This window comes from Mizuhopecten yessoensis, unplaced genomic scaffold (genome assembly GCF_002113885.1).
Source record: "Mizuhopecten yessoensis strain PY_sf001 unplaced genomic scaffold, ASM211388v2 scaffold10911, whole genome shotgun sequence".
In the NCBI taxonomy this organism is placed as follows: Eukaryota; Metazoa; Mollusca; class Bivalvia; order Pectinida; family Pectinidae; genus Mizuhopecten; species Mizuhopecten yessoensis.
In genome coordinates this window covers 525746-591918 of record NW_018408783.1, presented here as the reverse complement: position 1 = coordinate 591918, position 66173 = coordinate 525746, and the positions used below count along the sequence as shown (strand labels likewise).

The 66173-nt window shown below is 36.9% G+C and overlaps 3 protein-coding genes and 1 long non-coding RNA gene across 4 annotated transcripts; 3 read left to right on the top strand and 1 right to left on the bottom strand.

Annotated features, from left to right (window-relative positions):
• Positions 1 to 829: 829 nt before the first annotated feature.
• On the top strand, positions 830 to 2413 carry LOC110463477 (protein yellow-like). The gene has a single exon (XM_021518096.1). It carries the CDS (start codon positions 900 to 902, stop codon positions 2136 to 2138), a length of 1239 nt encoding a protein of 412 aa, XP_021373771.1. The 5' UTR covers positions 830 to 899; the 3' UTR covers positions 2139 to 2413.
• Positions 2414 to 8301: 5888 nt separating this feature from the next.
• LOC110463468 lies at positions 8302 to 14162 on the top strand. Its single transcript, XR_002464399.1, has 3 exons — positions 8302 to 8477; positions 13615 to 13663; positions 14141 to 14162. It is a non-coding gene; the product is annotated as an uncharacterized LOC110463468 (long non-coding RNA).
• Positions 14163 to 18946: 4784 nt separating this feature from the next.
• Positions 18947 to 33494, bottom strand: LOC110463455 (60 kDa heat shock protein, mitochondrial-like). Its single transcript, XM_021518066.1, has 13 exons — positions 33390 to 33494; positions 31645 to 31821; positions 31150 to 31402; positions 30545 to 30627; positions 29130 to 29225; positions 28667 to 28760; positions 23999 to 24167; positions 23388 to 23487; positions 22547 to 22654; positions 22248 to 22385; positions 21643 to 21817; positions 21195 to 21373; positions 18947 to 20726 (listed from the first exon to the last, which is right to left on the bottom strand). Exons 2-13 carry the CDS (start codon positions 31810 to 31812, stop codon positions 20559 to 20561), a joined length of 1731 nt encoding a protein of 576 aa, XP_021373741.1. The 5' UTR covers positions 31813 to 31821; positions 33390 to 33494; the 3' UTR covers positions 18947 to 20558.
• Positions 33495 to 33710: 216 nt separating this feature from the next.
• LOC110463456 (10 kDa heat shock protein, mitochondrial-like) lies at positions 33711 to 36607 on the top strand. The gene is made up of 4 exons (XM_021518067.1): positions 33711 to 33818; positions 35267 to 35428; positions 35997 to 36086; positions 36555 to 36607. The coding sequence occupies exons 1-4, from the start codon at positions 33816 to 33818 to the stop codon at positions 36600 to 36602; spliced, it is 303 nt and encodes a 100-aa protein (XP_021373742.1). The 5' UTR covers positions 33711 to 33815; the 3' UTR covers positions 36603 to 36607.
• The last annotated feature ends 29566 nt before the right edge of the window (positions 36608 to 66173 follow it).

Genomic DNA, 66173 nt, shown 5'->3' with positions numbered 1-66173 from the left:
CTATTTACCATATGTTTAGCCAGATGACTCTATTTACCATATGTTTAGCCAGATTACTCTATTTACCATACGTTTAGCCAGATTACTCTTATTTACCATATGTTTAGCCAGATTACTCTATTTACCATATGTTTAGGCAGATTACTCTATTTACCATATGTTTAGCCAGATGACTCTATTTACTATATGTTTAGGCAGATTACACTATTTACCATATGTTTAGCCAGATGACTATTTACCATATGTTTAGCCAGATCACTATTTACCATATGTTTAGCCAGATGACTCTATTTACTATATGTTTAGCCAGATGACTCTATTTACCATATGTTTAGCCAGATTACTCTATTTACTATATGTTTAGCCAGATTACTCTATTTACCATATGTTTAGCCAGATCACTATTTACCATATGTTTAGCCAGATTACTCTATTTACCATATGTTTAGCCAGATTAGTTCAGTTCCTCTCTAGTGGCAACCTTGTTCAGTTTAATCAAGTAAGGTAGGAGGTGTAGTTATAACATGTTCGAATATGTTATAAATATCACAAATGTTAAATGAATTACCATATTCGAAAGGATAACCTCATCCTTTTAGAGCTTTTCAAATCAACGTCGCCTATTAGGATTCAAATAATGAAATGGCGACCCTTATATGTACAACATGCTGTGATCCTACTCGTGTGTGTTGACTCATTTTGTTCGTAATGTACATATTGATATGTAGAGGATAAGGTCTACACCGTTAAGGGGTGATAAAAATATTTCCTTCCTAATCTCGTTAAAACATCCATAGGTCATAGGTACGCACGTTACATTACGTCATCATTTAACCAATAAGAATGCTCCGTCTACCCAGTAGGAAGCTCTATAAAAACGAGACCCGAGCTCCAGATATATGTATGCTGTTGGGAATTCTGTCATGGCAGTTCTACTAGATAACGTGTCCCTGTTCCTACTGTGGACTGTGTACATGCACAGTGTATCCAACGGACAAGACATTGTCTACCATTGGAAATCCCTGGATTACTCTTGGCCAAACAGCACCGTTAAACAACAATATATCGCAGACAAGCAATTCATAGTGGAAAATAATGTCATTTCTGGGATCAAAGTCTTGGATGGAAACGTTTATGTGACGGTGCCAAGATGGAAGCCAGGCGTCCCATCAACGCTGAACAAGATCATTACAAATCCAACAAATATAGAAGAAAGCATTTTAGAACCATACCCTACTTGGAGAATGCAGACTTTGGGTGATTGTGGTGCGCTACAGTATGTTCAGAGCATGGAGGTTGATCCTAACACTGGCTATATGTGGATAATAGACGTAGGACGCATTAACATCCAAACGGACCAGCCGCAAAATATTTGTCCTGCTAAACTGATCATCTATGACGTCCGAAATGATCGTCTCGTTCACGTGCACGAGTTCCCCGATGCTGTTGTGTCTAGAACGTCAAATTTCATGAACGACATTGTTTTGGATTACGTCAATGGTGTCGCCACATTTGCATATATAACAGACTCTGCAGACGCAAAGCTGATTGTGTATGACCATAATCGGGATACGTCGTATTATTTCAAACATGCATCAATGGAAATAGAACCCGGCACAGAGACAATTGTAGTCGGCGACAATAATGTGACAACACGAGTTACTATTGATGGAATAGCCATGAGCTCGGACTTCCATTTCGTCTACTACTGCGCGTTGAATGCTTACTGGCTGTACAGAGTACCGACAAATGTACTCAGGAATACATCAGCCATCTTTTATGTGGAAACAGTTGGCCGAAAAATTGACCTCACGGGCGGAATGGTGTTCACTGATACAGCTTTGTATTACGGCGGTTTGACCACGAATGCTGTTTATAAGTGGTCATTTGGTCAAGTGAATAACCAAGAGATGATCCTCTCCAACAATACTAGTCTTCGCTGGGTGGACTCGTTGGCCATGGATGACCAACAGAATCTATGGCTAGTTGCGAACGGTTTGGACTTGTTTGTGGCTGGAAGAATGGATTTTGCGAAAACACATATGTACATTTGGAAAATACCAATGGGAGAAAATGGATACCTGTCTTCTGCAATAACGCGCACAAAAGACGAAACTTCTTCTGTGATAATCGGTTAAAAACTACAGATTTATTTTTGTGGACAAAATCATATGTCTCGCTTTACTAGTCAGTATGCAATTACACAATGTTTTTCACTTATTTGTCCTTTGACTTTGAGTACACTATAATTTCATGTTTTAAAATTACAAAGTTTTGCATTTCTTTGACCTTTGACCTAGAGGTGAAGATTTTAATGTTCGTGGTCTGCGAGTGGGATAAAACTGGAGTCATTCTATCATTCAGTTCCCATACAATCAAGAGAATACACGATGAATTTCCATTGATAAATCATTTACACTCATTGTCATTTTTTGTCATTATTATAACTAATAATTACTAATATTTCTAATTTCAACAGTTCAATTTTACCTATTGAACTTATTTTTCAACATTATGATCAGATCTAACCTCCTCAATCCAACTGGTATCACGGACGTGTGAAACCTGGCTGTTCTGGCTATTTTCTATCACGAGGTACACATTTTCGCGAATTTTGATGCAATCGCGAATTTAGTAAAAATAAAACCATCATGATATTATCAACATTACAGTACAGAGATTGTCTTCTGTAAATACTATGTTTCAAACGTGTGATCTCATCAATGATTCAAAACGAAAAGTTGTAAACTTAAAACGAAACATATTTTCAGAGGTTTCACGGTACATTTGCAGGACACTTAGCGTGCATGTTTATGACACGCAATCCGGAAAGGTAAACATCGTTTGTTGCTTGTTAGTCAACAAGGCAAGTTGATGGGCACAATCAAGTACATCGACTTTCATATCGCACAAGGAAAGAGAATATTTCCCATGATGATGGTGATCATAAAACTTGCCTACTTTGAAAAAGTTATAACTGTAAAAAGTAATAACTGTAAAAAGAAAAGTGATAACTGTAAAAAGTAATAACTGTAAAAAGTGATAACTGTAAAAAGTAATAACTGTAAAAAGTGATAACTGTAAAAAGTAATAGCTGTAAAAAGTGATAACTGTCTGTAAAAAGTGATAATTGTAAAAAGTGATAACTGTAAAACAGTTGTTCTGTAAAAAGTAATAACTGTCTGTAAAAAGTAATAACTGTAAAAAGTGATAACTGTAAAAAGTAATAACTGTAAAAAGTGATTGATAACTGTAAAAAGTGATAACTGTAAAAGGTTTTGTTCAGCGTCGTTGCGACTCCTGGCTTCCATATGGGTACAGTTGTATAAACATGTCAATCTGACATTTAACTCTACCAGTGGTGTTATTTCCCAATATGAATCGCGTGTTCGAGAATACATTCGATTTACTACCGACGAAGTGCAAGGACATCCTATTGTATACTCAACATGTACGTAATCGACAATAAGAACAGGAAAATAGTGCTACTTAGAATCTTCATGACAAAATCCTGAATAAAGTTAACATAACTGATTTAGTTCTCTTGGTCAGAACCGGGGTATGCTGATATAATGCAAGTGGAAATGATTACCTGTTGTTGATTCATCAGTCGTAAGCAGAAACGATATAGCTCACGGCCTTATATCTATACACCTATTGCCGTTTTATTTTTTAAAAGAAAAATATTACAATTCATTGCAATATTTTGTGGTTCTTACAAAATATCAGCAAAAGATAAATGGCAATAAAAACGCTATAAAAAGTATATGATTAACAATCGGGGAGGAAAAGGGGGCACCAAAGGGCCAGACCAGACCAATGAGCTAACCCTGGTAGTATTGTAGTGTCCATCTCGTCTCTTCGTGCCAAGCAAGCATATATATGGTCATAAGGCGGTGATCTCAACTGTTTCGAAGGACGAAGTAGCAACGCACATTCCTTGTCAGAGTATTCGTCACTTCTTGCCCAGTAATTGTATCCTCGTGGTATTGGTTCCGATGCATTTGAGAAACAGCAAAGAAATATGTGGTTAGCATGTGTACACTCTGTAAATGAAAACGAAAAAGTAGCATCGACAAACCTTTCCATGACGCCATTATGGTTAAAGAATAGGATCAAAACCGTTTCCATTTTATGGCTCAGGGACTAAGGCCTATAGTGTGGACTTAACTCAACGACCAATTTCATATGCCGTGAAGGATGGAGATTTCAACCTATTTAGTGAGATCCGGTAGCTTCGTCATAAAGGGCGGGACACCCCCCGAGGTAAACCCTGCTAAAATATTATACTCATCCCTTCATTCCTAGTAATTGCATATGTATCAACCATTTCCTAATTATAACCTCGTTGTGACGTTAAAGGGGCCCTTTTGGGTCAGCCCCTCTGTATGTACATTTTGATCAATCGCTTGAGGATGCTTACGAGCAGCAATCTCGATTTATATTAATCACAGATGAAAATAAAAAATATCTTTAAGAAATAAGACATTATTTTATGATCTGTTAAAGTATTTATTGATGTTATGTGTCAAGTATTTATTGAGGTCTTGTTAAAATATCTATTGATGTCCTGTGATAGGGTATTTATTGAGGTCTTGTTAAAATGTTCATTGTTTTGTGTACAGTATTTATTGAAGTCTTGTTTAAATATTTATTGATGTCATGTGTGAGAGTATATGTTATACATTGAGATGATGTGAGAATGACTGAAAGTAATTAAATGAGATCTTGTGAGAATATTTATTGAGGTCTTATGATAGAGTATTTATAATATTGTTATATTTGGTGTTAAGAGTGTGTATTTGTGAACATGTTTGAGAATACATGAATGAATGTTGGTGTGTGGGTGTTAGTGGGTGTGTGTGAGTGAAAGAAGGATGTGTACATTTTCTTCATTTTAGAATTCATCCTTGATTTATTAAAACATTCTGAATGTCAATTACTAGTTTGGTTTTTCTTTGATGATTCCATGAACAATTGATGTGAAGCCACTAAGAACTTGAAGCATATACTAAAGCTATACAAAGTCTTAAGATAAGCATTAATTACTTACATAAAAAAGGTCATTTTTATTACTGTAGCATCTTTGTATAAACTTCCAGAATGCTTCAAGTAATTTGGGTACTGTCAATTTTGATGCAAAATTCATATAAAACAGACAAATTTAATAAGATGTGAAGGCAGATTTTCAGTGGCCAGAATGCACCATTTCACACTTAGGAATAAAAAAAAATCCGGGGGGCATGCCCCCGGACCCCCCCAGCAGACTCCCTCGCTTCGCTCGGTCGGTTGCCTCGGTTCGCTCGGCAAATGTCTCGCCCCAAAACGTTTGGAAACCCCCCCAGCTTTGCCTCTGGATCCGCCACTGATTTACGTTTGGTGCCCATCCTTCAGGCCCCATGTGGTCCAACCTTCGATTTGTACAATTTGTAATAGCTGCCATATGAGAACTAATCAAATATGGTCGATATTCATCGTATTGTTCCAGCGGGACACAGATCTTAATAAAGAAATCTTGGACACCTGTCTGTCTGGAGAGCATAAAGGAATCATTCAAAGTTCTTGGTTAAACAATTAGAGAGGCGAACGAAAGACATGAACCATTGCTTACACGTGGAACAATCAGCCAATTGCTAACGACACAATACAAACTATATAGAAAAGAAGCAATATCCTTTAAAAGATTAAAGGAAACAAATAAAAGAAGTGTAAAACCAAAAATACAATTGAATATATCCATCAAAAAATCTGAAACGTACCTTAAGTCTGGAAGTGTGCCACCAACTCTGAATCAAAACCAAAGTTTGGAATCCCTGAGTTACACTTCGAGGAAGGGCACTAAGTACACAGCCAATCACGACAGTGAAAAGACAGGAATTATCTGGAAGACGTTTCCAGTAGTGTCGATCTTCACAAACGAGCCCCGGGGAAACTACAAAGAAGAAATACTGTAAACATAGTAACGAAGACAATGCAGGAAATCTGAATATTTAACCAAGATAAGTCGTAGTGACCTGATAACACGAGAACATCAACTCCACTGTCATGTCATCTCTTGGAGCTCTCAAAAAGGAATGCTTACGTCCATCAGTTATTGATGCCCGACTCCTATGTAATACCTTTTTCAGATACCATGGTGATAGAAAACTTAGTACAGCACTATGCCAATTAAGAAATTCTGCCAGTAACATGAATTCAGATTTATTCATGATAGCCCTACGTGTAACTGTTGTTCCCCTGTTGAGGACTGTGCTGGTTTTCCTCCATTGTCCTCTTTATACTAACCAAAGACAGCTTAAATACTCAAACGTCCTCTATGGTTTCCAAACACGAGACGATAATATGAATATAAATATTGTGGAATTGATTCAGATGTACATTGGTTATTAGATAAGCTGATTCTCAACTGTATGTTTAACTGTTACATGAGTTGGTCTGTTGGTCAACGGTCTTGAATGATCCCAACACAGACTCGAACTCGAACAATCGGTCTCCTCTGTCCTCCAGTCCGTGTAAGACGATCAGAATGATGCTATAGCATTCCTCTATTAAAGATAGCAGTTATTTATAGATACATTTTCCCCAACTACATCATACAATATTACTGTTAAATGTTCAAAAGCAAAATGTTGTTATATATGTACTATAAACAGATATGTATGTACTGTTTAATATTGTAAGGAGAGGGCTGTTATAGACTAGGCCTGTTGCCCGATTGTACTTTAGATCTGAACAATAAAATATTCTGAAATGAAAAAAAATAAAATCCATAATCTAATGAGAACTGAGGATTTGATAACAAAATCACTTAAAACTATCGTTAGTCAGTTATTATCTAGGATTAAAACGTCTAATTTTCCAAAAAGGATGAATCACGACAATATTTATCATGGAGACAAACATGCACTAGGAAATTGCGCACCAATTAACTGAACAAGTGTTGATATCGAAGTTATACAAGGTACTGAAAATAAATAAGACAGTAGATCATAGGTGACCTGTTGTCAAAAACACAACTGTAGTGGAGCCAATGACTTTCCTGATTGTGGATGACGTCAAATTTTACAATGATAAGACAGTGAATGTAAATCTTCAAAAATATCATAACGACATCAATCAGGAAAGGTCAGATAACGGTCAAAATGGCGCACGCGTAGACATCATCAGTATAAAGATAATTGGTGATCGAGATACCACTAAAAGATAAAGGAAGTCTAGAGAAAGACTTGAGTATAGCTTCGGTGTTAGGTACGCTTCTAAAGCGTATAAACATTTACAAGGCCAATAGAATGTATGGTGCAACTTGAAAATTGTTTTAAAGAAGTTGAAGTGATATAGATCTACATTTTTTTTTGAATAAATACAGACAATGTTTTTTATGATCAATTTACAATGTATACAGTACAAGAAGCGAAACTTTAGCAAGATAAATAAATTGCTAGTTTTTTCACACTTCATTCAATACTTTTTTAAGAGGAATCTATATCAAAAAATCAAAAATGTATTTTTCATGATTTTTGGCCCTAACCCTGCATCAGCATAACATGACCACTTTATGTTGATAGGTGGTCACTTTATGTTGAAAGGTGGTCACTTTATGTTGATAGGTGGTCATTAAGTGAAAAACAAAATAAGCCATTCGTGGATGACTTTCTGATGTGTTACCTATATCGTGTGGTTTAGGAGGCTCTTATATTTTTACATTTTATCAGTTCAGTTCCTTCAGTTTTGAGTTTTCCCTACTACATCATTCAATATTACTGTTAATTATTTAACCCCCACCCCACCCACGTACCACAACACCATTTTTGTCTAATAATAGGTGTATATATATATTATTACGAGAAATTATACCATCTTATATTCATATTATAAGGTCAAATCCTTAGGACCTTTTGTTATCTAAGTAATTAAGATCTATACTAGAGGACCCCAATGGAAATAAGCTGCCACCCAGCTTTCATGGGATATCCTAGGTTAAAGCTTAGTCAAACAGATACATTGTAATTATAGTGCTCCAAAATTTGTGATATTAACTTTGATGTGATAATCTAAATACTGTGATAAATCTGTGATTATTATGAAATTGCAATCTGTGATCATATGTGATATTTGTACCTGTATCTTGCTTTTACCGAATAAATATTATTATTATATACTCTAGTGTTTAACGTTAACATAGCAATATGTTTACTTTTTCTTTTAGATATCTAATTTCATTAGTTCCGAGATCACGCCAAGCGAAGAGAAGGGACAACCAAGCAATCCGGAATATTGGTACAGAAGTACGGATTCTTGTTTATATTTCTGCGTTAACTTCCTTTCTCCTGTCCGCTATCTAGTTGCACATGTCTACAGATTTACACAGATTTACGAATTCAAGATGAGTCCTGAGATGAAAAAGAGGGTATCTACAGTTTTAGATCTTGCAAGGGTGACGTTTCAGTATGGCTTCCTCCCAACTGTGATTTACTTAGGTATGTATTATCTGTTGTTATATTTGTAATCCTAAATCGTCGTATGCAACGACCGAGTAGCCTAGCCTACCGTCTAACGAAACGTCTTGATGAATCCGCCATCCCAACTCTGCATAACTCTGCTTAATATTTTCTAGCTCATTCTCTGCTTGTTATAAACAAAAGTGTCGTTGCAAATGCCTGTAGTTTTTGTCTCTGAAGAGGTTTTTTTTGCATTTTGTCAATTTCGTCAGAGGTCAAGGTTCCCGGTCTCACTTAAAAGCGTCTTCAACCGACAACAAGCGTCTTCAAGTGACAACAAGCGTCGCCAGACAAAATCTTTAAAAATACTGAATAAAGTAAGCGACATCAGAAGATATGTTGTTAATATGACTATAATACACCTCTGTACCAAATTTCAATTTGATATTTGATAAAATGCCCGAGTTATGATGAATTGAATTTTTACGATCGCGGCGTGGCACATGTGTGTATTAGCATGTAAAGTGAAGAAAGCGTCGCCAGATAATATCGTTACAATTACCCGCTAAAGTAGGCGACATCAGAAGATATGTTATTCATATAACTATGATACACCTTCATACCAAACTTCAGGTAGAAATTTTAATAAATGACTGATTCATGATGTTTTTGATTATTACGATCGACGGCTTGGCACACGTGTGTGAATAGAACTCGACAGATTGTGAAGCGTCTTCAAACTGTATCTCTTTAAATAATTGATAAAGTAAGCGACATCATGAGATATGTTATTCATATGACTATGATACAACTATATACCAAATTTTAATTTGATTTGTTGAAAAATGATTGAGTTATCGTGAATTTAATTCATACGATGTACAGATATTAAGCTATACGCCGTGCCACATATGTGTACGTAGGGTATAGGGCTTCGCATAGGCAGAGACGTTGTGTATGTGTTATACGTCTCTGGCATAGGTGAACACAGTTAGAATATATTGCTCTATAAACATTGATACAACGTTAATCAGCTGTGTCAAGAATAACATTATTGCATTTATTGAACAATTTAGATTTTAACTGTAACCGATTAAGAATACATTTAACAATGTGTTTAATTATATTTTTATTATAACTAATCAGGGACAGTATATACGTCCCTGAAATAATATAGTGGGAGGGGGATGGGAATGCGTAATTTTCAAGTTTCTCAGGACTTTTTGAGAAAGATGGTGGCCCTGAAAAGGGCCGTTTAAGCAGGCGACTAGCACAGTCTTTGACAGAACAACGCTAGTCGAACCTGTCTGGAGAACCGCCAAGAACAAAGTCTGACCTTTTGAGGCGCCTCGGCCCCCGCAAGGACCAGAAGTGGACTTTGGGGTGCTGCCTGTATTGCAGTGATGTCATTTCCTGCAACCTGCAGGAAAACTCGGTAGACATCGGTGGTCATAAACTTCTTGAATACATCACTATGTAGAGTGAGATATGTTTTGTAAGATGGTGAAACAAAAAACCGTACCACTTAACCCACAGCCACAATTGGACGAGATTTTTGTACTGAAACGGTATTACTCGACCCTTGAACGCGACGCGTCCTATAAAAAACATATAAGTTGGTTCGACAGAATGCCAGGGTTTGACGCGATGAACATTGCTATTGCAGAGTATTTAGGAATATTTCCTTCACAACCCTCTATCCACGGCCGTTCTAAACATACAAAACAAGAGTATCAGCGCGCAACTCTCGCTACAAAGGAGTCGATACACGATAGGTTAATTAACAAACAGGCTCCAAAAGTCATTCTAGACGACATTAAGTCACTGGACGATTCTATGAATGAACCCAGAGACCTTAGGCAAATTCACAATGCCAAGTATCTTTTGCAGAAAAAAAACCGTGACGACAAACAACCAAACAGTTATAGTCAAAATACGGCGGACGGACTTTTAAATGTTATCAATGAAATCCATGACAGCAATTTCATTCGAGAAGTAATTGTGACAAAAGGGAAACCCCCTTCAGTTATCCTTTATACCGACAACCAGCTGACGGATATGAAAACCGCTTGTACCAAAAACGGCGCAATTTTAGGAATTGATAGGACATTTAACCTTGGACCATGCTTCGTTACTGCCTTGGTTTTTAATAACCCCAACTTGGTTAGGAAATGTAAGGAAAATTCTCCTATTATGCTTGGTCCTGTTCCAGAGAAACAGTTATTCTTACGTATACAAACAAAATGTATTTGATTATATGAAATACCGATATTTACACATGTGTGTCAGTTATTTCAAAAGAAGTTTAAAACGATTGTATTTTTCAGCTGTACCTTTACAACAATAACCATTAAATGTTAGTGTAGTCTTCATTTAAACTTATAGGTATTTAGGGATTTTTTTTAAACACTAACATTAAATCGATCAGTCACACGAACATATAACGGACCCCGAGTAGAACCACGTCCACGTCCGTAGGGTCTGGTAACATGCTCGTTTCAAGAGTGTGGCTGAGAGTTCTACAATATAATCCGGTCTAACTGTGTTCACCTATGCGAAGCCCTACCCTACGTACACATATGTGACACGGCGTATAGCTTCGTAAAATTAAATTCACGATAGCTCAATCATTTTTTAACAAATCTACCTGAAGTTTGGTATAAAGGTGTAGCATAGTTATATGAATAACATTTCTTCTGATGTCGCTTACTTAATCGATTAATTTTAGAGATATAGTTTGAAGACGCTTCACAATCTGTCGAGTTCTATTCACACACGTGTGCCAAGCCGTCGATCGTAGTAATCAAAAACATCCTTACTCAGTCATTTATTCAAATTTCTACCTGAAGTTTAGTATAAAGGTGTATCATAGTTATATGAATATCATATCTTCTGATGTCGCTTACATTATAGGTTAATATTCGAAATATTGTCTGAAGGCGATTTACGATCTGTAGTGTTCTATTTACACATGTATACCACGCCGCCGATCGTAATAATAAATTAATCATAACTCGATCATTTCTTCAAATATCGAGCCGAAATTTGGAATATATATCAATAAAAGCCTAACTAATAACATATCTTCTGATGTCGCTTACTTTAGCGGGTAATTGTAACGATGTTATCTGGCGACGCTTTCTACACTTTTCAAGCTAATACACACATGTGCCACGCCGCGATCGTAAAAATTCAATTCATCATAACTCGGTCAATTTTTCAAATATCAAATTGAAATTTGGTACAGAGGTGTATTATTGTCATATTAACAACATATCTTCTGATGTCGCTTACTTTATTCAGTATTTTTGAAGATTTTGTCTGGCGACGCTTGTTGTCACTTGAAGACGCTTGTTGTCGGTTGAAGGCGCTTTTAAGTGAGACCCAAGGTCCCTGCTTAAAATGTATACTGGACCTCAATTTTTTTTCTTTCCAAGCATGGCAGCAGGAGAGCCCCATTTGATGTGGGGATCTCCTGTTGGGACATAATTACAACATTTTACAAACCTTTCTCGGTTTGGCTGTCATACTGCAGAAATAGTACCTTTACACACTATTGTCACTAACCTTCATATCATTGACAACTGTACAAGTTTAAAGTCATGTTATTGTGGCAGATTTTAATTGTACATAGGATTAGCTCTAGGTAGAGTGTCTGGCTAGGAACCATTTAACTAGTGCTCACAGATTTGATCCCCGATGGAAGCACACTACTCTCTTTCTGTTACGTTAATGATGGAGATGTAGGCCTTTAATGCCATCCAGCGGCCTCTTATCAAAATATGTTACAGGAATAGCATTTAGGTGTGAAAACTCCATAGCATGCATTGCAGATGTATTTCAATGATCAAGCCTGTGTGAAGCAATTGAATCAAGGCTCCCTGGTGTTTATGTAGTGGTATTGGACAGTGTTACATAGTGGAATGTTGTGTAGTGGAATTATGCTGTATTGCATTGGGTCAATCACTGGCGACCAGGTAGCTCAATTGGTAAGAGTGTTCGTCTAAACACCTTTGAGGTCATGTGTTCAAATCCTGGTCTGACCATATATTCTTCTTCTCCTGTTGCAGTATTAGATTAGTGGCGCTGTTGACCCTCTTCCTTCAAAGTAGTGGAGAACCATAGAAAACGGATCCGGGTTGTTTCGCCCTAAATCCTGTTCACACCACAGGTTATTTCGCCCAAAATCCTGCATCCTGCTCGTACCACAGGTTGTTTCACCCTAAATCCAGTTCGCCCAAGGTTGTTTTACACTAATATAATTGTAGATTTTAAAGTTAAGAATGTTAGTAGAAATGTTTTTAATTGTGAAACAGCTTACTGTTATCATGTTCCACCATGGAATTAGATCGAAGTCCATGGTTTTCAGAAGCAAATGTCTTGTCGAAAGAATTCCATGCTACATTGTATGTGCAGATATAGTTGACCACGTATACAAATCTAACGAGTCTTATAACAAAATAAAGGGAGACGTAGAAAAACTTCAAATTAGCCATACACTACTAAACAGGACTTAAAAATCACCCAATAAATATTTTAGAGTGAAACAACCCGAGGAAAATGGGATTTATGGCAAAACGACCTGATACCGTAGAAAACGTGGTGGTTGTCAAGGACAAAGACTCCAAAGCACTGATGAGTTTTATTATATGATTGATGGTAATGTAAAAACAAAAATAAAAACTGTGTACAGCATGAAATCTAGCTTGTAAAAAAACCTTGACGTAAACATGTAGTTAATAACCCTGTCTGTACTGATCTAAAAAAGTATTCTCACTTTATTTGGGTATTCAGTTCCCTAAAATTATAAATGATCATCAGTGGGTTCCAATTACAAACCGTTGTTTGATTATCACATATGATTTTAAACTGATTGCCCATACTATGAAGTGCTGGAAGTCGCTATCAAAACTATAAAAAAAATCTGAATGAATATTTTATTCTCGTATAATCGTATTGCTGATGCATTTCAGTGTTATTAAATGACAGTTACAAATGTTTTATACGATGCAGCCAATCTGTTCATAAATAGAATTTCCAAAAAATAATAAAGAAAATGGATTTACTGTATGAAGAATTACTCTCTAAATGCTTCATACTTTTCCGATACTGATGCAATATTTATCATAAGTTATGCCATAGTATGCCACTAAATCGTAGTTTTGCTTTTTTGCAGGTTTCAAAAAGGGTGCCGATGAAGGCATGCCAGAACTGTCCTGGCAGAAGTATGTATAATTTAAGTTCTGCTTCAAGAAATATTTTAACCCCTTGTTATGAAAAATGGCCAATATGATTTTCAATTCATGGAGACTAAATATCCTATTCAGTGTTCTTTGAGGTTCAGGTCATTCGATGTATGTTCAGTTAAAATAAAAATAACCTAGCTTCTCAAAATGCCAAAGATTTTAGCCAATCAGAATACTGAGATTCATTGCTACCCTGCACATGATGTAGTGATTTTGGTAGGAATGTTTAAACAAGTCCTGACCATCATTTTCAAAATGTTGAGTCCTATAACTAAGATATAGTGGGTTCTCCAAATATGGACGAGCTCCACAGGAAAAGCGTGACCAGGATTCGGATATGAGTGGAAAGATTAAATGGCTTGGTTGAAAAATGGCACACCCTAGAATATTTAATGAATCGTCTGCTAACTTTTGATGTATTCCTAACGAATGTATACAATTTCTTTTTTTTTTTAGTCTTTTATGGATGTGATGAAGTCAAAAAAGAGGAATGGGAAATCTATACATCATCATAATGTCATCAGGATTGCCATGGGTTGTCAAATCAATGATGGAGGATAAGAAGGCATTAGAAGTGTTAGCGCCGGCCATATACACAGCCACAACTTACTAGCAGATGTCACGTTGATTTAGATGTACACAGACTCTGTTGCTGGACATGTATTTAACAAATCTAGAAAAACCTTGGTAGCCCATGTGATGAATGTAACCATTTATTAAGTAAGCATCACAAATTATCATGTTTTTTTTTATGTGCGATATTAAACTTTAACCGACTGTTTTTGCCGTCTTTTTTTCTGTTTGTTCACGACTTGTGCCTGGCAAAAGATCATTTCTATGATTCTGCTTCTGAAGATAAGTTAAAGTAATACAGAATATAATATACTAATTATGAGACCCACATGGCCTGTATTGCTCACCTGGTTATTTAAGCAATCTTCGGAAAATTTTCTCAATAAAAGTAATTTTGGAAATATTTCCACATTTTGAGTGTTCTAGACTACATGATAGAGATCACTTAATTCTTACTGAAGGAATTTTGACGATTTTTCTCTGGTTACCTCTATTGCCCCCCATCCTGCTGTACATTGAGAAGCCAGACCCTTCATTTATATAAGGTTGAGTACTCTGGGTCAGTTTGATCTTTTCTCGTATCTGTTTGATCGAGTCATGTTTAACAGTAAATGCACCTTGAGGTAACTTCTGATCTAATCATAATACTGATGTGTATAAAAGACAACCTTCAAAGTGAGTTTGTCATTTTACATATTTACTTGTACAGTACTTAATGTGAAAGAAATAGAACCGATCATTGCAATATGAAAAAAAGATCTGAAAAATTCTTCCTTCGTCATTTTGTTTATATGATCAGTCTCAAAATAAAACATGCACAACTACAGACCAAGGGGAACCTTCATATGAAATTTGAGAAAGATCCCTCCTGTACTTTCTGAGAAATAGTGATAACAAGAATTGTTTATTTGAATAGCACACCATCAGATGATGGTGGACTAAAAATGTATTGGTAGTGTTTCATAAATAATCCAGCAAGCCTAGTAAAAGTATCAGTAATTATCATAAAATACATTGTATCTGCATTTGTCGTAATACAGGTAACCGGTGTTGATCAGCAGTGTGTGCGTGACATGCATTACCAGGTTAGTTGCCTTGTGCATGGCATGAAGCACATATAATTTTCCTTTTAGATGTCAACCAACAATGTTAAACAATAGAACCTCAGTTGTCAAAATAATATCAAGCGAGACACTCATTCGGTCTCTTTAGTGGATGTTGAAGTTAGTGGGGTCATAAATTATGACTTGCCAGGTGTCCCCCTCGTCCCTGTTCATCAATTCACTTCCCCTCCAAATCAAGGCTCTTTGGACAAATGTATTGATATTATTCTGACAGCTGACTTGGTACATTGTGACTTAATGAGTTGTTTAAATTTGAGACTCGGGTTATTTACACTCTTTGCTTGACAAAGGAAACATGTACTTTTAAAAGCTAGCAAAATATTTTTCCATAACTGTTGTGTTTAAAACGTCCATTTGTACAAGTTAGTATTCCCACCACCTAGGGATACTTCCAGTCAAATTTACATCAATTGTTGAAAAAAAGAGTCATTTTGAAGAAGAGGCACATGGGCCTTAACGCTCACCCGAGTCCTACAGTATTTATTTTTGTTGTTGAAATATGTACCAATTTGAATAAAAAATAGTAAAGTATAACGTTAACTTAAGTTTGTGAGGACCATGAGTCTATCATTCCTAGACAGAGTTTCAGTTAAATCGGCCTATTAGAACTTGTTTGTAAGTTTGAAATAGTTATTTTCAAAATAGCAGCCGTGGCAGCCAAATTGGATTTCTGACGACCCGAAAAATAACAAGAGGCCCAATGGGCCTGCATCGCTCACCTGGTATTAATCTCACAATTGTAACCTTAAAAGAGGACTAAAATAAAGCTACAGGCAAAATATCAGCGTCTTGACTTACTAAATAGTAAAGTTTAAAGTAATTCAGAAAAAATTGGCAAAGGTCATTCATTTGAACAAACTTGGTAGCCCTTCATCCCAGCATGTTACTGGCCAAATATCATCACCCTAGGCCTCTCGGTTATTCAGAAGAAGTCGTTTAAAGGTTTTAAACATATTTGACCCCAGTGACCTTGAATATAAATCAAGGTCATTTATTTGAACAAACTTGGTAGCCCTTCATCTCAGCATGTTACTGGCCAAATATCATCACCCTAGGCCTCTTGGTTATTCAGAAGAAGTCGTTTAAAGGTTTTAAAGATATTTGACTCCAGTGACCTTGAATATAAATCAAGGTCATTTATTTGAACAAACTTGGTAGCCCTTCATCCAAGCATGTTACTGGCCAAATACCATCACACTAGGCCTCTCAGTTATTTTGAAGTTGTTTAAAGGTTTTAAACATATTTGACCCCTGTGACCTTGAATATGAGTCAAGGTCATTTATTAGAACAATCTTGGTAGGCCTTAAAAGAGGACTAAAATAAAGCTACAGGCAAAATATCAGCGTCTTGACTTACTAAATAGTAAAGTTTAAAGTAATTCAGAAAAAATTGGCAAAGGTCATTCACTTGAACAAACTTGGTAGCCCTTCATCCCAGCATGTTACTGGTCAAAGACCATCACCCTAGCCCTTTTGGTTACTGAGAAGAAGTTGTTTAAAGTAAAAAGTTGACGCCGGACGATGGACGCCGCACCATGCCATAAGCTCACTTGGCCCATCGGGCCAGGTGAGCTAACAACACTTTGTCAGGACCATGAGTCAATCATTCCTACCAAGTTTCAGTTCAATCGGCCCAGCAGAACTTGACTTTAAGTTTGAAATAGTTTTTCAAAATGGTGGCCAAATTGGATTTCTGATTGACCCGAAAAATAACAACACTTTGTCAGGACCATGAGTCGACCATTCCTACCAAGTTTCAGTTCAATCGGCCCAGCAGAACTTGACTTTAAGTTTGAAATTGTTTTTCAAAATGGCGGCCGTGGCGGCCATATTGGATTTCTTGTCGACACGAAAAATAACAACACTTTGTCAGGGAGATGTCAGTAACCTTCCCATGAAATATTAATGAAATACGGACGACGGACGGAGACGGATAGCAATATATACGCTCAAAGGTGAGCTAAACAAGAGGCCCAGAGGACCTGTATCGCTCACCTGGACATCTAAGCAATCATGGCAAAATATTCTCCAAATGAGATCCAAGAGAATTTGCCAGACCCCAAGGCCAATCCTTGTAGCATATCTGTATCAGATTTGTCATGCCCATCAATTTTATGTATGGTTATGGGGTGGGGATCTCAACTGTTTCCAACCTCTGACTCAGAAACTAGGTCCCTAGGGTTGTGGCCAGACCGCAGGGTCTATTCTAATATCATGACTGCATTTGTCTCTTTTTGCCCAGCATTTGTAGACACAGTTTCGGGGTGGGGATCTTAACCGTTTTAAAGTTATGGCCCAGGGGTTAAGTCTCCAAGGGTGGGTCAGTCTTCAAGGCCCTCCTGGAAGCATATGTGCATTCATTTCTTTATACTCAGCAATTGTATATATGGTTATAGGGTGGGGATCTCAACTGTTTCGAAGCTGTGACTAAGAAACTAGGTCCCTAGGGGTTCGGTCAGACCCCAGGGTCTATTCTAATATCATGACTGCATTCGTCTCTTTATGCCCAGCATTTGTATATATAGTTTTGGGGTGGGGATCTCAACCGTTTTAAAATTATGGCCCAGGGACTATGTCTCCAAGGGTGGGGCCAGACCCTAGAGCCATCCTGGAAGCAAATGTGCATTCTTCTCTTTATACTCAACAATTGTATATATGGTTATATGGTGGGGATCTCAACCATTTCCAAGTAATAAACTTTTTTGGCCCCACCCCTTAGCCATGGGAGTCAGCCCCACCATTTGTACAATTTTGAATCCCTGCCTCCCATGAATGCTTCCGACCAAATATGATCTATATCCATGGCATAGGTTTACAGAAGTCGTTTATAGCAATATAGCCAAATAACCTTTTTTGGCCCTGCCCCTCAGCCCCACCTTTTGTACAATTTTGAAATCCTGCCTCCCTTGAATGCTTCTGACCAAATATGATCGATATCCATGGCATGGTTCTACAGAAGTCGTTTATAGCAATATAGCCAATTTGCCCCGCCCCTCAGCGGTCAGACCAACCATTTGTACAATTTTGAATCTGTTCTACCTAGGAATGCTTCCAGTCAAATATGGTTGATATCAGTCTCTTAGTTCCAAAGTTGCTTAAATCAATATAGCCAAATTGCCTCCTTTTGGCTCAGCCGCACCATTTGTACAATTTTGAATCCCTGCCTCCCATGAATGCTTCCGACCAACTATGATCTTTATCCTTGCATAGTTCTAAAGAAAAAGTTGTTGATAGCAATATAGCCAAACTGCCCCTTTTGACCACGCCCTCAGCCCCACCATTTGTACAATTTTGAATCCCCACCACCTAGGGATGCTTCCAGTCAAATATGGCTGATATCAATCAATTGGCCCCGCCCCTCAGCCCCCTGGGGGGTCAGCTCTACCATTTGTACAATTTTGAATCCCCACAACCTAGGGATGCTTCCAGTCAAATTTAGTTAAATTCCAATCAGTGGTTAAGAAGAAGTCGCTTAAAGAAATTGTTGACGTACAGACAACACAGTATGGCATAAGCTCACCTTGGTCCTTCGGACCAGGTGAGCTAAAAAGGAAGGAAGAAAGAGTTGAGTTTTTCCATTTTTATTACTTTCTTATAAAATCACACCAGACTTTCACACGTAGGACACCTACAGTATCTCCTACATTTAATCTACTAACACATAATATACCAAGTACACATCATTCTGTAATTCTCCACATAATGAAAGTAATTCTTACGTCTTTGGATGTGTAATCAAGCTCCTAATAACTAATTAATATATCGAATCAAAACCTGGTTACAAATAAATCACAATGCCTCTCAGTTCGCTGGCCACATGGTATCCATATATAAGTGTCATCGCCTCTGAAGTCTCTGGCCCATGCCTTTGATGCCCATATGCAAATTACAATTTCTCTCATGTTGCTGACTGAGGCATAAGGTGTCTGTATGAGTAACAAACAATACCCTTCCATTATTTTATCTTAATATGATATGGTTGTTCAGTTTTCATCACTAACAGTTCTTTTAATCACAAAACACACTCTTTGTGAATAAGCTTAACATTTCTGTCAAATTGGTTGTCAATCAAATGGGCATACCTGATCTGTCTTACTGAATGCAAAACTACATATTTATCAATCCACTTCAGTCAGCCAGTTCTTGATATGATGAATCGCCATACCAGCAATTCCCACTGACAAAATAAAACCCTCCCAACTCAGTAGGCCAGAGACTATTGTAGGCATCACATACCGGTACTCTTGTTGTACCGCATCCGTACGTAATAAATGCTTCAATTCTTTTACAATTTGTTCACAAACCGACTACTATTCATAAAACTAAACGTTAAGCAGGTGAATTTCAGCCCGTATAATTCCTCATTTTGTTCCAAATTCATATGACCTAGTGTACATACTGCAATACACTTGCAGTCAGAAATGATATGAAACATGAAAAATCTTGTAAAAATGAACATGCATATTTCCTAAACATCATTATGATTTAATCAATGTTAACATGATAACATGTAGTTTGTAAGTTCTGTAATGGTCAAACCTTTGTACCCTTATACAAGGTACTGAAGGACAAATTTAAATTAACTTTATTTATACATGGTTTGTAAGAAAGATGGGGTCCCATGATTTTTGAATGAAGGACTGCCTTGGATCCATTCAACCCTAGTGGACAGTACAAATGATTGGAATCATGAACAGTGCATGATCGCTATTGTGGATAATGAAAAGATGGATTTACTTCGGAGGATAAAAATAGTTCTTCAAATATATTGAAATTAATTCATGAAGCAGATTTCATTATTTATCATTCCTGAAGTTTTGTTCACTAAGGATGAAGATTGGCAAGTTGAATCTTGGAAATGCGTTTCAATGTAAGGAAACTGGAAAACCACTGACCAAAATTCCTGAAATAGTACAAGAATTGAAAGTTGTCTTCAGACAAAATGATGTGAACGATTTCTTGTTTAGTTTAACGAGTCCAATTAAAGTAAAACCATCAGTGGCGTCCACTGATCAATATGTCTTTCACATTGGCCAGATATGACAAAGTCCAGAGCCATTTAGCTCCCAAAGGAATCACATTTGGTTCCCACCTCGACAGTCTGGTAGTCACAACTACCACAGCCTGTCTGGCAGTAAGAAGTCCCATGTACACAAGTGTTTTGGTGGCTGGTACACCTAGAATCCCATGCCTCCCATACCACCCATGCCTCCCATGCCGCCCATACCACCACCACCGCCCATTGGTGCTGGGGGATCAGGTTTTGGAATCTCCGTTACCACACACTCTGCCGTACTGAGAAGAGAGGCAACTCCTGCAGCATCCACTAAAGCAGTCCGCACAACCTGGAAAACAAAGTAATCTTGTTGTAAAGTGTCCGTCACACAAAAACAAAATCTAAAGCACTCATTTGTTGTTAAAAGGGGATGTTATAACCAACCAATATTGGACCATCACATATCACATGAGTATGCAAAATGTGCACTTTGAAAAATTGAAGATATACTGAAGATTGTGTAATAACCACATATTCAGAATACTTAAGGAACTGCATATAATGTATACACCCAGTCAAATTTTCACCCTTCACTGGAAGAATTAATTTTATCCTTCACAAATTTTTACCATGTATAGAGTGTGGTGCACACATTTTCACTGGCAAAGATAAATTCACCCTTATTACGGAGGGCAAAAATGGCGAAAGTTTAACATGCGAAAATTTCCCAGTATACATTAAACGTAGGATCGACGAGGACAGTATCAATATACATTTAACGTAGGATTGACGAGGACAGTATCAATACTTCACAAACCTTTGTTGGATCAATGATTCCTTTCTCTATCAGGTTAACAAATGCTCCTTTCAAGGCGTCGTATCCAAAGTCACCCTCTCCATTAGCGATTTTCTCTACGATACCATAGGGATCTACCCCGGTGTTCTTTACAATTGTTATAGCTGGCAATCTCAATGCTTTCTTAACTATCTCAATACCTGAAAATCAACAAGGAAACAATAAGCTGTTAGAGATTGTGAAGAAAATTTGTCATATACTGCATTGTGTATCATTTTAAACAAAACCCTAAAATACTTTTTTTTTGGGTCCGATTCTTTAACTCAGATGGATAAATAAAACTTTGACAGATTTTTATCTGTGATGAATTGATTTTAACAAACTTCTGATTGAAAAAGAAATCTTGTTTAAAAGAGGAAACCTACACCCAACTATATCACCTGAATAAAATGCTGCGTGATTGACATACCTGCGTTCTGGTCGTCATTTTCACCTTTGACATTATCAAGAGCGACCAGAGCACGGATGAGGGCAGTGCCACCTCCAGGCACGATGCCTTCCTCAACAGCGGCTTTAGTAGCATTCAGAGCGTCATTCACACGATCCTTCTTCTCGTTAACCTCCACTTCACTGGTGCCTCCAATCTAAAACAGAAGAACGATATTAACAATTTATCAATCACAAAGACTATGACCTTCAGACTGTGCGCTGTGATGCAAGAATTGTATAAAATTGAATAATGCGTTAATGCCCTCTCCTTGAATTTATGATGGGATCAATTCTTTCATCAACACCATATTGATAAAACACAGAATAAGATATGGTTGTCCATGACATCAGTTTCCTCCTTTCACCAACACCATATTGATATCACACAGAATAAGATATGGTAGTCCATGACATAATAATGCCTCGGTATTAACTAACATGGCAGTTCAAAATTGCATATAAAACCCACTAGTCTTTCTACACTTAATACCATGACTTGATACATTTCAGTAATTAATGTCACCAATCAAAGCCACTTATCAGTGATTTAAGCATTTTCATTCTTGGTCTGTATTTAAAACTTACTTTGAGTACAGCCACTCCATTCGACAATTTAGCCACTCGTTCACAAAGTTTTTCTTTTTCATATTCTGAAGTGCTGAGGTCAATTTCCTCTCTGATCTGCTCTGTTCGTTTCTCCACGTCTTCTTTGGAACCCTTACCCTGGATAACAAAAGAGCACAAGCTTAGCACAACTCAAACATAAAATCCTTAAGTGGGGTTCATCTTCAAAATATGGCTTTTAACATTCGACCAATACCCTTAAAATTGATTTGTCTTGAACAATTAACACAGGATTCGGTCGAGGCATGTACTGAACTTACCCTTATCATAAGGGTGTCGTCCTTGGTAATGGTCACCTCACCAATTTGACCAAAGTCCTGCATCTGGATATCCTCAAGTTTGAACATATCTCCATCATCACCAAATATCTGAGGAAGAAAAAAATACATCACTTATCTATTTCTGTAATATTGTCTCCACAAGGAAATGCCACTTGTAACGAGTATGAACTGTAAAGGACTAGAATCATTTGATTGCTCAGACAGCCAAGGAAAGTGTAATCATTAACTTTCAGAATATAAAACGAAACCATGTCCTTCAGTCATCATAGCAATCAATTTGAACTGATCCTTTGCAATAACCCTGTCCCCAGAAAACTGCCGCCAAATCCTATTCCACTTTACTGTCGGGTTAAGAAGTCTTAACCAAGGAACAAATGAGGTTATAAAACTTAGCAGGGAGATTAAGGGGTCATTTACAATGTATTTGAAATTGAAATTAATACCACCTTATCTACTTGTTTATAGAGGAGTATAATATGGCCTGGGGGTCAGTATTTCTTAATGCTGTAGTAGTTATGTGCTACAGAACTATGAAGATATTATTGAAACTACAGACCCATAACGAGCAGAACAGAACACACTTCCAACCTCCAGAACACACCACGAGACATTCCAGTGATTCTAAATGAGATGGTGCGATAAGATGAGCCTGCTGCGTAAGATTGTTCCTACACTCACCTGTTTTTTGTTTTATATATCTGTCATCCCTTGAATGTGAAGCTCCTTACGAGCAATTAACAGATTAGATATGGCGCTATTTTAATGTTGCAAGTAAATAAACATCGACTATTAAAGGAATCATATCAGGTTATCTGCTTACGGCTCCTCCAGTTAAGATGGCCATGTCCTTCAGTGTGTTCTTCCTGTTGTCACCAAACCCGGGAGCTTTGACGGCACACACTTGTAGACCAACCTTAAGCCTGGAACACAAACAGTATTCTAAAGATAACTTACCCATGTAGAAAAATCAACTTGGATATTTCCACCAAGCCCTATATCTGTTTGAAGGATTGAAGAGCTATACCCGACATGAATAGAGAGAGGGTACTTTTAATATCTTAAATTAATGTTTTGAACTATCCATGAAGAATGTATGTCTACAAATACCTGAGGCTTGAAAAGTGCAAGTCCAGATGATCATGTTGACATTTACTTTGTGCACCAGTTAATCCCAAGATGTCATGGGAAGGCAAAATGGGGAATGAGTAAGGTGCAAAACTAGCTTTCCTACGATCTGACAGCTTTAATAGTGGGCAAACAATGTACAATACAGCATATTTATTAGCAAAGAAGTTCCGACATAGTATGGACTGATTTTTGACCAAATATCTGGTGGGAGAAATCAAAAGTTAATATGTCAGCTTACATACATCTATGTACATCAAATACATATATTTATTTCAGGAACAGGTGCCCTGAAGTTTATCCTACCTGTTAAGAACGAGGGTGCTGAGGGCCTCCCCGTCAATGTCTTCAGCAATGATAAGCAGGGGTTTTCGGGCCTGGTTGGCCAGTTCTAGGGCTGGGATGATGCCTTGGATGGATGAGATTTTCTTCTCGCTGAACAACACCATACAGTCTTGGTACTCACATTTGGCACCTGTAATACCAGAGCAAAGAGTCTTTGTACTTCTAATGTGTATTTCAGTCTACTTTTTCATTGTCCAAGTTAAACAAACACTAAAATCTAATAGACACCAACTTTAATAGGCATAAATTGATGTTGAAATTTCAGACCTGGCGCATTTACATTACCGTCAATTGTGTCAATTTCACTTTTTGAAAAGAAAGATTGAAGAATGGTGCTTTAATTATTAGACAATGTCAATTATAGTCTGTGTTCATGTGACCAGAAACAAAGGATTAATATAATTTATGGTGACAAAACATACTGTGAAGACAGAACAACCCGTCAATATGTCTAATAGAGTCCAACAAGTCAAGTGAAAACATAATAATGTCCTTAAAATAGAGAAATCTATTCGACATATAATTTACCAAAAAAAAAATAATGTTTATTTCCGGTTACCCGACCAACCCTACTTTTACCCCGCGACCCCATGATTTTACGGCAAATATTCCAGAATTTTCTGGATTTTTTTTACAGTTTTCCATTTTACATTTTAGACGCTTGTAACAATCAGGATCATTTAGGCGATACAGCAGATCAGTGTATTCAAGACCTCTTTTGACACGAACCATGTTTTAAGATGGCTTCCCTACACACAGCAGTGCTTGCATCAAAGTTTAATTAATGTGATCACGACGACGAGAAACGTTTGATGGCGGCGGTACCTGCTACTAATTTAATGGCAGATGTTTTTGAAACATACCACTCGCACGAATCAAACACAAAAGCAAATTGCTTCACTATTCTAGAGAGTACAGAGCCTGTATCTGAACAAACTTTTGAAGGGAGCGGCCTTTCAGTGGCAGACGTTATTCAATGACTTAATAGTAGCATTTCCATTTCCATTTTTTTGGTTAAAATATCTGCCGAAGCATTGGATTGGTTTGTGTTTGTTATTCATCATTTCAAGAGAACTGTTTTGTTCTGTTGTAATAAATAATTACTGTTAATAATATTTTATTGTTCTGTATTCAAGAAGTATCACTGGCAAATCTGTCTTTGGCACCTAGTTTTAATATCTTCTACAATGTGGTTTCATGGGTGATGTCTGCATGATCTTTTTGATTTGGTGTTCAATTTCATGGATAATCAAAGTATAAAAAATTGTAAAAAAAAGTAAAACCCTACCCTAATTTTTCCCCAGCATGTAACGGGAAACAATCATATATTTTTGTTAGGTCTTGGATGTCTACTTAGTACCACATGATAAGTCAAGTCTCTTACATGTACCACCAAACCAAATTGTTATCCGTTCAACAATACAATATGGAGTACCAAAGTATTGTGTGGACGTTTATCAGTGTAACATGTTTTAATGTCCAGGGTGACACCAGTAGTTCACCCCAGAAAAGTGAACATGTATTTCTATAGCATCAGTGTACAACCAAGAGTGTCAGATACAACATTCCTGGGTAGATATGATGCACCTGTTTTCCTTTCAAGCATGGTATCTTTTCAATTAAAGTAGAAAACATCTGTAAAACATGAATGACCTCTTGGCCCTGTAGTTGACCTATAACAGCAACCTTCGCATTGACCTCGAGACCCTGAAATACAAACTTATTGAGGCCTTCTCATACTTGACCTTTGTATAATAAATTAATGAGGAAATCTGTTATGAAATGATATCAGTAGTCACGAAAACTAATCGCAATATAACTGGCCAGGACAGGATGGGAACAAGTAATAATATTTCACCAAACTGAACAAGAGGCCCAATTCTGATCCACAAAATACAACACGACATACAGTCTGTTAATGTACCACCAAATCAGACTGTTTTCGGTTCAACAATATAGAGTACCAAAGTATTGTGTGGATGTTTATCAGTGTTACATGTTTTAATGCCCAGGGTGACACTAGTAGTTCACTCTAGGAAAGTGAACATGTATTTCTATAGCATCAGTATACAACCAAGAGTGTCAGATACAACATTCCAGGGTAGACCTGTTGCATTTACGTCAGCAAAATACGAATGTCCTCTTGGCCCTGTGGTTTACCTATAACAACAGCGACCTTCACATTGCCCTTTAGACCCTAAACAAACTCGTTTGAGGCCTTCTCATACTTGATGTTTTTATAATAAATTCATGAGGAAATCTGTCATGAAATGAAATCAACTTAGTCACGAAAATTAATTGCAATGTAACAGTCCAGGACGGGATGGGATGGACATAAGTAACAACACATGCCCCCCAAACCCCCCAGTATAACCAGACAAGGGTATACATAGAAATAAATACAATATTTCACTAAACAGAACAAAAAGCTGACAGGCCCTTTATTGCTCACCCAGATATTCAAGCAATGACGTCAAAACATTCTTATTAAAAATTTCAAATATAATCCCAGTGATAGGGGCCAGTCCCTGGTGCTATCCAGGTAGCATATATGCATATTTCTCTCTTTATTCCTGCAATTGTTTTCTTTAAAACTCTGTTATCACCAATGCTGACCGCATTTTGTTCAACATAGTACAGAGAACCAGAAGATTTGTTAGGATATTTATCAGTGTTACATGTTTTAATGCCCAGGGTGACACCAGTAGTTCACCCCGGGAAAGTGAACATGTATTTCTATAGCATCAGTATACAACCAAGAGTGTCAGATACAACATTCCTGGGTAGACCTGTTGCATTTACTTTTTCAATAAAACTGGAGAATGTCAGTTAAACAGGAATGTCCCCCTTGGCCCTGTGAGTCGACTTGTAATAGCAAAAAGCAACCTTGGCAGACCCTCATGTACTTGACCTTTGCATAATCTTTGATGATGAAGCATGTTAAGAATGAAGTCAGTAGAACCACGACAACCGCAATGTGACAGGACAGGGGTAACAAAATATGTCCCCCCCCCCCCCCAGTATACTTGTGACAAGGTAGGACCATAGAAATAAATGCAATATTTCACAAAACAAAACAAGAGGCCTACATTATGGATATTGTTTACCCAGATAGTTTAGAAATTATGACATCGAAACATTCTAATTAAAAGCAGTATTTGAAATAAAATCCCAGTGATAGAGGCCAGTCCCATGACTATCCGTGTAGTATATGCATATTTCTCTCTAAATTCTCAGCAATTGTTGTTTTCATTCAAACTCCTGTTATTATCAATGCTGACAGTATTTTGTTCAACATAATACAGAGCACCCGAAATTCTGTGAGGATGTTTATCAGTGTTACATGCTTTAATGTCCAGGGTGACACAAGTAGTTCACCCCAGAAAAGTGAACATGTATTTATTTCTATAGCATCAGTGTACAACCAAGAGTGTCAGATACAACATTCCTGGGTAGATATGATGCACGACCATATTCAAAATTAGCATGTACAATTACTTACCACAGACAGATTTTGAAAAAATTCCATTAGCCATACCTGTATCTTTATAGTCAACATTGACCGATTGAGAATGTTCACTTTAAATTTACTTGACTTGGTGTCAGCTATTGGAATACAGTCGAATCTGCTCAAGCGACCATCTGTATTAAACGACCATCTGTTTTATGCGACCACTTTTCATTTCCCCCAACTGCTTTTTCTATGTAATTTAACTGTATTAGTGACCATCTGTCTAATGAGACCAGCGACCACCAAATACTGACTCCAAAATGAATTTGATACATTTTAGCGACCATGTTCGACGAAAATATACCAAACGGTCGTTGAACTAGTTGTGTAAGTCCAAATTTGCGACCCGTCACCACATTTGACGAAGGCTACTTCACGATATTTTCACAAAGTTAACCGAACAAATTGGACAAAACAAATTTCCAAACTTATAATAATTGAAATATTGATGTGCAGAAACAAATAAAAAGTTTTCTAACTGCCAAAATTGTTGATTTAGCAGTGAAAATACAGACCGATACGTATCACAGTTGAGTAAAACCATTTTGATTGCGCGAGTGTCCTGCTAGGCAATGTAACCTTTAACCCTACGATTTCCTCTATGTCATTGGATAAAGTACACTGGCAGGTTTTCATCCTTGAAATCGGGTCTGTTGAGAGATGTTTACAACAGCACTCTCGCGCGGAATTAACACTAAATATCAGTGCAACTGCACACTAAACATGTTTATGTTAGCACACATACCGTTTCTAATTCCTCATCATTAATAAAAGCCTTTAATAACATCCCTGAACTTCTCAACGCCAAAGTACTAACAACAACAATATCGGTCCATTTTCCGACAACATGTGTCGGCTTTAAGTTTTTTAACTGCATTATCCTTCCAGTTTCAATCGTAAAATAAAGGAATAATACACGTGAACCCATCTGTTGGACCAACATGGGAACTGTGTATAACGAGTCCTTTGGTTATATTCGGTTGTGCACAAAATATGGTCAAACTTTATTAAACGACCATTTTTTTTAATTTCCCTTGGGTGGTCGCTTAACAAAGATTCCACTGTAGTACAGACATATCTTAGAGAAATTATGAAACCTGTATTCCATAAATCCTCACCTTTGCTGGAGTTGATGAAGTAAGGTGAAATGTATCCTCTGTCAAATTTCATTCCTTCAATGACTTCTAGCTCATCATTCATAGTTTTCCCATCCTGAAATATAAACCGATCAGATCTGACATAAAGTGTCCAGGGCTTGAAAAGTGAAAAGAATTTGGACACAAGTACTTCAACTTTCCATTTGACTATCGTTAAATGTACACTAATGTCAAATTATAATATACAGCAGTTTCAAAAAGGTATATTTAACATCAAGAGTCTTGGTACCCTGTGTCTATGATGGTTGTGATAACTCGAGGTCTGAGGCTCCAACCAAGATCATTTTCCCTGGTGACATTTTACTCCGATATTTTTATCCCCCCCCCCCCGTTAAAATGTGTTTGAAATAGAATCACTCAGCAATTTGACACAAAATGATCTATTCAGCTTGGGAAAATAAAAAACAGTTTGAGCTTCTCTTACCTTCACTGTGATGACGCCATCTCTGCCCACTTTCTTCATGGCCGTTGATATGAGGTTGCCAATAGTGCTGTCGCCATTTGCAGAAATTGTGGCTACCTGTCACGTAAACATTCAAATTTTATCATGTTTTTTTAAACAATTTCAAATCCTATTCCAATAGCGAATTGAAATTGCATATTTCTAATGAATACTTTCAAAATAACACTAGAGGACATAATGTAGGTAAATCTATTCATTCTTAAAATCACTTTTTTTTTATCGAATCTTGAATTGGTTGTCAGCTAATATGTCATGGTTTAAAAGATGTAGAAGACAACAAAACAGGGAACAGAAGTCAGATGTCCTTTTTGTTTGGCCTGATGTGGAGGTCTTGGTATATAATGATACGATGTGATTTGCAACTTGTAATATAAATGAAGCAAATAAACCAAGAGCACTGGTGATGAAAATCGCTAAGCCACATGGGCTGCAAAAATACACTTAAGTTCTCTAATGTAAACAAGCAAGGTCGTTTTCGTTTAAACGGTCAAACCACTGTTGTACATTTATTTAACAAGGTCGGACCTAGTGATCTAATGCTGCTTTCAGGCGAGCCTTGACAAAGCCTTGCAAGGCCTGCATAAACATTTTCATGTCCGCCAGGATTTATACCAAAAATTGTTACATTTATAAACGGTCAAACTGGTTGTTCCGCATAAACGAACAGGCCCAAGTATCATGTTTTTTACAGTAAAAGAATTTATCATGTTTTAGCTTACATGTCAGTCAATAAGTTCAGCACAGCGTACTGTCTTTTATTTCATATTTCTAAACAGCTACACACTGCTAATACAAATCTTCGAGATATCTCCGAGCCTTACTGGCATGTCTGGCACCTCCATTTGGATTTCTTGGAAGTCAATAAATATACAGACAATATTAATTGGACAAAAATGTTGCATTTGTACTACAGGTGTTACGCTCACTCTTTTTCTCTACATCCCTGTTATATGTCATAGCAAATTCAAAGGCTCAGTCTACGCCACCTTGTGGATGAGACAGGAAGACCAGTGTGATTCATTGCTGTACATTATAAGAATATTACAACTGGCTAACGGTAAACTTGACCGGCGGCATTGATGTCCGGTGTCTCTCCTCTGTTATCTACAAAGGACAGATATTGGCCTGATAATTGGTCATTTATTAACCAGAGATCAATCAAATAGCTAGCCGTGTGCATTCAACTTTGCTATGACATATTCCAGGGGTGCAGTAAGGGATACTGAGCGTAACCCCTGGAGTATCGAGGATGAAGAGGGGTATGAAACAAAGGGTATTGAACTGACAGCCAATACTTTGACCTACAGTTGTGTCACATCATTGCATATTTGTAAATGTGGAAAGGAGTTGATGAAAGTCATGTAAATACTGTTTACCTGAGCAATCTCCTCTGGAGTAGTGACAGGTTTAGACATGGACTTCAGCTGATTGACAATAGCTTCAACAGCAGCCATGACACCTAAAGAAATAATACAGAAACGTTCAATCATCAGTGTAGATAATATATACATGTAAAACTATATAGCAGTGACAGAAATAGTGCATCAACTAATATATATCCTCCTAAACTGATTACTTGTCAAATTCTTATTGGGGTATTACAAAAGAGTGCCTTCCCGCCCACTCTTCTTTTGTTTCTTTTTCAGTAAAAAAATATCATTTCATTAAATACTAGGCAGAACAAATTCATCAAAAGGAACCTTTTACCATAACTGTGATTTGCTTATCCAAAAAAGCCAACCAAAAATACTTTTTGTTTATTCATAACTTTTATCTTTTTATTTTGACATCTGAATTGCAATTATATAAAATTAAATCAACTTTCATTAATTAGGAAATCTTAATCTTTTAGATGACACTCATATTGAGGTAAAAAATAACACTTTTGACTCAGTTTTCATAATTCCAAAGTCAAAGGCCCATTTCCAAAATAGAGAAAAATGCCATTGACTGCAAAACTGAAAAATCACAGGATAATAACCTCTTCTAATTTCTACAGGGTTAGCTCCCTTGCTGATTTTGTCGAAGCCCTCCTTAGCGATGGCCCTGGCAAGTACGGAAGCAGTCGTTGTGCCATCACCAGCCTCCTCGTTGGTGTTGTTGGCGACATCCTGCACCAGTTTGGCACCAATATTCTGATACTTGTCACCCAAGTCGATTGCTTTGGCAACTGTTACACCATCCTTTGTTATCTTAGGGCTTCCCCAACTTTGTTCAATTATGACATTTCTTCCCTTTAAAAAAAAATTAAGAAATCAATTTAAAAGAAAATGTATGTGTATAGATATATTAATCAACTCAATTTGTGATAAATCTGTTGTTTTTCAGGAAACGATAAACCAACCTGCCTGCTAATTTCTGTTCAAAAGCGGAGCTGAATTTCAAATGAATATTAGTTTGCGCACATTAGATATAGATTCTTCAAAGGTTTCATTACAAAGTGTGCTTACCATTTGTATTTTCTAAAGACAAGTACCTTTGGTCCCATAGTAACAGCAACAGCATCGACGAGTGTGTCCACACCTTGCAACATGAGAGCTCGGGCATCAGCTCCGAATTTGAGATCTTTGGCATACGACCTTGTCAGGGAAGGAATCACCTGACGGGCCAAAACAGGTCGTAGAATTCTTGGTAGACGGTACATGGCTGGAATCTAAAGTAGAAAAGACAAGGTTACTACCAATAAATGTGTAAAACATCAACAGCAAGTTCAGGGTCTGAACTAGGTAGGTACATGTGCATCCAAACTCTCGATGGAAAATGACAACTTTGTCAACCTAGGCTGCATTTTTGATGTACCATTAATCTGGGCACTGGTGTTAGTCATTCCAAATCTGTTTCACAGAAACACTATGTATTCCACCCTTCTCCTGACCAGACCTTACAAAAAAAACGTTGGTAGCCCTTCATTCCAGCAGGCAACTGGCCAAATAACCTAACCCTGGGCCTTTTGGTTATTCAAAAGAAGTTGTTTGAATAGTTTTTTTTTAAACATTTGACCTGTGACTTTGAAAGTGGGTCAAGGTCTTTCATTTTAACAAGCTTGACAGCCTTCATCCGAGCATACTACTAGTAAGATATCATCACCCAGTGCCTTTTAGTTATTCAGAAGAAGTTGACTGCAGATTTATAAACATTTAAACCCAGTGACCTTGAAACATGTTTGACCCCAATGACCTTAAGGATGGGTCAAACTCATTCATTTAAATAAATAAGGTAACCCTTCACCCCAGCATCCTATTGGTCACATTTCATCACCCTAATTTTTCCACATAGTTTTTTAGAGTCTGTTACTAATGCTTTACCGTAAACCAAAAACATGAATTATTTCCATGGCAACTAAGTGGTCAATCTGGGCTTGCATTTTTTATCAAGAAGTGTAAAGAACATAACCTAATCGTAACATTTTTGAGCCACTTTTTAAATCATGATTTTCATTATCCTGAGATAGTCTTTCTTCTTGCAGTATAAAGGTATCTCTAATTATCTGAATTATATACCAAAACAGTTGTGCGATAAATTAAAGAAATAATAAGTCAAAACTAAAAGTAGGACCCAAGTGTTGGGGAGGAATTTTATCGGATATGGTGGACAGCTGAATTTCGTTTTGGGATTTAATATTATCTATGGTTTGAACTTTGTACCCAGCTAAAGTAGATTATACTGTAAATTGATCATCTGAATAAAATTTACATAATATTTTACATAAGTATTGTCCAAAAATTGCTATTCAAGGTCAAACATATTTCGGACAAGTGAAATTTCTATTTGAGCAACTGCCTATATTTATGTAACTATTTAGCAAAATGATGAAATTTGCACAATTCGTTTCATCACCAGCTGATTACTGGAGTAATGAATTCTCCCCCATGACATTGAAGGTTATATAAACCACGAGAGTCTAGTTAATGCATCATATAAAATTACAACACAACATTTCCGCCGTTGATTTGCACCAATGTTTCCTTCTGCATTGTTATGCAATAAAGAAGAGCGACACATACGCAAAAGCAATCAGTAAAATGACATGGTATCGCACATGTGGGCATGAACCACGTGGTGTCCGACCGGTTATATATGCGGTCTCCGTTTTGCTATTTTACTGAATTTACGTTATTTTGCATGCACAATAAATGCTAGGACGTAAGTTGAATAAGTGCCGAAGTTGCTCGCCATTCGATAAAAAGGAATACGACGTACATTCTAACAGAAACCCCTTACCAGTTAGTTGGGTACCGGCGTGTCTTTCCTTACAGTTCCGAGTTCGTGTTGGAGATCTAATTTCCGCTCGGAGTTCTCGAAAGGACTTTCGGAATAAGAAACGAAACAGGCCCCAAAACTGTGCATGTGATTATTATTATCAATAAATTAAAAATGTTGCTAATTTATAGAGAATTATATGGTAATTATCTAAAAGATACCTTATTGGACGTAAATGACAACATATATTTTGGGCGAGTGAATAGCCTGTATAAAATATTTAGATAATTGTTCAATGAAGATGCCCAGCAGGGCCATATTCATTTCCTGCTAGAAATTTCGTTGTGCGCATGCGCCCTCATCTGTTTATGCCATGTGCTTCATTTCCAGAGGTTTCTACGCAGTGTCCAGTTAACGTTGTCCTTAAGAGTAAAGATCGCAATTAAAATGGTAAGAATTACTTTACAGAAGAACGCCAGGTAGTATAACTATATGCAAATAATTCCCGTGTTATATGCTAGAGTAGCATGTTCGTTTGCATTGATCTTGCCACTGTCCCTACCGGCTCAATGTCATACACGTGGAAGGGGACGGGGGAGCAATCATTTTCTCTTTTTCGTTTTATGTTGAAATGTTAATAATAATATTTATTCAGGTAAAAGGCAAATAATAAACGTATATCACATTTTGCAGATTGGACATAAATATATACATTATCACAGAATGAGATGTTATTTATAAGTTATTTATGCCTTAAAACTAGTAATCAGTCGGGTGTTAAAACTGGATTGGATTAGATAATAGATTAATTTAGGCCTTTATAATTACCTGGGATGACCCATAAAGCCACATTGTGGCTTAATTCCAATTGGGTCCCTTTATGTTATTATTTACGCAGTGTCATATAATTTTAATGTTTGTCAAATAGGTAATGTCTTTAACATTGTCACAATTGAGTTTAAAAAGTCGATAAATGGTTCTATGTAGTTAATTTTGATAAAATCTAGCCCCAAAAATCTTCTTCTTTAGAACTGATAATATGAGGTCTTGGATTATCCAGCTGATATGTTCTGCCTATGTATTCTGTTAAGACATGCGTTCATGTATGACTGTCATATTATCAGGTTGAAGAGAAGCTATCAGGAACTGAAAACTCACAGTTACAATAAATAAAGGGGTCTTTCTGGAAACAATACAAAATACATTACAAAATTGAATTCAATATCTTAATCAATTCCTCCAACAAGAATGGAACACTTTTGACAGGAGCCTTGTTACCTCAGACATAATTCAGATGATCAGTTATTTGTTCATAGCTAAAGCTAAGACAATGGGTTAAGTTGGTCAATATAATAGACAAGTTCATATATTTCCCATATTTTGTACTGCATCAACCAAGGCAGTCATTTTGTAAAGTATGGTTAGCGAGTACAGTATATGTATATAGAACGTGCTTGGTTTATATTTTACAGTTGTTTTTTCAATTTTTTCCCCTGTAGATAATCCATTTATAGATTTTGAGTTTGATTTAGGTTTGTTGACACTTTTGTATCATATTCACTTTTCAACACCATAGTATATTCCAAAAATCGGCCAATCAATGGGCCTTTTATGTTATAGGAGTACCTAACTCTAAAGCATGTTTTCAATCCAGATTGTCTCTTTAATTGAGGAAAATATGGGTATATTCCCTTTTAATTGAAACAATCTCGAATCCCTCAAATTTTTGCTTAAGATTTATATTGTTTTGTTTTGGAAACGTCAAGTTATAGAAAAATAATTCGGTCCTATTTTGACCCAATAATATGTAAAGGACTTGGCAATCTATTGAATAACATCTTCTGACACAATGTAATCGAAAAATTTCCATCAGGCCTACACACATTTTATATTAACAGGCAGCAGCATTCAAGAAGTTTTTGCCCATGTTTGATCGGGTCCTGGTTGAGAGATTTGCTGCAGAGTTGAAAACAAAAGGTGGAATCATGATCCCCGACAAATCAGCAGGGAAGGTGTTGGAGGCCACCGTGGTGGCTGTGGGGCCTGGCAACAGAGACAAGGTAAACAATGCTTTGGGAGGCCACCGTGGTGGCAGTAGGGCCTGGCAACAGAGACAAGGTATTGGGTAAACAATGCTTTGGGAGGCCACCCCAGTAGCAGTAGGGCCTGGCAACAGAGACAAGCTTAAGGTAAACAATGCTTTGGGAGGCCTCCGTTGTGGCAATAGGGCCTGGCAACAGGGACCAGGTAAACAATGCTTTGGGAGGCCACCATGGTGGCAGTAGGGCCTGACAACAGAGACCAGGTAAACAATGATTTGGGAGGCCACCGTGGTGGCAGTAGGGCCTGACAACAGAGACAAGGTAAACAATACTTTGGGAGGCCACCGTAGTGGCAGTAGGGCCTGGCAACAGAGACAAGGTAAACAATGCTTTGGGAGGCCATATTGGTGGCAATGGAAACAAGGTAACGGACATCAGGAGTTTTGAGAAAGGCATAATTCATTTAGATCTTTATATAATATTATATAATTGAAATATTCTTGTAAAACAAAAATTTGTAACATTTAAAACTAAAGATAAATCACTTCATGAAAGTCATTATTTCAAATTTGCATTTATTTTACAGTCTGGAAATGTGGTACCAACCAGTGTGAAGAGTGGAGACCGAGTTCTGCTGCCCGAGTATGGTGGCACCAAGGTTGTGTTAGAGGACAAGGTAACTCAACCAACAACCCCTATACACAAATCAAATCTCTATACACAAATCAAATGGCAATAGTTTAAGCTATAATCCAACAGCCTGGGGCTATAATCCAACAGCCTGGACCTATAATCCAACAGCCTGGGGCTATAATCCAACAGCCTGGGGCTATAATCCCACAGCCTGGGGCTATAATTCAACAGCCTGGGCCGATACATTTTCCGCTAATATCACAGACTAATTAATCTACCAAGAAACACAAAAAACTTGAATGCTGACAATTTACCTTTGCTTTAACCCATTTTGTCAGCATTCAATTTTCTTTGAAACAAGAATTACATTAAACAATTCTTGAACATAAGCTGTAATATTTAATTATAGGAAGATTCAAGATGTCTAACTATCCTCTCCTGAAGAATATTTGATACCTTTGACTGTGGAATTCAATGGCTGTTTACAAATTCTTGGTAATTGTTGTTTCAGGATTACTTTTTATTCAGAGACAGTGATATATTGGGAAAGTTTGAGTGACGCGGAAACACCTGAATGGAAATTCGGACATTCATGATGAACAATTTGACCAGGCATTTATGTGATGAAGATACATGTGTCAATCCAGTGGAAGACGTCACAGCAGGAAGAACAATGGAAATACAGGACAGTAAATAGGGTCTGACCTGCTGTAAACTTTGTGTTTCTCGTTTCCTTATAGACCCAGGTTACTTCTATTTGTACAGCTAGTGATGTGTTTTGTGATGCAGAGCATGAACTTAACACAAAGACACTAGTTAAACATTGTGTTTTTGTAAGTGGTGTGAATGTGTGTGTAGATTATAATAGATTATTCAAGAGTGAAATTATATCATCATAACATGTGACATTCAGATTATCGGGCTACATTTCTGTTGTGATTTTATTAAATAGGGGTATTTGTTTGGCTTTATACTTAAATAGTTACTTTACTATTAATATCTGAGGATTTCTAAAATACATCTAGAAAAAAATTATGTGAACTTTACATCTTAGAAATGTTGAAAAATATTTTTCTTGAGTTAAAATTAGAAGATTGTAAATCTTGTCAGAAGTTATTTTGTTTTGTAATTTTTTCTGATTTAATGGAATGATGGAAATATAAATGTAGGAATGTAATACTATAGGTAATTAGATAGACTTTCATATTTAATCATATGATCTCCAGTCATTTTTATTGATTAAGAATAAAAAATTAAAATATGAGGTTTTGGTTGTTTGTGTTACTTCACTTTAATGTCATATCATATTCGATGTAAATATTGCCCCTCACCTCCAAGACTTGACCATGCCTGATCAGTGTCTTGTAAACTGGCAGTTTAAGGCAGATTTTTGTCCAGTGATCATGACTGGACTTCTGTGACGTGGATGAAACACTATATTTCCTATCCTCCAGCCACACTGAATTATTAGTCCCCCACCAGTACCCTAGCGGCGACTATATGTTTGCACTCCATCTTTCCGTATGTCTAAATTCTGTCCATTCCAAAGGTATGTCCGGGGCATATCTTCTACACCATTTCACCTGGAGTAACCTGATTTGGTATGCAGGTACAACTTTGGTTGGCAGAGTGTCAAGTACAAAAAGTAGGTCACTGTGACTTAAGATTTGACCTTATCCTTTGAAGAAAATTGTCCAGGGCAAATTTTCTACACTTCATCTGGTGTATCTAAATTTTGAATGCTAGTACATCTTGAGTTTTAAGTGCAAAAAGTAGGTCACTGTGACCAATGGTTTAATCTTTGCAAAACAATGTTTATTTCATCTTGACATAGCTGTCAACCCTCCTTCATAAGGAGGGAAACTCCCTCATTTTGACCAAAATTTACCAATCTTCCTCATTCAAGTCGGAAAATAACTCAAAATCTACATTCTGTGGTCAAATGATCTAGTTACTGCATGGTGTGTTTAATGATCATAACAGGTGTATCTGAATCAAATGAATGCTTTTTCAGAGTTAAGTCTCGATGTAACAAATATAACATTAAAATATAGCTCAACATAAAATATATTTGGACCAGAACAATTACATTCGTTATTATGTACATACATCAGTTAGGCAGTTTATGCACTCTGAACTTAGTTTTACATGTTTTTTAGCATCAAAATGCTGAAATTATTCAATTTTCACAAGCATGTCTCCAATCTCTCCCAGGGATCCTTGCACTATGTCTTCATTCAAATAGATGGAACATGGATTTTTGAGGACCTTGGTTTGGCAATAATCAGGGGTAGATTTGGCTGTATATAACACTCAAGCCATCAATATCTCAATTTCATTTGTAGCATGAAAGAATTTTCGGAGAAGGTATTCTCTCCTACCTAACCAGCACTGGTTCCAGTAGGCAGAGTATAAAATCTTATTGGATGTTCTTGTGTCAGCAGTAACATTCAAGTGAGATGTCGCAATGAAAAAGTTGCTCCTGGAAGCTCAGTCCCACCAAAAATAACGCCCATACTCTTGCATGCACACACAGAGGTGTTAACAAGGTGGCATATAAACCACTAGTAAGTGCCTGACAAAGCAGCTACTGCAAAAACCTCACTGGATTAATTATGAGAAGTTCTTTTTACACAACCAATAACATTTTCTATGTGACGTTTCGATGACTAGTACGATATGTACACTGTCACCTTCATCAGACCAGTGAAGCGTATGCACACAAAAAATGTGTATGAGTTGTCCATAAAATCGATGTTTATTTCGGCTACACTGGAAACGTATGTACAATAGTTGTAATATACATTGTATGTACCGAAATGACTTAATTCAGCTACGCTTTGTTAACACTTGGTCATAGATGTGCGAGAGTCCCACTGAGGCCTATTGTGGACTATACTGGATCCATTGGTTACAATGTTTCCAGATCATTAGCAGAGATTCTTGGACCGCTAGTGGGTAAATCGGAATACCATGTAAAGAATTCAAATCACCTTTGTTTGCATACGCTTCATTGGTCATTTGTCTGATGAAGTTGACAGTGTAAATATCTTACTATTCATCGAAACGTCACAGAGAACATTTAATTGGTTGAGTAAAAAAACCTTCATATAATCCATACTTACCAACCCGAAGAAAATTTTTTAGAAATACTCACTAGCTTATTGGTGCCTTATATCAAATATTGTATGTGAAAAAGGGGGCCGGGGTGGCCAAGCGCTTAAGGCTTCTGACATTCTAGTACCACTAGCTCCCCACCACTGGACCGCGGGTTCGAGGCCTTCGTGGGGCAGTCGCCAGGTACTGGCCGTAGGTCCGTGGTTTTTCTCCGGGAACTCTGGGTTTCCTCCACCACCAAAACGTGGAACGTCCTTAAAGATGACCATAGCTGTTAATAGGACGTAAAACACAAACAAACCAAATGTATGTGGCTTATATGGATAAATCTGCACCCAATATATATCTATTCCTAAACAAACAGTGTTTTGTACTTTAATCAAGGTCAAAAAGATGCTAGTTGACCGCATGAACCTAATTTCATGACACGTACAATGTACCACGTGACCATGCTGAACTACCTTGAGGTAAAGTCATATGTCCGTACTTAAATGGTGTCCAAAATATCCTCCATAAACCTACCCGGTACTCGTTTTAATTTTTTAAGTTGTAATGAACCGATTTGATGTATACTTGACTTTAAGTACCGACACATCAAGTGTGATGTCCATGAATGAAACGGTAGCCAAGAATAACACAATAGCAGAGCCAAACCGTGGTTTATACAGAGACGTATATAACACAGTGGTATATACGTCTCTGGTTTATATGATGACTAGTTGGACTAATATGTGGATCGAAGTCAGGCGAATGTACTTTGGACTTCTCTTGATCTGATGTCCATTGCACCCCAATATCTATCTACTTAAGAGGTATGTGAATTTCTCAACCTAGTAATCGTAACTACACTAATCTGTCTGAAATGTTTGCAGAGAGGGCAGCAAGTGAAGTAGGTCAAAGGATGACCGTTGTTTATACTACTATACGGTCTTCCTTGCCTACCAGTCTGTCAAGGGTTAAGATAACATACCCCTGAAGCAACAACTTGAAACACTTCTGAGTGAACTGTTTATCATGGCTATAATTGTGACATGGGTTTTATGCGAATGTATATTAGACGTTACGCGCGATGTTGGTGACGATCTAGAGTGATAACATCATGGTTTACTCATCTAGAGTGATAACATAACGGTTTACTCATCTAGAGTGATAACATTGTGGTTTACTCATTTAGAGTGATAACATTACGGTTTACTCATCTAGAGTGATAACATTACGGTTTACTCATCTAGATTGATAACATAACGGTTTACTCATCTAGGGTGATAACAGTATGGTTTACTCATCTAGAGTGATAACATTACGGTTTACTCATCTAGAGTGATAACATTACGGTTTACGCATCTAGATTGATAATATAACGGTTTACTCATCTAGAGTGATAACATAACGGTTTACTCATCCAGGGTGATAACATTACGGTTTACTCATCAAGATTGATAATATAACGGTTTACTCATCTAGAGTGATAACATAACGGTTTACTCATCTGGAGTGATAACATTACGGTTTACTCATCTAGAGTGATAACATAACGGTTAAATTATCTAGAGTGATAACATTATGGTTAAATCATCTAGGGTGATAACATTATGGTTTACTCATCTAGAGTGAATACATAATGGTTAAATCATCTAGAGTGTTAACATTACGGTTTACTCATCTAGGGTGATAACATTACGGTTTACTCATCTAGATTGATAATATAACGGTTTACTCATCTAGAGTGATAACATAACGGTTTACTCATCTAGAGTGATAAAATTACGGTTTACTCATCTAGAGTGATAACATTATGGTTTTTCTCATCGAGGTCGATAACATCATGGTTTACTCATCTAGAGTGATAACATTATGGTTTACTCATCTAGGGTGATAACATCATGGTTTACTCATTTAGAGTGATAACATTATGGTTTACTCATCTATAGTGATAACATCATGGTTTACTCATCTAGAGTGATAACATTACGGTTTACTCATCTAGAGTTATAACATTACGGTTTACTCATCTAGGGTGATAACATTACGGTTTACTCATCTAGAGTGATAACATTATGGTTTACTCATCTAGAGTGATAACATAACGGTTTACTCATCTAGGGTGATAACATTACGGTTTTTCTCATCTAGGGTGATAACATTACGGTTTACTCATCTAGAGTGATAACATTACGGTTTAATCATCTAGAGTGATAGCATTACGGTTTACTCATCTATAGTGATAACATTACGGTTTAATCATCTAGAGTGATAACATCATGGTTTACTCATCTAGAGTGATAACCTCATGGTTAACTCATCTATAGTGATAACATTACGGTTTACTCATCTAGAGTGAATACATTATGGTTTACTCATCTAGAGTGATAACAGTATGGTTAAATCATCTAGGGTGATAACAGTATGGTTAAATCATCTAGAGTGATAACATTACGGTTTACTCATCTAGAGTGATAACATTACGGTTTACTAATTTAGGGTGATAACATTATGGTTTACTCATCTAGAGTTATAACATTACGGTTTACTCATCTAGAGTGATAACATTACGGTTTACTCATCTAGAGTTATAACATTACGGTTTACTCATCTAGGGTGATAACATTACGGTTTACTCATCTAGAGTGATAACATTATGGTTTACTCATCTAGAGTGATAACATAACGGTTTACTCATCTAGGGTGATAACATTACGGTTTTTCTCATCTAGGGTGATAACATTACGGTTTACTCATCTAGAGTGATAACATTACGGTTTAATCATCTAGAGTGATAGCATTACGGTTTACTCATCTATAGTGATAACATTACGGTTTAATCATCTAGAGTGATAACATCATGGTTTACTCATCTAGAGTGATAACCTCATGGTTAACTCATCTATAGTGATAACATTACGGTTTACTCATCTAGAGTGAATACATTATGGTTTACTCATCTAGAGTGATAACAGTATGGTTAAATCATCTAGGGTGATAACAGTATGGTTAAATCATCTAGAGTGATAACATTACGGTTTACTCATCTAGAGTGATAACATAACGGTTTACTCATCTAGGGTGATAACATTATGGTTTACTCATCTATAGTTATAACATTATGGTTTACTCATCTAGGGTGATAACATAACGGTTTACTCATCTAGTGTGATAACATAACGGTTTACTCATCTAGAGTGATACCATTACGGTTTACTCATCTAGAGTGATAACAGTATGGATTACTCATCTAGAGTGATAACAGTATGGTTTACTCATCTAGAGTGATACCATTACGGTTTACTCATCAAGAGTTCTAACATAACGGTTTACTCATCAAGAGTTATAACATTATGGTTTGCTCATCAAGAGTTATAACATTATGGTTTACTCATTTAGAGTGATAACATTATGTAACATTACAAATTTCTCATCTATTAATGGTCCCCATTACAGTTAGTACTTGTTATAGTTGGTATTGTCACTTCCAAATGCTACAAATGTCCCCAATTAAACACCAGCGTATCACATACTGAAACTTCAGACACAGCATTTTAAAGTTGCTCATATACTTAACCGCTGTCCTTCCCTTTTATGCCTTACCTGGCACATTGGTTACTGCAAATAGATTTAGGTTTATAGTGCGTTTGCATTAAAAGGCCTCTGACCACCTGTCTATTTACCGGATACCATTCTTTCCTTTTTGTTTGAGTACGTGGAAAAGAAATTTCTGATGAACTTCGTATAGGATGACGATTTCATCACTGGTTATCTGGCATCAACTGCCAGCTAGTCTAGCGGCAGTCGTGTATACCAAAACCATCAAGGTAGCACTACTCTTCATCTTCCAGTTTGATCGTAGCTTAGGTGGATCCTTCAACGACCAAAACCATCAAGGTAGCACTACTCTTCATCTTCTAGTTTGATTGTAGCTTAGGTGGATCCTTCAACGACCAAAACCATCAAGGTAGCACTACTCTTCATCTTCTAGTTTGATTGTAGCTTAGGTGGATCCTTCAACGACCAAAACCATCAAGGTAGCACTACTCTTCATCTTCTAGTTTGATTGTAGCTTAGGTGGATCCTTCAACGACCAAAACCATCAAGGTAGCACTACTCTTCATCTTCTAGTTTGATTGTAGCTTAGGTGGATCCTTCAACGACCAAAACCATCAAGGTAGCACTACTCTTCATCTTCTAGTTTGATTGTAGCTTAGGTGGATCCTTCAACGACCAAAACCATCAAGGTAGCACTACTCTTCATCTTCTAGTTTGATCGTAGCTTAGGTGGATCCTTCAACGACCAAAACCATCAAGGTAGCACTACTCTTCATCTTCTAGTTTGATCGTAGCTTAGGTGGATCCTTCAACGACCAAAACCATCAAGGTAGCACTACTCTTCATCTTCTAGTTTGATCGTAGCTTAGGTGGATCCTTCAACGACCAAAACCATCAAGGTAGCACTGCTCTTCATCTTCTAGTTTGATCGTAGCTTAGGTGGATCCTTCAACGACCAAAACCATCAAGGTAGCACTGCTCTTCATCTTCTAGTTTGATCGTAGCTTAGGTGGATCCTTCAACGACCAAAACCATCAAGGTAGCACTGCTCTTCATCTTCTAGTTTGATCGTAGCTTAGGTGGATCCTTCAACGACCAAAACCATCAAGGTAGCACTGCTCTTCATCTTCTAGTTTGATCGTAGCTTAGGTGGATCCTTCAACGACCAAAACCATCAAGGTAGCACTGCTCTTCATCTTCTAGTTTGATCGTAGCTTAGGTGGATCCTTCAACGACCAAAACCATCAAGGTAGCACTGCTCTTCATCTTCTAGTTTGATCGTAGCTTAGGTGGATCCTTCAACGACCAAAACCATCAAGGTAGCACTGCTCTTCATCTTCTAGTTTGATCGTAGCTTAGGTGGATCCTTCAACGACCAAAACCATCAAGGTAGCACTGCTCTTCATCTTCTAGTTTGATCGTAGCTTAGGTGGATCCTTCAACGACCAAAACCATCAAGGTAGCACTGCTCTTCATCTTCTAGTTTGATCGTAGCTTAGGTGGATCCTTCAACGACCAAAACCATCAAGGTAGCACTGCTCTTCATCTTCTAGTTTGATCGTAGCTTAGGTGGATCCTTCAACGACCAAAACCATCAAGGTAGCACTGCTCTTCATCTTCTAGTTTGATCGTAGCTTAGGTGGATCCTTCAACGACCAAAACCATCAAGGTAGCACTGCTCTTCATCTTCTAGTTTGATCGTAGCTTAGGTGGATCCTTCAACGACCAAAACCATCAAGGTAGCACTGCTCTTCATCTTCTAGTTTGATCGTAGCTTAGGTGGATCCTTCAACGACCAAAACCATCAAGGTAGCACTGCTCTTCATCTTCTAGTTTGATCGTAGCTTAGGTGGATCCTTCAACGACCAAAACCATCAAGGTAGCACTGCTCTTCATCTTCTAGTTTGATCGTAGCTTAGGTGGATCCTTCAACGACCAAAACCATCAAGGTAGCACTGCTCTTCATCTTCTAGTTTGATCGTAGCTTAGGTGGATCCTTCAACGACCAAAACCATCAAGGTAGCACTGCTCTTCATCTTCTAGTTTGATCGTAGCTTAGGTGGATCCTTCAACGACCAAAACCATCAAGGTAGCACTGCTCTTCATCTTCTAGTTTGATCGTAGCTTAGGTGGATCCTTCAACGACCAAAACCATCAAGGTAGCACTGCTCTTCATCTTCTAGTTTGATCGTAGCTTAGGTGGATCCTTCAACGACCAAAACCATCAAGGTAGCACTGCTCTTCATCTTCTAGTTTGATCGTAGCTTAGGTGGATCCTTCAACGACCAAAACCATCAAGGTAGCACTGCTCTTCATCTTCTAGTTTGATCGTAGCTTAGGTGGATCCTTCAACGACCAAAACCATCAAGGTAGCACTGCTCTTCATCTTCTAGTTTGATCGTAGCTTAGGTGGATCCTTCAACGACCAAAACCATCAAGGTAGCACTGCTCTTCATCTTCTAGTTTGATCGTAGCTTAGGTGGATCCTTCAACGACCAAAACCATCAAGGTAGCACTGCTCTTCATCTTCTAGTTTGATCGTAGCTTAGGTGGATCCTTCAACGACCAAAACCATCAAGGTAGCACTGCTCTTCATCTTCTAGTTTGATCGTAGCTTAGGTGGATCCTTCAACGACCAAAACCATCAAGGTAGCACTGCTCTTCATCTTCTAGTTTGATCGTAGCTTAGGTGGATCCTTCAACGACCAAAACCATCAAGGTAGCACTGCTCTTCATCTTCTAGTTTGATCGTAGCTTAGGTGGATCCTTCAACGACCAAAACCATCAAGGTAGCACTGCTCTTCATCTTCTAGTTTGATCGTAGCTTAGGTGGATCCTTCAACGACCAAAACCATCAAGGTAGCACTGCTCTTCATCTTCTAGTTTGATCGTAGCTTAGGTGGATCCTTCAACGACCAAAACCATCAAGGTAGCACTGCTCTTCATCTTCTAGTTTGATCGTAGCTTAGGTGGATCCTTCAACGACCAAAACCATCAAGGTAGCACTGCTCTTCATCTTCTAGTTTGATCGTAGCTTAGGTGGATCCTTCAACGACCAAAACCATCAAGGTAGCACTGCTCTTCATCTTCTAGTTTGATCGTAGCTTAGGTGGATCCTTCAACGACCAAAACCATCAAGGTAGCACTGCTCTTCATCTTCTAGTTTGATCGTAGCTTAGGTGGATCCTTCAACGACCAAAACCATCAAGGTAGCACTGCTCTTCATCTTCTAGTTTGATCGTAGCTTAGGTGGATCCTTCAACGACCAAAACCATCAAGGTAGCACTGCTCTTCATCTTCTAGTTTGATCGTAGCTTAGGTGGATCCTTCAACGACCAAAACCATCAAGGTAGCACTGCTCTTCATCTTCTAGTTTGATCGTAGCTTAGGTGGATCCTTCAACGACCAAAACCATCAAGGTAGCACTGCTCTTCATCTTCTAGTTTGATCGTAGCTTAGGTGGATCCTTCAACGACCAAAACCATCAAGGTAGCACTGCTCTTCATCTTCTAGTTTGATCGTAGCTTAGGTGGATCCTTCAACGACCAAAACCATCAAGGTAGCACTGCTCTTCATCTTCTAGTTTGATCGTAGCTTAGGTGGATCCTTCAACGACCAAAACCATCAAGGTAGCACTGCTCTTCAACTTCCAGTTTGATCGTAGCTTAGGTGGATCCTTCAACGACCAAAACCATCAAGGTAGCACTGCTCTTCATCTTCCAGTTTGATCGTAGCTTAGGTGGATCCTTAAACGACCAAAACCATCAAGGTAGCACTGCTCTTCATCTTCCAGTTTGATCGTAGCTTAGGTGGATTCTTAAACGAAGAAGTGGGATTGCAGTAGACGGTTGGTATAATGCATTTGAGGATCGTTAGACGATTAATTGATTTTTAGGGTTCCTAAACAAATATTGTTTTACATGATGGAGGTGTTTGCGTCACGCTTTACCACTAAGTTAGCAAACCGCAAACTACCGATTACTTAAAAGCACATTCTGTAAGCGTTCTTATATTAGCGCATTCAAATTACAACGGAACACATGGGTAAGAACTTTAAGCGAACTGTTGAATTAACAGAAGTATTGTACTTAAATCCTTACCCTAACCCTTAATGAGTGCAAAATGTCCTGATGTGAAATACTGTGTTGAAATGAAGAGAAAAAAAAGGTAATGTTTGGGACATATTTCTTCAAAATATTTTGTTATGAGCAATTTAAAACAGACATACTGACACAGAGGAACAATATGTTTTCCCTATTTGGTTTTCGCGCAACAATCTGAGGGTATAAACGGATTGTCTTATCCAAACTGCTTTAGAATCCCTGTCCCAATCAAGGAGACACTCTTGTGAATTCAATTGTAGTTTTGATATACATACTAGATATTCCTCTTACTTTTTAGATATAAGTTAGTAAAGGGAAGGGACCATAGAACCGATGCTGGTCCTGAGGCTGAGTTGGTAAGAGGAATAGGAGGTCAAGGGTCCAAATTCTTGTACGTTTCCGTTGCATTTCTTTTTTTGTCAAAATATAATTGTTGATTTTTTGAATTTCATTTTTATTACTTCTTTTCATAAATAATTCGAGGTTCTTATATACCGCTTTATCACAACCTAGTTTGTAGGTCGTCTCAATGCGGTTCACAAATTACTATTCGTGGTTATAGGGCCTTTGCAACCAGCCAATATCCTTCTCAACTCCCTGGGGAGCATACAGTTGGAGCTGCCATTTCGGTGCTAACAGCTAGCATTCAACAATTCTAGCACTGCCCAACCACGTTCTTATTTACAGCTGAGTAGACTGGAACAAGCGGAGTAAAGAATCTTGCTCAAAGATACAACACAGTGCCGTGCCGTGCCGTGACTCGACCCCGCAACCCTTCGGTCACGAGCCCGGCGTCCTACCACTGGACTACCATGCCCGTACAGAGTACAGAGAGCTTGAGCATTTGAGGTAGTCCTGTGTAATTCCATAAAAGCATGTATGGGAAATAACTTTTTTTACATGGGTTTAGTACAAATCCTATAAAAATATATGAGCTTCGGCTACTGTTTGAGTATACACGTGACAGCCAGCACATCTGTTCAGTAGTATTTGTTGACACAAGCGTATGGACACCTGGCCAAAAACATGGTGCACGAGTACTTGATTTTGTAACATAGGTTTTTATATTCAATATCTTTAATAAAAATATTGATTTTGTTTTTCCTTGAAAAGTTGTATGGCTGTCTTTAGCACATATTTTATCAGTCGATCAATTGATATAATATTGATTTTGGTTACAATCTTGTATTATTTCTGGACGTTATAGTAAGAAAAATTGAAATTTCGCATAATCAATTGTCTTTATTATACAATATATAGTAGAATATACATTGATGTGATAATTACCTGTAGTTGTCGATTATTTTGTTTTAACTGTCTATCGTTGTGTTTGATAATGGAAAGCTAATGGCTTAATAACAGACAGTTACTGGTAACAAAACTGTAAGCACCAGCAAATTTTAGAAGGAAATCCACAAGTTTTACAACAAATTGTTTTACTCGAACATACAAATATACATTAAATTTCCCAGTAAATTGCAATTTACTGAAATATTCCCGATTTTTATTTTGATCCAGGAATAATCCCAACTGACCATCACTTTTGGGTTTGATTAATTCAAACAGACTGATGTAAAGTACTTTTTTTCATAATTTTGGGGGAATAATGCTGTTAATTGAAATTTTCGTTTCTTTACCCTCCTTTCCAATACGTTGTCTCCATGTTTATCATGATACATGGGATGGAAGTTCCGTTTTTAGTAAACTCTCCCATTTATCACTAAAACACATACGTCTTCAGATATATTTATGATGCTAAAATAATTATAATTGTATTGCAATCTGCAAAACATGTGCTCAGTATAACCGACCAAGCTGGATTGACAGGTATATACCCAGAGTTGTAATTTGGATATGAAAATAGAATTTTCAAAACCTGTTTAAGCACTTAATGAAAGAGACAGAAATTAATATATTTTAATTTAATTTTGTTTAATACTTACTTATCAATGTTATAATATGTTTACATATTTGAAATTATAATTTATAAAAGGATAGATTTACCTTAAATTTAAATTGTGTGATTTTTTATAATTATTATTTATTCGAACTTTTCTCATTTAAATTCGAGTGTATATGCCGTCATGTATAACCTTCCCTCCGGAAAATTAGTTTGAAGATATGAATAACGAGATATTTGATTAAACTGTTTTGATTCGTCACAGAAATGTTTTAATATGATTTTATGAGATAATGAATGCGTTTTAGTGATGATATGACTTATTTATAATTATGATGAATTCTGTGATTATATACAGCTGGTTGTTCAATATTAAATGGCTCATGATATAGTGTTGACAAATATGTTTAAGCATGTGCGTATTTTAAACGTTGATAAAAGTATTTTTATATGAATTATGAAAAGAGTTGAGACGTAAATAAACAACAAAAATATTCCATTCTCACAAAGAAAAGAAAAGAACTCTCATTGACAAAACTGGAACTTGGTCGATTAAAAAAATCAAACGGTAACTATTTTTTTTATTCGTTTGAAGAAGAACTGTGCAGCACTTCTTGCAGATATAGACTTCAAGTTCAAGAAGCTGCATTTATACAGAATAGAGAACAGTCGTCATAAACATGTACAAACCATTGATTTCCCCTCTAGAAACACGTTGTTCCTGTGTAAAATGCATTTCGATTAATGCTTTCGAACTATCACATATTTCTTCTCTTTTACATGGACCGACCGCATACTAATACTGATCACACCACCATACAGTACTGAGGCCCGATAAAACTAGGCCAAATATGTACTGAGAAAGACTAACATTGAGACATATATAAATTATAAGGAGAGGAAGACTAGGTGTTCAGAACGGGTGAGCGTAGTCTACTTCATCGACAAAACAATATACATCGATCCCAAGTAATGTCACGTCCCTATAGCGAGGATGTCACGCCCCTATAGCGAGGATGTCACGCCCCTATAGCGAGGATGCCACGCCCCTATGGCGAGGATGTCACGTCCCTATAGCGAGGATGTCACGCCCCCATGGCGAGGATGTCACGTCCCTATAGCGAGGATGTCACGTCCCTATAGCGAAGATGTCACGTCCCTATAGCGAGGGTGTCACGTCCCTATAGCGAGGATGTCACGTCCCCATATCGAGGATAGCACGTCCCTATCGCGAGGATGTCACGCCCCTTTAGCGAGGATGTCACGTCCCTATAGCGAGGATGTCACGTCCCCATAGCGAGGATGTCACGTCCCTATAGCGAGGATGTCACGTCCCTATAGCGAGGATGTCACGTCCCTATAGCGAGGATGGACCTTCATAATCATCAACAAATAGAGCACATGTCTCTATGAGACTTTGATGGAAACAGCAAAACTTGTTTATCGTTCTCATCGTTCTCATCAACCTGCATATTTCATAAACCAGTGTTGTAAGCAAACAATACACGATAAATAATTTCAAACAGAAGGACATTTTGTCAATATGAAAACGTCAGAGAAAAAATATCTATTTTTGAGACTACTTGAGAAAACTATTTCATATAAAGTATTTTATGTAACTTCCATATGCCTATGACGATTTCAACACAATCATTGTGAAATGAAACTAAAGACGAAATTAAGGGGAAATGAATGAGGAGATAAGAATATTGTATCAATTAATAAATGCATAAGTTTCACGGTGCTTGGGGTGAAGAATGAAAAGGAACTTATCTATAAAACGAAAATATGTTAGTCTGTAAAGACAATGAAATGATACTTTGTATTTTTTGAATGAAATAAAGTGAAAAAAGACCCATGTGAGGTCTTGTATCAGTACAAAGAGGGAAAATGGGGCACCTTGATTAACCCTGGCCATCCTTCTAAACTATTTAAGGGAAAAGGATGATCAACAAAGAAGAAAGAAAAGGGGGTCGTATCGTATCGTATCGTATTGTCGTTATCACGACATGATTCCCAACACGGAGATTCCTTTAAGCATAAATATCAAAGTTCGAATGATTGGATTCTGAGCTGAACTCGTTGAAGCAACGCTTAATGATTCGTTTTCAGATAATAAAATCTATTATATGCAATGGTCGGATTATATCAAAAGTATTTTTGCTAAATGCATCAATGAAATGATTTTGAAAGCAAAGAATTTCAGGTATAAAGTGGTTGAAAACAACCCTTGTTTGCATTTCAAGATAAATTCATCAATAGATTTGAGAAGGATGTTTTGTAAGTATGTAATGCTAAATTTCCTATTGAACATAGATAATGGAACAATGTCTACAGAAACTGGAATCTGTAATATTTGAGTTTGTTTTATTGTAACGACAGTCAAATTTTATTGAAGGAAATGTATATCTAGACGTTGTATTGAAAGACTTGTGGCTTTAAATGCCTTATTCAACTATGGAACTAAATATGAACTACATGTACTATCGTTCTTTTCAAATTTGTCAGATTCGTATGGATTTACACTTTCAATAAATATGACTTTAGTTTTTAATGCTAGTTTGTGAAATTCGTTACAGCGACAGGTTACAAGGATAAAATCTAAGTCATTGTCAATGTCAGTGTTGCTTGTTTAGTTATTTTCCTTAACGCGTAAAAATGTGTTACGATAAAACCACACCCATATGGATTTCTTGGTTTCTCTATACCACGACTTCTCAATACCACGACTTCTCTATACCACGACATATACTGTATAACACAACCTATGATAAAACCACACCCATATGGATTTCTTGGTTTCTATATACCACGACATATACTGTATAACACAATCTATGATAAAACCACACCCATATGGATTTCTTGGTTTCTCTATACCACGACTTCTCTATGTACAACGACATATACTGTATAACACAACCTATGATAAAACCACACCCATATGGAATTCTTGGTTTCTCAATACCACGACTTCTCTATACCACGACATATACTGTATAACACAACCTATGATGCAGAGTTTTTCGTTTTTGGCATGCTTTATATATAACAAAATCGTTATAGGACAATCAGCTGTGTCTGTTACGTTCATCTATATCTTATAAAGATATAGCTGGTATCTGATGAGTGATTATAAAACATTACTATAATATTAATAACTATTTATCCAGGTATTGGTGAGAAAATATTCACATAATTAACTAGTATCATTTACAGGAAAACAGGTAAAGACACATCATGGTTAAGAAGGATATTCTTAAAATGTTGTATCCTAAAGATCTTTTTGTGTTTTATTGTTGTAGAAGGAAGTGCGTAAAATAATTAGGATTGGCATTGATGTCACGTGACAATTATATACCACCTTACACTACTGTACATACCGGTATGGTACCATAGAGATATGTAACATAGCATTTTACACTACAACACACACACACAGCACAATAGGAGTGCACCTGCTGTGCATAAACAGTAACGGAATGTGAAAAGTCATTCACTACAAACCAAGGAAAGGTCACACACACATACCGGGTCACTGGGATACATGTATCAGTCAAACACGTATTGTCGTTTTTTCTACATTCATTTCACCACGAGGGACGATGGGTTTCTACGTTTACGTTCAGATCATCTTGGCTCTTATTCATGTAGCCGTTACCAATAGCCGCGTGGCACCAATATTTCTCCGTAAGTACATTTCTTTAAACTTAAACATGTAAAATCAAAATTGACCAATGTGTGATTTGTATGTCAAAGGTGTCTTCCGGTTATAATGTCTCGCCTTTGACATTTTCACTGACATCCGAGTTTAAAAATGTAGAAGTCATAAACCGAAAATTATATTTTTTATTGACCTATTATCAGATCATGTACCTGTAACGCTTTGTTATTAAAAATAATAGAAAAGAGGTAATTTGAAAAATATTTCGATTAGTAAATAGTTAATAGGATTCGTGAACAGCTTCTCTATAAATGGTTAATTATTCCTTTATCGGTAGCTATATCGTCATGAATGACGTTTAAATACACTATCATTACCATACACGTGTTGCGTCAAATTGCATCGTCTTTATCCCAGGATGAATATATCTGAGTAAAAACAGGCTATCCTGGCCAATGTTTATGTTTAAACTAGCGGTGTGTCGTAATCTTTTCGTGCCATTGGTCAGTTAGGAATCAACTTATAATAAAATATTGTATGCCACAGCTTAAACACAAATCCAGGAAGTGTGTCTCTAGCTAGGATACAGGGAAGAAACGTGAGTACGTGCAAGAATAATAGATTCCAAGAAAAATGTGGTCAAGATTAAATTTATATACAGAAATTAATCATATTTGCATGGGACAAGTTATCGAGTAGCGAATCAAATTTGATGTCATACGCTTAAGAGTGTTGTATTACTACTGAAGTAAATCAACTATTATGAAAACGTAGCCATGCACCTTATATAATTTGATAGTGAGGTGATTAACAATGTCATATTGTAGATATAGATAATATCAAGATAGTAATTAGACAACGATATAAGTGTCTAACCATGACAATAATTCTATATATATGAAACAATGTAAAATCTGGCGGTATCCTACAAATGCGTCCAGGGGTAAACCAAATGTCGGGCGGGTGGGAATCGAACGGCAGAGCCGCATTAGGCTTTCGACATAATGTAATCAATAGGCAATCAGGAGAAATTGCATGCATTGGGTTATCCGGAACATCCCAACACACAGCCCCGCCCTTACTAACTTCTAATTCACAGCGAGGCACAGTGATGGTAACAGCTCACACTTGTGTGCGTACTAGTATTGGCGCTGTGGTCGCATGTCTTCGATAATTATCAAATAATAGATGATATTGTCGTTGTTCAGTTAGTAATACAACTTTGTTAGGACACTACAGTTGTTTATACAAGGGTTATAACGCTGCTTAGTCAACGCTTTACAAACATATGGTTAGTGTGTCTTTAGATCGCCATCAAATCAGTTACATGCATTTCCGTAAACAACGTTTTCACCTACACACCTACACACCTACACACACCTACAAACACCTACACACCTACACACACCTACACACCTACACACACACCTACACACACCTACACACCTACACACACCTATATACACCTACACACACCTACATACACCTACACACCTACACACACCTCCACACACCTCCACACACCTACACACACCTATATACACCTACACACACCTACATACACCTACACACCTACACACACCTCCACACACCTACACACCTACATACACCTACACCCCTGCACTTTGCTGAAACATATAACGCAAGTATTTTCAGCGAATTGCACCCATTTGTTTAAAAGGCTTAACTTGATCACTACTTAGGGCATTTTAATGTCTTTTATGCCTGATTCCAAGTAAATATCACCATGGCAAGCTTGTAAGACATGTTAAGTGCATAAACAACTAGAACACTTCAAATGAATTGAAAATGGCCGTTTTTATTAAAAACGACATGGTTATATAAAAACTTTATCTTTTAAAGTTTTTGTCCAATGTACTTAAAAGTCTTAGATGGGTGTATGTGTATCTTTAAAACGCAGGTATTAAGAAACGTTCCTGATAGCAAATAGTAAGAATTAGATAAGAAAAGAATGTTCAAAGATTGGAAAATGGCGTTAAACAGTGATTAAGAAAATCACCTGTTAAACAACTTGAACCTGGTAATTATTTTTATTTACACGAAGAATGACAAGACAATAAGGTGATAATAGTTTAATCGAATTGAAAGTAAACAACTATTATTCATTTAAGGTAGGCCTAAAGACAGAAAACATGATTATGTTAATGTTGTTGTTGTGAGCTCTTGTGTATTCCTTGTTTGCTTTTTGTTTTGCCTATTGTTTTTATTTTGTTTAATTACTTATTGTTTTCTTTGTCTTTGACATAAAAAGACTAAGGTAATATGATTATGTTTCAATCGTGGATTCGTACCATGGTCTGAATAGAAGTAGTTTACACCAGCTATGATTGACCGATCCTATTTTCTTTTTACACATAACAAGGTGTGTCCAATAATGTGAAAGTAGCGGGTGTAAATAATGTTGTTGACATCTTTTCACAGCTTGTCCCCGCGGCTGCAGCCATGAGACGCGTTGTACCGCTCTGGGATGTCTTCTTTGTCAGCCCAGTTACTGTCACCACCTCGTCACAAGGTACGTGTCTTTCCTTCCTAGTTCAACTCACGGATGTGGTCGAACATATCACATTTCACATCCACACATGTAGTGGCTTTCTGACAAACATATGAGGGAAGATAAAAAACCACAATAATCTTATACAGTAAACAGTTTTGTAAGACTGCCTGCACCCAGTAACCTTAAAATATCAATCAGTTATATAATCAACTTACTTTCTCATTTGTGAGATACATAAATAACTACGATAAATCGTGTACATCTAGTGCTATGTCATTCAGGTTAAGCAAATGAAAAACTCCTTAAGTTAATTCAAGCATATTTTCAAGCAAACTTCAAAAGAAAAATATATCTCAAATGCTAATCTTATGAAACCGGCGTATAATTTAATATAAATGAGAATAGTAAGGAGGCACATTTTTTATCGGGAAATTGATGCAGAAGGTCAAGTAGAAAGTTAACATTTTCTGTACCGAATCATTACCGGTTTTTGTACAAATGAAAAAAATGTGGTTAAGGCGTCTGACATCTGCTACCACTAGCCCTCCACCACTGGGTCGATGTTTCGAGACTTACCTGGGGAAGTCGCCAGGTACTGGCCGTAGGTCGGTGGTTTTTCTCCGGGAACTCCGGCTTTCCTCCATTGCCAAATCTTTGCACGTCCTTGAATGAACACAAACAAACCAAACAAATCCCTTGCACATCCGCACTTATCTACTTATAATAATACAGGGGTGCATTCGAAGGAAAAGAAACAGTCTTAAGAATGTAGGTTTGGTTTGGAATTTTGATAAATTTTGGAGTAAACGAAAGGTCCAAACCATGCAAAAGTCTTTCAAAAAATTTGGCTTCAACATATAATTTATTCTTGACCCATTCATCCCTAAAGTCACATTTGAACGTTACCGAATTAAAACCTGCAAGTCCAGCTTTAAACTGTAATGGGTGAATGGGTTTAACTAGTATTTCAATCAGTTGAAGTTCGTGATGAATGGCTAAAAGGGTTTATTATTTGATTCTGTTGTCGTACTCGCCGGCTTTTCATCGTGGAGAAGTATCAAATGAAGGACAACCCCTATAAATATAGCCGTTTGACACTACGAGCGATATGGTCATAACAACTGGTCTATAATTGATTTCTGTATGAAATCGCAAACATTATCGAACTTCCCAATCATAACACTTGGTACCATCATATGGCTTTCAAAATACCATCAAAACATCAAAATAACACCACTGATACCTATCTTCTTCAAACGCGCCATAAGAAGCTGACAGCTTTCAATCGGCGTCATCGTTATATGAACTTATGATCATAAATTTCATCATATGCTGATATATGTTTCTGCTTTATTTTAAGAATATCCTTCTTATTTTACGAACAGTGACACGTAACCGGTCATTATGTAGAAATGGTCCACTGCTTTTTTTTTGTAGGCCTTTACGTGTTTTGTGTGTTGAAAACTGTCCAGCTGGCTATCGATGTAACAACGTCAGTATAGAAAACAACACCAAACGGTAGGTATCTTGGTTCATTCTGTAATAATAAAAAAAGGTTAGTGTTTTATTAAACCGGACAACCGCAAACTGCAATTATATTCATTGAGTATAAAGGGCAACACCAAACGGTAGGTATCTTGGTTCATTCTGTAAAATGCAATAAAGGGTAAGTATTTTATTAAACCGGCCACCCCAAACTAAGTAATTGGCCTCATTAAGCAAAAAATACAACACGAAACAGTAAGTGATTTGTACTTTGTAGCGGGAAACCACGACCGGTAAATACATTATAAAAGACAACTCTGAATAGTACATTACGTCAGTAAAATAGATGGCGACACTAAACCACAGGGACATCTCAGATGCTATATAACTAAAGATATATAAATGTTCGTTACTGTACATTTAAAGCATAACTTTTATATACTGTGAAGCAACCGCTACCAGTCTGTAAGTTACCGGCTGCATTTCCCTACTATCTTATATAATTATCTCCCCCTAGGTTGAGAACTTAATATCAGACATCTAAGTTGTCAAACTTATAAGTTTTTTTAAACAATTACATTTTCTAAAGACGAGGGGCCAGTCTAATTTTTATCAAGCGCCAGATATACAGCATGTGACATATCCATCATCCTCGATATCCAGGGGTTACGCTCACTTTCGCTCCCTACACCCCTGGAATATGTCATAGCAAAATTGAAGGCACGAAGATAGCTGTTTGATTGGTCTCAGGTAAAAAAACCTGACCTATCGCTAAGCTGATACCTATCATTTGTAGATTACAAAGGAGAGACGCCCGACTTCACAGCCTGGTAACTTTTACCGTTACGTGACCGCGAGATTCTTTTGATGTATATCAAAGTATCGAACTAGTCTTCTCGACTCATCAACAAGGTGGCGCACACCGAGCCTCCACTTTTGCTATGACATGTTCCAGGGGTGTAGAGAGGGAAAGTGAGCGTAACCCCTGGATATCGAGGATGCCTATCCATGTGTGCTAAACTAAGTACCTTATCTGATGCATTCAATACAAAGGAGAATTTAACCGGTAAACGCACAGAATGGAAAGTTACACCATACAACATAACAAATAACACGTAGGATGGTTCACTTTGCATTGGTTCATATAATGAAACCATGTGCAACATGATTGATACCTGATATTGACAGCATGTTTATCAGATGTGAGTCATTTTCCACGAATTCTTAAATCTTATGAAAAACAACCTGTAGAATAACTACGCTTTGATCTAATACATGTTTTGAAGTAGTTTCACCGAATAATTTACGGATGAAAAGGACAGGTATCTGGTTACCTCGACTACCCGTGAGCTGTGTGCCTTCACACGTCATTAACAATTAGACAGCATTACTAGAAATGCGTAGAGATATCATAATGGTTATACAAATTAATAAGGTAAAGGTAAAAAATATTGATTTATTGAAAATTCATATTCATGAATGGTTATATCAAAGGAATAATATCAATGGGTTGTCTTACAAATGAAATAAGATCAACCGTGGGGTTACCTAAGGTATTACTGGAACGCTCTCACTTCACCATTCTGTGTTTCCAGGTTTTATTTTCAACTCCCAGAACCCAAAACGTATCACGACTTGAATTTTGAATGATCAAATTTAATATCACGTTGTATGCAACATAATCTAAATCACGTCTGTAAACCTCTCCTTCGGTTCTGGAGTACATGTCATACGTTTAGGCAATAGTCTGACTAGTATCAGAACTCTGTCAATTGATCAATAGACTACTTACTCGGGATTGTCTACAGAAAAGACACCATTCTACGTTGAAGAAGTGTTACAGTCATCATTTGACCAGATTTGCAATTTAGTTCAAACAAAGCATAACGGTTGATAGAGAACACACTTGACCTTTCGGAATACCTTTTTACTGACTATTGTGTGGGTTCAAGCGATGTCTTTTTTTTCCTTTTAGTGTAACTCGGACTTGCCTTTATCTTTTTTTGTTGAAATGAATTTTAATTTATACCTCGAAGTGTTGAAAATGCATTAAATTTATATTTTTCTCTACTTTACTGCATTTTATTTCTAAAAACAACTGAAGATTGTATGATATGATAAAGAACTGTTATTTGTGTACTGTCTGTTCAGTACTGTCTTGACCACTTAAACAAGAGCTGTAGTATCATTATACTGTTAGGAAATTTTTTAACTGTCCTTAATATTCCTTCATTTGCTAAAATATGTCATTTTGGGCGACATTTTTTCAGTCTTTTGGCCATGAAACTTAGTGCTACGATAAAGATTGATGAATTCCTGGTAACTTTGCGAATTGTATTTATGAGGAAACCCAAGTATCGCCTCGAAAACCCCCTATTTTCCAGTTTAAGAAATGCAATGTGTTAAAGCAGATGTTCACGGTTGTTTATCTGATAACGTTTACCGGTCTGTATTTTCAGATTCTGTCTGACGTGACGGCTTTAACGTGTCGACAATGAATGTAGTGGAGTTTTGGATGACCCGTGTCTATATATTATATTTTCATGACGGATGTAAACATTTATAGTATGTATCGTTGCTATTTTATAAGTTAATAAAAAATTGTTACAATGCCTGGTGAATGTGTTGTTAATGTTGTGTACGTGACAATCCAACCAATGAGGATATAGGAAAATGTGTGACGTCATATATCTAATTAATATGAATCAATTAAGGACTTCCGGTGAGGTGAATATGTGATAAAGAACCTAAGAAAGCGATATTGACCGAGAGGAAATAAAACACTTTAATTATTATGATAGATGCTAAATAAAGTTATAATCATCAGACAAGTTGGAACGTATGAACATTGTTCGGAGGAAAGTTCTGCATTTGTCAGATAGCAGTGTGGCGCTACCATTCAAATGACGTCATCAAATGAATGTTTACCTGCTGTTTTTTTTTAAATAGTTACACATACCGAGTTAATATCACAAATCTCCGACCTCGACGTGATTATGATCTAACCAATGAGGATTCAGAAAAGAATGCGTGTTATCGAACATATGTATATCTGCAATAGATATGGCATTTGTAATTGCCAAAATACGAGACTTTTGAAAACTCGCACTTCATTGGTGATTTTGATTGCTAACATCCTTGAACAAGACGTTTTACTACCAGACCACATACGTTGTTCGTATAATTGAATTTTGATTTTGATTTTTTATTACATCATGATCTCTTCCTTGCATGGAAGCAATATGTCCGCTTCCCGACCACCTACGGTATTCTCCCGGTATGACGGGCTTGCAGGGCTATCGGTCACTGCTTTCTGACGGTTGGCTTCCAGTAACGTTCCAAAAGCGGCGTCCACAACCGGTCCTATCCTCGATACTCTAAGGGTAACGATAACTTTTGCTCTCTGCACCCCCAGAATATGTAATTGTCAGAAGGGTCAGTGTGTCCACCTTGTGGATGAGACGAGAAGACTTGTTTGATCATGTGATGTACATCAAAAGAATATATTGGTCGCGTAACTATAAAAGTGACTGACTTTGAAGTCGTTCGTCGCTCCTCTCTAATGAATGTTCAAAGGGCATGTATCAGCCTATCGTTAGGTTAGTTGTTTTTTTTTTTTTTTTTTTTTTTTTTTTTTTATCTGAGACCAATCAAATAGACAGCCGTGTGCCCTCAATTTGGCAGAGAGCGAAAGTGAGCGTAACCACTGGAGTATCGAGGATGAACATGCCCTTTCTGTCTAATTCCACAGTTCCCTCACAGCTAGATTACCTGTCGTTTCCATGATTTTAAAAGGCCAGGAACGTTACAACCAGCTTCTAATGGGCTGTTCCATATCTACCACTCTTTCTAACTACATTCCTCTTTCACTTCATCATCTTTCTCTTTATTTCTGTCTGTGAAATACTTTGTTAAAGATTTGTTTTCTTATCTCGAACTACACAACAAACTACTTTTTGGAAGTACTGATACAGCAAACATTACAACCCTCTTCTACTGGAAAGTTCCATGCCTGCCACTCTTCTTAACTACAATCTGATGTCCTTGTATCATATTTCCCATTCTTCATTACACGTGCTGCCTCAAACATTGTCTGTCAGAGCAAAGCCAGTTCCACAATCACTAGTATCTACGGACTGTGTGACAACATTACTATAGACCAAGCCGTGGTGTCGTTCCACTCTCATCTCCCAGTCACTCCCCAGTAACACCCAGATTGCCAGCATTTGATTTGCCTACTGTTGTGGCTCCTTCAAAAAGGAATGCATGATACCACTTTCTTGCTCTTGTGCCTTATGCTCTTTTCCAAGATACGTGTTAGTTGGCTAGAGTTTCAATCCATACCATCATTGTGTCAGCACGATTGGACAGGATACCCCCTGACTTACAGGTCAATCATCGTCGGATACCCACGATTGATTTCGCTTTGGTAATGAGTGAGTACCAAAGCGAAATCAACCGTGGGTATCCGACGAACCAGGTCAATGTGACACCGACTATATAGCAGATCCTCCTCCAAGCCCAACCTGTGTGGATTTAATTATGTTAGAAAAATTGCAGATGCCACAGTATACCCACAGCGTCATATCAGATACTACATAGCGGAGGAAATATTAAAGTGGACGTCTTGCCTCACTTTGTCATCTCTGATGTCTTTTATAGTCAGGACTAGCCTTGTATTTCCGGTTACAAGCTCCTCTGTCACATTTGCTAATGGAAGCTGTATTTTTATGATAGATAGTAGAAACCGATTGGTTAGAATCACTTGATGACCCCTAGTCCGAATTTTATTCTGACGTTTTATCGACTTTTTTATATCGGTCTGTCGTCGATTAATCGTTAATAGACGACAGACCGATATAAAAAAAGTCGATAAAACGTCAGAATAATTCGGATTAGATGACCCCAAGCCTCACGTGGTTGTTGATTTCTCCCTCTTCCCTCTCCACGGTTGTCAGCGTAATCTCATATCATACTACATCACCCGTAAAGTAAGTTGTAGAAATCATACCATTAACCTTAAGTACTTTATTGAGTTTCTCTTTTACCTGTATCAACAGATGGTCCGTTCTCTGACACCTTTAGGATGAGACATCTCAGGTTTGAACTTCATTCTCATCTAGTTACTGTACCTTCCATACTGTATCAATTAGTATCCACCTCGTTTAGATATGCGTTGCTGTTGTGATCATTCACTCTAGAATCCTCTGCAGAGTGCCTGTTGATTCTACTGAGTGAGTCCTTCGTCTCCCTTTTCCCTATCACATCTTACTCGTCAATTTCGAACACCACGAAAAGGACAACGGAAAATGTTCACCGGTAACAAGTCCCTTCCCCTCCGGTTTCTGCCACGAGGTCGCATGATCCATAATCCGCAAATCGCACATAATATATATCATATAATATTATAAAAAGGAAAATTCTCAACAACGAGTCTTTAGTAATTTCATCTCTTATATATATATATAATATATCCCTCCAATGAAGTATTTGACATATAGACAAAAAGGTTAAGATGTGTTTTAAAAATCCATATCTGGCAGCAATCCTTTTCTCTGTTCACTCTCAAAGTGAAATTTGAGAAAGATCGTATGCTAACAAAACGCGATAACGTTTTAGGAATTCTGGAAAAAAATGTAGACGTTCAGCTTTTATCTAAATGTGGGAAGATGTATTTCAGGCTTGGTATAATCTTAGAGTTAAAGAAGAACTTGTTAGAAATATTAATGATGATGAGGAGTTGATACTTAAAACTCCATTATGATTTTAAAAAAAACGTTGTTGCTAATAACCAACCAATTTTCTACAAAAAATGGTTCGATGCAGGAATTAGTATAGTGAAGGACTTATTAAATGTCAATAGAACTTTCTCCCTTTATAATTTTAATGAATTCTGTACTGTGTTTGGTACAATAACAAATTATTTACAGTATTATGGAGTAATCCAAAGTATTAAGAAATACTTGAGGCCTTTTACATCTCCAAGTAGAACATTGACGTTTCCGATTATTCCTCTTTATCTTGAGCTAATCCTAAAGAAGAAGAAAAGGGTCGCAGGATTTCTACCGTTTACTCCTGAGAAATATTATTAACATAACTGGTCAGCAAAAATGGGGGAATATCTTTGACTATAATGAAGAGAAATTTTACAGTATTCCTTTTCGATCAACTCAAAATTCTAAACTCCATTGGCTACAATTTAAGGTTAACGACTATATTCTAACAACTAACTCTTATGCACATAAAATAGGCTATCAAACAATCCTAATTGTAATTTCTGTAATAGAGAAAGGGAGACAATCGTGCATATGTTCTGGGAATGTGATGAGGTTCAGAATTTTCTGGCAAGTTTTGTAAGGTTGTTAAATGCACTAACAATAATATTACCTATTGATAAAGAAACATTCTTGTTTGGTTTGGTAAATAACACAGGCATTTACAATCTCATTGATAATGAAGTTCTTCTTATAATCAAATCCTATATCTACAGAACCAGAACTATACATGGTACTCTCTCTGTTATGGCTCTAGCTAATGTAATAAAAGAAAACTGTGTAGTTCAAAAATGTATTTCATATGATAAAAGTGATCCTTGTCTACATTTTTTTCTAAATGAATGGAAGAAATGGATGAAATTAGTTGATTTTGCCTTAAACCTGACATTTCTGTTACTTAACTTTAATTAGTATCTAGCCCTGTTTTGGCTTCCTTCCCTGACATGCTGGTTCTGATATCTGTCTTTCTCTTTTCTTCTTTTTTTCTTTTTTCTTTTCTTATCAGCTTCTTCTTCTTTCCTTTTATCCTTCTTTCTTCCCTATAGCAATAAAGTGTGATATTAAATGAAATAATACCTATCCATATGCAGTCTCTAATGATACAAATTTCTTTTTGCATAATTTGTGTGGTATGAGTGGTGATATGAAAGATGCTTGGTTACAAATAGGTTATCATATGAATTACTGATCCACTATTATTGTCACTGTATTGAAAAAACTCTTTTGAAAATAAAAATAAAAATAAAACAAAAACAACAAAAACGCGATAACAAAATAAAGGGTTCAAATTGATGATGTCTGCCTTGTGAGCATCTGTTCTTACCAAGATGAAAATAGAGCATACAAATGTACACAACTAAAAACTAACAGGAGCCCAGATAGGATATTCGAGAAAAAGTTCATTCAGAAAAATAGCTATAACAATATTGTACAGTCTAATTCCAAGATGGCTGCGCGGTAGCCATCTTGTTTTTGCAATCATTCCCCTGTACAACTAAGAACCAGTGGTAACCAAGCTACTTGGGCAATATAAGAATCCATCCGTTAAAGGCTAAGAAATATCGATAACTGACAAATTGGAAGACGTGACACTAAGACGGAGAACACGAGTAGCTTGTAAACCAAAATATTGACAATAAAAGATTTTTTCACAATGTCGCCATTTTTAAACCAAAGATGGCGACTAAACATTGTCCAGATAAAATGGTTGCTATCAAAAACTGAAAGCTAAGGTCACGAAGAACAAGTGAACAAAGTTTGGTGTTTCGAAATGTGTAAGTCATTATTTAAGCCACTTAACCGATTTGGCGCAGCATGAAGTCTAATATAGTGTTCTTTTCGCTGCCTATGGTAGATAGTGCTAAATGATCCAAATACGGACAGTTATAGCCAGAATAGAATATTCAGGGAGGCTGAAACGTTCATTGATATGTGCAGTAATTTTATTCGTGGTTCGCTGTCGTAAATAGTATCCAAAGTTTCAACGAATGCCGTTGAGCTATGAATGCTAGTCGTTTCAGTAATAGATCGTTTCGGTAACAAGTCGTTTCGGGAGTCCTGAAGTCGTTTCGGGAGTCCTGAAGTCGTTCCTGGACATGACACAAGATTTGTCGGGACTTAATCAAGTCGTTTCGGGACATATACAATTTTCATTTACAAATTACATTTCGCTCCCGTTTCATAAAAAGTCCTGTAAATACACAAGTATGGTTTTAGACTATGACCTGCGTCACGACGGCTGTATCCCTGAACGCATACATTTTAAAAACACGTGTGTCGGTCGTGGACATCATCCTGTTTCATAGGACAATGTGGAGTGTAGGGACACGCCCAAGAATCTCAAAGTTCTATCATGAAACATAAACGGTGGACTTGACTATAAGTTAAAGACAAAAAGTTTTTTAAATTATATCAAGACATATGACTTGATTTATCTATCTGAATGTTGGATACCCAAGGATCCTAAGGTGGTGGGATGGTTATTTTTGTTCAAAACGTAAATTATGTATCTGTAATTGAATCAATATATGATTCAATCATATGGTTAAAGGTATCGAAAACCCTTATTGATAACCACAATGATTTATATATAGCATGTGTTTACATGCCACCTTCTAGTTCTGTATATTATAACTTATACAACTGTGACCTTTGCTTTGAACTTGAAAATGGTATTGTAAATTATAGTTCCCTCGGGGACATCATGATGGTTGGAGATTTTAATAGTCGTACAGGTATTTTACCTGATTATATCCAGAATGATGTAATTCATTCCAGTATTAAAAATTGCCTCTCAAATATATTAAATTATGAACCTGATGTCGGTTTAAAAATCAGACATAATCCAGATGTAGTAATTAACACTTTTGGTAATCGCCTAATACAGCTATGAAAATTATGTAATGTGTGTATATGTAACGGAAGAGACCAACAAGGATACTCAAATGATTTTACATACTATGGACACAATGGCACGAGTACTATAGATTACAGTATAATTACAGATTCATTATTTAATATTCTGGAACAATTTTAAATTTTAAATTTTAATGTATTTTCTGACCATGCTCCTTTGCATATTCAATTAAAATGTCAGATTCATCACACTTTTACACATGATGTTACTGAAAGTGGTAAGCGTAAACCATTATACAAATGTAATGATGATTTTAAGGATTGTTTTTGAAATGTGTTGTCTGACAACCAGGATAACCTATGTGTTGCTGTAACCATCCCTGATGTTGTTACTCAGTCTGATCTTAACACTAGTGTGAGTAGTTTTACTGAAATACTGATGAAATCTATGGAACCTTTCCTTGTAAAATTACCTAAATGTTGTGATGCCAAGTAAGATAACCATAATTATACATGCCGAGATGGGTTAATCAATTTTAATAGTGACAAACCATGGTTTGATATGGAATTGAAAACTTTGTACAACTTGTACAAATCAGCTCTGTATAACTTCAATAAGGAAAAAAATGTATTTAATCATACTCTGCTTGTGGAGAAGAAAAGGAACTATAACTTAAAAGAATCTATGAAAAAAAAAATGTACTTAAAGTGTGAAGGCGACATGCTTGAATATATGAGATTTAACAATCCTAAGGAATTTTACAGAAAATTCACTGCAAATAAGTCCAAGAACCCAGATATTAAATTGAAACCTTTATTTGAGCACTTCAAAAATTTGGCCAGGAACGATAACTCTGATCAAGAACCTGATCAATTTCACAATCATTCAGATGAAGTACCATTATATGAAGAATTGGACCAAGTAATTACTTTTGATGAAATTTGCAAAGCAATCAGTAATTTAAAGAAGAGAAAATCCCATGGTATAGAATTTATCTTAAATGAAAGTTTATTGGTAGGGAGGGATATTTTATTACCCAATTTGTGTAAACTTTTTAACAATATATTGGACTCTTGTCTTTATCTACACCGGTACATAAAAAGGGTGACCTAACTGACCCTAACAATTTTAGAGGTATTAATATAGTAAGTTGTTTGGGAAAACTATTCACTTCT

Coding starts and splice junctions, on each gene's coding strand:
- LOC110463456 (XM_021518067.1), top strand. Junction 35,429..35,996: donor GGCCTGGCAACAGAGACAAG/GTAAACAATGCT, acceptor TTTATTTTACAG/TCTGGAAATGTGGTACCAAC. Junction 36,087..36,554: donor AGGTTGTGTTAGAGGACAAG/GTAACTCAACCA, acceptor TTGTTGTTTCAG/GATTACTTTTTATTCAGAGA.
- LOC110463455 (XM_021518066.1), bottom strand. CDS start 31,812: ATGTACCGTCTACCAAGAATTCTACGACCTGTTTTGGCCCGTCAGGTG. Junction 30,628..31,149: donor CCCTGTAGAAATTAGAAGAG/GTTATTATCCTG, acceptor TTATTTCTTTAG/GTGTCATGGCTGCTGTTGAA. Junction 22,386..22,546: donor ACGACACCCTTATGATAAGG/GTAAGTTCAGTA, acceptor TTTGTTATCCAG/GGTAAGGGTTCCAAAGAAGA.
- LOC110463477 (XM_021518096.1), top strand. CDS start 900: ATGTATGCTGTTGGGAATTCTGTCATGGCAGTTCTACTAGATAACGTG.